The following is a 67,611-nucleotide window of genomic DNA, read 5'->3' on the forward strand; positions in this document are numbered from 1 at the left end:
GATACTGGTAGGGGTGTAAAAAAAAACTAATGAACCGGTAAACCGGATCAGACCAGACCGAACTAGTGGGTCTGGTCCAGTACCGGTTTTATTTTTCTTAAAACTGGTCAAAATCAATCCGGTTCTGATTTTTTTTTTCTAAAACCGGACCGGTTCATATATATATTTTAATTTTTTATATTGTATATAATTTTTATATATAATATATAATTATATATAAGCTAGTTTTTTATTATATGATAAATTATTAATTAATATAATTTTAAATTTTAAATCTTATATCATTATAGTTTATTATATTAATAGTTATAATAATATTATATAGTGCATATTAATAGTTATACTAATACGATATCACTATATATTACAATATATTATAATATATTACTATATTATATATTATAACATATCACTATAGTCTATAATATAATTATAATATATTACAATATATTATCACTATAGTATTATATACCGTAATATAGTATATTATATATATTATATAGTATATTTTAATCGAAAAACTAGACTTGAACCAGTAAAATCGGAAGAACCAATTTAATAGGATAACCGTACAAAATTGGTTCTTAAAAATGCAAAACTGGTTCATATAGGTTCAATTCTAAATTTTATCCAAAACCGGACCAAACCGGACCAGTTACACTCCTAAAATTGGAAACATTGAATTAAAAAATCTCCATCTTTTTTATGATGACAAATACTTTGTAAAACTTTTATATCAATAATAATGCTTAAGCTCATCTGAGAATGTACACTAGTATTTCAAGCAATAGATATAAAATAAATTTAACTCCAAGTATATACATCAAGTTTAATTATTCAAGTATTAACAAATGTCCAAATATCAAAAACATAAATAATGTTAATGGTCTATTCTAAACTTCTGCCCTTTTGGCATCATTAAAAATGATCGTAATAAGCAATGCACAGAGGAAGGGAGCCTTTGTAGAATCTTTAGAGAGCTAAATAATTAGAGTTACTCTAGTCCAAGTAAGTGCCATAGAGCTATGAGGCTAGCTCTATCGATTAAATGCAACATGAGTTTCAAATACACTTGATATTTTTTATAAATGATATTTTGAAAAGATTTTTTAAAGTTCTAGATTTTTTATTAAAACGATCATCCTTACCCATCACTCTTACGAGAAAACAGACTTCTCACATTGTTCCTTGACCTTGTTATTGTTTATCCAAAACAATTTTAATGATGAAACAATTTTCTTTCAATGATGTTCCAAATTTGAATTAGGAACCATTCATGCCTTAACCAACTGTTTTTTCCATTGAGGCTATTAGCTTCATAATAGGAGTAGAAAGACATTTGATTTTCAAGACTAATTTTGAGGTCATTGTAAAATCAATGACTCTGAATGCTCAATATGTTGCCTTAGTTACAACCGTGTCTTAGAGATTACTAGTGAGAGTGAGTAAGATTGATAAGCTTAACATTCAAATTTCTAAATTGTGTTGAATGCTTGCTAATAAAGACATAAATTCGTTGTCTCATGCACCAAGGAATTCCTCCACGTCTAGTCCAACAGCTGCAACGCAAGTACAAGCTCCACCTCCCTCAACCAGTTGCACCACTGACAAAACCAACGATGGAAAGCTCAAGCTGAGACAATGCTATACAGAACATGCACGAACTACCTTATCAGTTGTAAACCACGCCACCTCTGCCATATAAACTATCAGCTACCACCAATGTCATGTACAACGTCAAAGCACACCTTGGAATACCAACCAACAAAGCCATTATAACACCCTTCCCATGAATCGTCGTACCTGTACCACACGAGCAATCAAACAACCTCTATTTTACCAATCCAAAAACAAAGCAACCACTTCGACAATGTAAGGCTCTTCACACCACCTTAAAGGACTAACAATTGCCATGGGATCTACCACAACCGAAGCTAGCACAACTCCAGGCCACCAAACGCCAGCCACCGTGTATACGGTGTCAATAACATGAAAAATTGAAGACCCTCCACCAACCATTACACGTATACCACACAATGCAGTGTTTCACCAGCCTCCTCATGTTTCCATCGTGAACCTCTTCTTTGCATCTCCCATTAGTCATGTCCCCAAGTTCCTCTGTGAACTCTACACCATTTTGTAAACCATGACTACCATCACCATTGCTTTTGGTTAGCGTTGTCTTTGAATAAAATGGAATAAAGTAGATTGGAAGAAGGAAGGAGGAAGGGAATGGCAAGAAATATTTTTCTCGATGATGGTTTTGAAGGGTTATGGAATTGAAGAAAATGGAGGAAATGTGCTTCCCCCTCTATCATAACACACTTTACTATGGGCTTTGTCAATCATATTGTTCAATCAATGAATAAAGGGTGTAATGACTTGAAATTTATTGGGATGAGATGATATATGTTTGGATACATAAACACAATGGTTCTTACAAAACACACTCTTCTCACTTATGCTTAATCTGAGTGCCCAAATAGGGCCTTAATCTTGCTATCCTAATAAAATAAATTTTGATGAAATAAGTTCAATATATCTTTTAATGTTGACCGAGTAAGATATGAAGAGATATGATATTTTTTCTTAATGTTTGTCTTTAAAAAGCAGTCTTAGCTTATCCAATTTGCATTTAATCTTCTTCTTTGCATATTTATAATCATTTTGCATTCTTACTCTACATGTTTTCTATTTTAGCAATGACTCAACAAACTTCTTCCAACAACCATTTTGATCAATATGAGATTTTCTACACCTCAATTGACAATTTTCTTGACATCTACCTATAGGTATCATGGTGCAGCAGGATAGAGGTCTAAATAATAAGTGAGATGACAAAACTATTTATGAATTTGTGAGTCTTGGTACTCGATTTTCATTATCCATTGTCATAGTTTCTCATCAATTACAATCTAGAACAGGTGAAGTTGAAAAACATAACAAAAATATTTCTCTACTCGAATGGATTGTCAATCTAATATAAAGATAGGGGCCTTAAAATAAGAAAATAAGGAGTTGAAGTCCTTGCTGGATTTTTCCTTTTGAATGCATAATCCTTTAGATAAGGATAGCATGATGATATTTGAAGAACAAAAGCGCTTAAAAATTGAGACTATGAACCTCAAGTTTTTGTAAGGAATTTTGAGATAATAAAAAGTATTTAACAAATATTCATAGCCTACATCATTCGTAATTCTCTTCTAATTATGAATAATTTATCTTCTAGCAGAGGCATTGTAAAAAAATATCATCTAATTGGTTATGTGAGTTTGTAAAATCTAGTACAATATCACCATTTTGCACATGATCTAAAAAAAATGATATCTAATTTGTAACGCAAATCCATAAAACTCCCCAAAAATCTCTATAAATAAATATTAAAGAAAATAATGCATCATAAAGAGTTCATAACCAAAGCATCCGATCCAACAAAGATCAAACTAAAACAGATTCAAGCAGACAATTATGCAAAAAAAAAAAAAAATTGAAATTCAACCAAGACGTGAGGATGAGTATTTATGAAATAATTGAGATTTTCGGTCAATCGAATCGATGGGACTTTGTAAGGACTTCTCGTCAGACAAATGGGAGATTAAGAATTAAAATTTGTGTGAAGAGCCCTATTATTTCGTAGCCTCATGATATAGGAGATTACAATGCAATTTGTGTCGAAAAGACTTATGGACCCCTAAAGAAATCCTTACAAGCCTTGAAGGAAAGAGGAGAGGGTGGCTACGTGGCACGTTGATTTTTTAATTACATATGCATGGATCAAGTGGGTTTGGGACTCTCTTCATTAAATCTTTCATGAAAATTTAAATTAGAATTGTCAACATGGTTGAATCCAAAAAAATAAATGGGTCTAGGTGGAGGCAATTGGATATATATCATAGTGCTACAATATCATATTCATATAATTGATCTTGCTTGCCTAATTTTTTTAAGCCAATATAACGTATGTCCTACGCATAAAATTATGTATAAATAAGGAACAATTGGCAGGCAATCAACAAATCTAGATACGAAGATATATATATATATATATATGAAAATATATGATTATTAATCATAATTTAGATATATATACATATAAAAGATCCTAATATAGCTTTGGTCATGGGTGAGCAACATGCTCCTCGCCTACTTTATTAATCCAAACGACATTAGATGGTTAATGATGAGTGGTGGCCATTGATGATAGAGATTTTTACATACAAATTATGGTTGATTCTATTTCAAGCTACAAATCCAACAGTTTTTCAATCAAAATCTATTGTAGGTCCTTCAAAGACAAAGGAAGAAACTGATATATATATATATATATATATATATATTATTTTCACAACATGACAATACAACCTCATTGAGTATATATACATGTTACATATGAACTAGCATTTAAGGTATGCCCATGATTAAATGGATTACAATGAAAAGTATTCAAATATTCAATCCTCAAGATAATCAATAATGTAATTGTAATGGGTTACATTATAAGATTGATATACTTTGGATTGGCTTGACTTTTCTATGTGCAAGCATTCCAGTTGTGAGGTTGCTCTCCAGCTATGTATGATCTTCATGACTAGATGCAATGGCATCAATCACGCCTACATTCATGCTAGAATCTGATGCTGATATACCTCTAGCATCCCCCTACAAGCTAATGGGTGAGGTGGTCATCCTGAACTTGTCACGTAGCAACAAGAATCGAGTGAAGTAAGTCCTTTAGTAAAGATGTTTGGTCAATGGTAGAGATGTATTGAGTGTTGATGTCTCAGTTGATGACTTTTTCTCTTATGAAATGATAGTTAACCTTTATGTGCATAGTTTGAGTATGAAAAACAAGGTTTGTGGCCAAGGATAGAGCTCTTAAATTTTCACACCACATTGTAGTAGTCATGGTGATGGGAGTTCAAAGTTCTTGGAGGAGCATTATGATCTAGTACAACTTAGTGGTGGTGAGGGCAAGGGAGCAATATTCAACTTCTGTACTGGATTTGGAAACTACTAATTATTTCTTTGCACTCCACCTGATTAAGCAAGGCTCGATATAGATGGCATAGCCAGTGGTGGATCTTCTATTATCAAGATTTCCAGCCCATCTAAGTCACTGCAGGCATTGAGAGCAAGTGAACCTTGAGTAAACAAAAGACCATGATTGAGTAAGCCTTTGAGATAGTGCAATACTCTTTTTGTTGCTGTCCAGTGGACAGTTGTGGGGTTGTGCATAAATTAACACAATTGGTTTACAAAGAAACTAATCTCTGGTCTTGTCAATGTGAGATATTGCAAGGCACCAACAAGTTGTTTATACTCAGTAGCATTTTTTAGGGGGACTTCATTGTGTTGGGAGAGTTAAGCTCATGCTAGAATGGGTGTCTTTGCTGGCTTGGCTTCTTTGATCTTGAACCGGTCAAGAAGATCTAAGGTATACTTAGATTGAGATAGCAATATGCCATTGGACAGAGGTTGAGCATGAATGCCAAGGAAAATCAGGTGGCTACTCCTTGAGGCAAGTCTGAGGGGCCTGTTTAAGGTTATAGATTGATTGTGGTAGCAAGCTTATTGAACCAAGCCCAAGGGGCCTATTTAAGGCCATAGATGGATTTTTAAAGCTTGCAAATATGGTTGGGATACTGTGTGTCAACAAAACTAGGCGGCTGCTCCTTCTAGACCTCTTCTTCAAGAAAATGCCATTTGAAATGTACAATGATGGTCAATATGGCTATGATGGTGGAAGCTTTGAGTACTGGACTGAATGTTACGGTGTAGTCTATTCTATCTTTTTGTTTATACCCATTCACTACAATTCTTGCTTTAAACTTGTCAAGGGACCCGTTAGCTTTTTACATGGTTTTGAACACCCACTTGTTGTGGATTACGTTCTTATGAGAGGGTCTCGAGCACAAAGTCCAGGTGTGGTTAGTCTGGAGAGCCTCAAACTCCTCTTTCATGGCTTGAGTCCATTAGGGAGATTTGATAGCCTATGAAAAAAAGAAGGGTGTAGCTGGAAGAGTAGTGTCAGAGGCCATGGATTGCAGGGCCCTTGGAGGATGTTTAGTGTAGGGGTGCTACCCGCACCATACGGTGCGGGGTAGAACCCCCCCCCCCCCCCCCCCCCCCCCGCGGCCCCCGCCACCGCATGGGGTGGATGGGGTAAAACTCCCCCATCCCCCGCCCCCGGTGTGTGGGGGCGGGGTACCCCGTCCCGCATGACGGGGTACGGGGTTGGGGGGCAATCCGTCCGGCCCCCGCACCCCCCTTCTGCGCCTTGGGCCCAGGAGCATTTTCTGGGCCTTGGGCCCATGTGCATTTTCTGGGCCGAAAATGGCCCAGAAGCAATTTCTGGGCCATTTTGGGCCCAGAAACCTCAGCAATGGGCCAAAATGGCCCACAATGAGTATTTTTGCCCAAAAAAAGCTTGTAGGCCATTTTCATTTTTCAGCCCATAAAATTATAAGTAAAAAGGAAAAAACATATTTAAAAACCAAATTAAAAAAAAAAAAAGTGTTATGAATGGTAATTGATTTTATGGCTAATAAAAGTTACTAGTCTAAGAGTCTAATACGTAATAAACTAATAATAATAACTAAGCTATTACAAAATTGTAAGGCTAAACAATTACAAAATTACAAACATAAAAGTGTCCAAAGGACATTGTATCAACATTACAAATTATTGAATACAAAATTCGAACAAATAATTAAAAATTAAATATTCTAAAGAGGCTTGTCAGCTGTGGCTTGTCTTTGAGTCAAGGGGTGTGACAGTTGGGGCGGCCCGGGCTTGAGCACATTTTTATGTTCCAGAGGTGCTAGACGTCTCATGTGTTACTACAAAAATTAATATTAAAATTAATAACGATGAAATGAAAATGAATATAAAAAAATTAAAATAATAAAATAAAAAATATTTACTAGGTGGTCCAAATCCAGACTGATCACCACCCTTATCGATCTCCTTAAAATCTAAAATATCCGGAACATGAATATCCTTTCCTATCGTCCAACTCTGTGTGCATATCAATGCCTCTACAGTTGTAGGAGACAATGAACTAGGGAAAGGATCCAATATACAACCTCCGGTACTAAAGGCTGACTCTGAGGCAACGGTGCTAATAAGGATGGCCAAAATATAGCGGGCAATCTCAAAAATGATGGGATATTTCTTTGAGGCATTCTTCCACCATCCTAATATATCAAAATGATCATTATCATCTTGGACCATATCCGCTGACAAATAGTTGTCTAACTCAGAAACGACCTCCGTAGATTGATGGACTAGTGTGGGATTCTGTGCGAGGGTCTTAGTCCACGGCATTCTGCGCTTCTTTGTAAGAGGCCCGGTAACAGTGTCTGTAGAAGGCGTTGGGGTTGGTGCATGTGCCTTCGATGTAGTACCACCCTTAATTGCCATAAACTTGTCATACAATTTTTTCAGGGTATCTCGTGCCAATTCACCAATAATTTCAGTCCATACCTGATCGTGAACAAGTCCCAACCCATATAACAGGCCTGAAACTTTCAAACTGGGAACAAAAATAACAGCCACATATAAGAAAATATTCATTCTAGTCAAATCTCCCCAATACTTGTCATATTTTAGTATCATGCTCACTGCCATCCCCCTCATCCTTTCATTGGAACCCCTACGCATATCTTCTAATTCTTTTTTTACCCTACATATTTGTTGACAAAACCCATGGGATGTATGGTACAAAGAACCAGATATATTCAATGTGACATCATAAAATAATCCAAAAAAATCAACGAAAGTAGAAACTACCACCCAATCATCATCATTAGGCGTTCATGATCCACCGTGCTCATCAAAGTATTTGACATATTGGATGTCTTCATCACCCAATAATTGAAAGGCTGCCTTATATTCTTGGGCTGCCTCCAACATCAAGAAGGTTGAGTTCCATCTGGTAGGCACATCAGTACAAAGACCCTTCTTCGATGTTATGCCCGCAGCCTTTGCAGCAACTTTGAATTTCTCCAATTTAGAAGGAGAAGACCTCACCCATTTCACAGCCATTCTAACTCGTGCAACCAAGTCATCAACATCTTTCAACCCCTCAGTCACAATTAAATTCAAAATATGTGCAGCACATCTAACATGCAAGTATGCACCACCCAAGAATATATTATTTGCATCTTTAAGATAATTCTTTAGATACCCCAATGCGACATCATTAGACGACGCATTATCAACTGACACAGACAAAACTTTTTCCAACCCCCACTCCTTTATTGCGGCCTCCAATGACTTCCCAATCGTCTCACCCTTATGATCAGTTATTTGACAAAATTTAATAATTTTTTTGTGCAGAACCCAATCAGCATCAATAAAATGCATAGTCAACGACATGTAATTCATATTTTGGATTGAAGTCCAAGTATCGGTAGTAAGGCAAACTACCAAAACCCACCAATTGGCCCCTCAAAACATCTTTGTCACGGAGGTACATCTTCTTAATATCCTTTGCCACAGTGTGACGAGAAGGAAGTACAAATCTCAGTTCCAACTCTTGGACAAACTCTTGGAACCCTTTACCCTTCACAAACTGGAAAGGCAGCTCGTCCATGACAATCATACGAGCTAACTTTCTTCTACACTCATCGGGGTTATACTTCGTATACCCCTTCAATGTTGGCACCTCGGCCCCACTACTCCCATCCGACATTTTAAAATCTAGTCTAGATTGACCCTTCTCTATTAAGGATTTTAAAATTGGACTCTTCTTGCATTGTTCCTCTAGATGGACCTGCAGCTAGGATGTACCATGTTTCCTATAGTGACATCCATACATTTTTCCACAGTGATTACATTTAGCTTATGGGTTGTTCGGGTCACCACCCTCTAGTTTGGTGAAGTGTTGCCAAACTATGGATACAGGTTTCTTGCCCTGTGTGGGCTTCAGAGCATGGCAAGGTGAACTCGTTATAGGGCTAAGAGTAGGGTTAGTTTCTGGGGTAGGGGTGTTAGCTGGGGAAGGCGAGCTATCACTGAACTCCGAAGACATTCCTGATTCTCCAACAAAAAAAAAAATTCAAAGTGCAATCCAACACAATTAGGGCAAACTGCATACAAAACCAAATACATCAAAAAAATAATTGGGTTTCAGATTGTAACCCCAATTTGGGGTTCCAATCCGAAACCCGACAATCAAATGGGGCCCCTCATTTATGTTACCAAAAGATGCAAACCGGAATAATTAGAGGTAGAGAAATGATGGTATAACCTCTAAATAGATAAGTCTCGTATAGGTTTTTATAAAAATAAAAAGTAGACCTTATTATAAAAAATATATATATAATTCAAATTATTTTATAATATTAATAAGATAAATGTGCTTCTGGTTAGAAGTTATGGATTATTATATCACAAATAGAGTCCATATCATCATCTTAGTTGGCATTATTCAGTTACATTAACCATTTTCTTGCCTCTACTATTGTATATAAAAATGGAGCGCTCTTGTAAATTAATTTATTTAGTACAATCAGTTCCCTTTTCTTCCAGTTTATCTGTTTAACTGTCTTTTTTGTTCATTGTCATTGATAATAGGACTATGTGCCAACATTTTATATCATCCCTTCTTATTACTAACATTGATCTGTTTACTGTTTTTCATCCAATTCGTTGCATTTCATAATTGCTGTGGTTTTCTTGCATCAAATTTTAATGTAGATGGTCATCTTTGTTAGTAGGATGCTTAACTTCAAGAGGCTGGGAAAACTTCTTCATTTTTTGTTGCTTATTGATGTAGTGGTGGCAAGTGACGTTGCTAAGGCACGTTTTTCTTTTTGGTGGTGGCTATGATATTAAATTTTGCATTTATTTGTTCAGCAAGTTCAATTGATCCCTCTTATGAACATTGGAAAACCCTGATTTGGTATCAAATTGAAGGTCTTTTGAAGTTTAGGAACTCTGAGCTCTAGCAAATACTTGGGTCTTCTGGAGGGTACAAAAATAAAGGAGAAAGATGTCACATGGTTGGTCTGCCTTCAGTGACAGAGTGCTCATATATTAAGTATGGATATGGATGTTGGTGTGGTTGAGAGAATTGAACTTGGAGTTATGACTTATGAAATTGAGTAGTGGGAAAAAAATGCAGAGGGAGGTGAGAGGTTATTTCTGCTAAGGAGAAAAGTGTACAGAAGATATGGAGCACAAAATTCCAGCAAACAAGGTTGGGGCATTGGGTATAGAATATAGATTGTAGAGATTTTGAGTCAAAGACACTTGTATTATGTGGACAAATTTATAAGCATTGATGCTTCATTTCATATTGCTGGACAATATTAAGGGTAACTTCATTTCATATTTCTAAACACTTATGTATATATATCTTAGAAGTGATAGCCTGATTAGTATGTTATGGTACCAAGACAGATACTGAACTCTAAGAACTAAAACATGCCAATGCAGCAAGAACATGGTGGTGCATGATGATGCTGCGTTTTTATATGCACAAACCTACTCATATGAGCTGTCAACTTATGTTCCATAATTGTGAAAAATTAAAACTCACACATATGTGAACTGATAATAAAATATTTTATAAATGAATATAGTTGTAATTAGCACTACTCATATTCTAATGCTCATGAGTTGAACATGAAGTATCACCCTAGAAACCAATGATATATAAAATAAAATCAAGTTAGTATTTACATAAACTAAAATCACATATTAACAAATAAAAATTAAAAATTTAGGCGTTTCAAATTTCAATAGTTGATTTAGGGGTTTCAATCAATGAAACCCCTAAATCAAATTAGGGTTCCGGATTAATTTAGGGTCCCAATCCGAAACCCTAACCCCTAAATTGATTTAGGGGTTTCAAATCATGAAACCCCTAAATCAATTTAGGGGTTAGGGTTTCAATGAAATTTACAAAAAAAAAAAAAAAACAATCCAAGTGATATCCGAAAAAACCCAATCCGAAACAATCACACAATCACAAGAATTCAATCCACAGCACACAATTCACAAAGCCCATCCTCCATCTTCGATTCAACCTCATCCTTCCTCCAATCTTTGATCAAAACTCAAAAAATTTAAAAATCAACGGAGAAAAAATAAAGAGGAGGAGAAAATTTACCGTGCATCCGGCGTCGTGTGTCGTGTGAGAGAGAGGGAGGAGGGAATACGGCGTGCGGTGGCCGGACTGGTTGCGAGAGGGAGGAGGGAACATGGGGGCGTCGACGGGAGTGGGTTTCGTGCGAGTGCGAAGGCCGAAGGGGGACTCGGGAGGGGAGGGGAGGGGACCGAGGTGGGGGGGGGGGGGGATGGGATTGGGGGTGTTAGGGTTAAGTTTAACCCATTAATGAAACGACGCCGTTTTGTGGTGGACAAAACGGTACCGTTTCATTTAGTGGGTTAAACGGTGCCGTTTCATTAATGGGTTAAGTTATTATATATATAATATATAATATATTATATATTATATATTATATATATATAACCGGTGCGGGGCGGGGGAAAAACGGACCGGGGGGAGTCCGTTTCCTTCCCCCGCCTTCGCTGGGTAGGGCCTTACGGGCCGGGGGGCCCCGACCCGACCCTCACCGGTGCGGACGCCCCTCCCCGCCCTATGCGGGGGCGGGGCGAACGGGGTGGGGCAGCGGGTTCCGGGGCCCTGCTGTCCACCCCTAGTTTAGTGGTTAAGTAAAGCTTGTAATTTGAAAATGTTTTAGGTCTACGAGAGCCATCCATGAACCTGTTGGTCATTGGATGTCTAGTGGCTACTGCAAGGTCAGGAGAAGATGCAGTAGAGGCTGCTAGTTCCTTTGCTATGGTGGCTGTTAAAGGTGGTTTTGGATTGGAAGTAAAAGAGAAATTGTCTTGGGGTGGAGGAGAGTTGGGTGCAGTAGGTGAAAGGCTATTAGCAAGTGAAGCTTCAAAGCCTTGTGCTATTGAAGTGTGGTGTAAAAGTGAGTTGATAGTAAGAGCTTGTGCAGTACTAACTTGTAGAGAAGACAGATCTCTTGAAGAGGACACTAGTAGAGATGAATTTCAATCCTAAGCATGGAATAAATGCTCATCAAATGCTACATTTCGACTGATGATAATTTTCTAGACATTAGATCAAGGCATCTATAACCTCAGCAGTTGGAACAAAAGCCTAAGAAGATGCATTTCTTGGACCTATACATGAGTTTATGAGCTTTGTAGGTTTAAGAAGAGGGTAGCAGGTACAACCAAAGACTTTTAGTGAGGAGTAGTAAGGAGCCTTGTGGAGTAGTTTGAAATAGGGACATTCATTACTCAATACTGGACTAGGAAGACGATTTATGAGATATATAGAGGTGTTAAAGGCATCAACCCAGTACGTGTTTGGAAGTTTAGATTGTGCTAGGAAAGCAAGTCCCATTTCAATTATATGTCTATGTTTTCTCTCAACAAACCCATTTTGTTAAACAGTATGTGGGCAAGAAATGCGATGAGTTATACCATTAGAAGCAAGGAAGCTTTTGAATTGAGTAGAGACGAATTCACCTCCACCATCTAATTGAAAATCTTTGATATTCTTGGACAACATGTTCTCAACTAGGCACTTGAATTTGATAAAAACACTCAAATGTTTCATATTTAGTTCCAAGAGGATAAATCCAAGTGAATCTTGAGAAATTATCAACGAATACTGCATAGTATTTGAAACCAGTAGTAGAAATAACAGGAAAAGTCCATAAATCAGAATGTATTATTTCAAAGGGCTCCATGGTTACATTATTAGAAATTGAAAATGTGAGAGTTTTGGCCTTAGCCAATTGACGAGCCTCACACATTGCTACATGCTTCGAAGACTCACTAATAGAAAGGTGTGCATATTTTTTCAGTTTCTCTCTCTTGGAGGTGCTAGATGCCCTAACATACGATGCCAAACATTTGCATTGGCTAAGACTCCAAGAAAAGCAATAAATTTTCTAGTTTTATTGGCTAGCTTGGAAAGAAAAATAGAGTAGAGTCCATCTCTACTTTGTCCTTGGATAAGGATCTATCCTGTGAGGTTGTCCGTCACAAAAAAACGAGTGTCAATTAGTTTCAACAACTTTTATCAACATAAGAATTTGGAAAGCAAAAAATATGATTAAGTTTGAAAGGTTTGGAAGAGTGAAAGAAGGTTGAGGAACAAGTGTTTAGAATTGATAAATTTGAACCATTTCCCATAGCTACTTCGTCATCACCCTTGAATGGCTCTTGGAATGTGAGATTCTACAAGGCAGCAGTGACATGGTTATTGGCTCCATTGTCAGCAAACTAGGGTTGTTCATTAGAGTCAACAACAACTAAGTTGGTTCTTACAACCATTCCTGCCAATTAAGAAGGAGTATGCCTTCCTTGATAGGAGAAGTTCATCCTCTAATGGCAATTTAAGGCTTGGTGACCTATTTTCCCATAGATTTGGCAAGGTGCTTTATGAAGGTTAGACTAATTTGATTCACTTTTGGAAGAGGTCCTATGTCCTTTTGGTTTCTTGGATTGATAGTTGTTTCTTTCCTGTCCAGGGTTTTTCCTTCTGTAATTGGAGGAATTAGGCTTTTGAGAATAAAGTGCAAAGTTGCATGACTTAGAGGATTGTTGTTGGTGTTGGTTTCCAAGGAGAATCTCATGGCTCAACAACTCAACCTGGAAGTTTTCAAAGGATATCATAGAGTCTCGGGTAGTGAAATGAAAAAAGGTGATGAAAGCTGTGTAAGTTGGGTTGAGACTTCCCAAGATGTACGAGATGAGGTCATCATCATCCACTACCTCTCCTACTGCTGTGAGTTGGTCAGCTGAGATCTTGACTTGCCCAAGATATTGAGTACAAGTTTGAGATCCTTAACTCAAGGATTGAAGTTGTTGCTTTAAATAGGCCACTCTGGATCTTTATTGTGAGACAAATCGAGTTGCCAAAGAAGTCCACACTTACTTGGAGGTATGCAAATTATAGATATATGACAAAACATTGTTGGACAAGGTGGTGTTGAACCAGCTAAGAAGGTATTGATCCTTCTTCTGCCACAGTAAGAGATTGGGATTTATTTTTGTAGACAAATTCTCTGAATGATCAGGGAGGAATTTTGGTGGGCATGGCTTAGTGCCATCAACTATGCCTATAAGATCATGGTTGTGCAATATAGGCAAAAACTGTGATACCCAGTTGAGATAGTTATTACTATCTAGCTTGATGGAAATAAAATGAGTAATGCTAGGTAGGGACAAATAGAAGGAAGAGGAAGACGAGTGAGTAGAGGAAGACATAGCAGTAGTTTGGATCAAAGGATTAAATAGGTGTTAACTCATGAGGGGATTTGATACCATGCAAAAACAAATGAAGAAACTGATATATATTAATCTTCACAACATTACAATACAGCCTCATTGAGTATATATACATGATATATATGAACTAGCATTTAAGTTATGGTCATGATTAAAGGGATTACAATGGAAAGTATTCGAATATTCAATCCTCAAGATAATCAATTATGTAATTGCAGTAGATGACGGTATAAGATTGATATCCTTTGGATTGGTCTGACTTTCTTTATACGCAAGCATTCCAGTTGTGAGGCTGCTTTCCAGTTGTGTATGATATTCATGACCAGATGCAGTAACATCAATCAAGCCTACATTCATACTAGAATTTGATGCTGATATACCTCTACCAAGTCCCAACTTAGAAAGGTATATTGAAGAATATATGGTAATTTGGGATAAAAAAAATAAATAAATAACAAAATTAAGGGTGCGTCGGTTGAAAGTTTGTACTTTAGAAATCTCGAGTCTGGTCATGAAAAAGCTTGGGTTCAATAAACCTTGAAAATAACTAATAAGTTTTCCAGGTCTTTAGTTAGGTTTCAAGATTTCAAGGTCTATAGTTAGGTTTCAAGATTTCAAAGTCTTTCAATAATATTCAAGCAAGTCTTGACTCGAGCCAATGTGAAGGGGAATATTAAATTTTATCTTTTCAAGATTAAAAAAAAGTATGATCCCTTGGGTGGACTTCACCCGAAGACCAAAAGAGACTATTGTTTCTTTGGTAGCACTAGCAAACTCAATAAAAAATGGCCTACATGTTGAATAAGTAACGATACGTCGATACATCTACAATCGTTTTACAATTTATTTAATAATTAACCAATATAATTATATTACTTGATTAAAAAAATAATTTCAAATTTACATAATTACATTCCATCTAGAACTTGGTTTTTGTCGGTCTCATGAACTCAATGATCAAAGTAGAAATAAATGGAGGGAGAATGGTCCATTTTATCGATGATCAGATATTGATAAAAGATTACCACAAACATATGGAGCTGAGATCAAATCATGGAAAATCAAGAGGGCTGGATTACAAACTTACAAAGTGAAGTGGCCAACCAAACGGTTTGGTTGGTTGTTGAAGTGTACTGAGATTAATTCAGTTCAGTTTAATTTTAACCTGAGTCTAACATCTAAATATATAATTTTTAAATTACTAAATTTATCTCAATTCAAAACTTTTTTACACGTAGGATCTATAATTATTTTCAACTTAACATATCTTTACACACAAAATCAACAATTTTTTTTTTAATTTTCTATAAATAAATATAAACTCATTTTAATATCTAAATACATTTAAATTCATTTTAGATAGATTTCACAAAACTTATTTTATTATCTTAATTTATTATTATTTATAAAAAAATTTCACTTAATTTAATTTAATTCAGCTCTTTTCAACTCAGCTCAAGTTAACTTTTACACGCAGGCTTGATAGCTTTGTTAACTTTGAACTGAAACACTTGACGACATTGACTTGAAGAGAGCAGCAAATAAGGACTTGGAGCCTGGAGGCGATAGGTTGCAAAATTTGTGCGTAAATATTGGAAAAATCCAAGGATGGTTTGGTCAAGTAAAAGTTTCTTCCTACATATCCCAGAGTAAACCTGCAAAATTCAACTCGGAGACCCAAGGCTTTCCTTAATCGCTTCGCGCACTGCCACCGCTCGCTTCTTTCAAACGCTCAATGGCCGCTAACAATCCTTCGCAGCTGCTTCCGTCAGGTCTCTCTCTCTCTCTCTCTCCCTCTCTCTTTCTCTCTAGAAAACCGAACAGAAGATTAATCTTTTCCTTTTTTGGGTTCTGTCATGGAAAACATGCAGAACTAATTGATAGGTGCATTGGGTCAAAGATATGGGTGATAATGAAGGGGGACAAGGAGCTCGTTGGTACTCTCAGGGGCTTCGACGTCTACGTCAATATGGTCCTCGAAGACGTCACAGAGTAGTATGTTCCTCACTCATTGCATGTGTATTGTATTAGGGTTTTAGTTCTATTTACTGATTTATGATAATGGGATAGTGAATATTGGTCTTATATGCTTATGTGTGTCAATTGGGTTTTCTTCATAATATTGCGGGGAAGGAAAGCAAAGGGATTCTGGAGTTGAAAGTTAGGACTTTTATTATTGGTATGGCTTTAGGCTCTCATTGTTGGTTTTGGCTTTATGCTGTCGGAAACTTCTGTTTAAGCAAGCCGGTAGTTGTATAATGCTCCAGCTTCTGATGGTATATTCATTTGTCGGCTATCGTCATTATGTTGCTTGAGAGTTGTGGAAAAAAAAAATGGTTGAGGTGTATGTTTTTTTTTTTTTTTTATTGGCACCAGGTATCCAGGAACAATGTCCCGACTAATCCTAGGGGTGCACAGGCTCTTGGCAAGAAGTTTTCCGCAAGTGCACATCTGGTAATTCAAGAAGAATATCCTCTTGTTAGATGGCCCCTAGAGATTGTTTGCACCCAAGGGAATTTGAACCTTAGATTGGAGCATACCTTCAATCCCAAGGCCTTTACCACTTGAGCCAATCCCTAAGGGTTAGATCGAGCTGTATGTTGGTTTGGGCTTTGTAAATATGAATGGACTGCGTGACATGGACAAATTTTTGGTATGCTAGTGTTATTGCTGAAGGTGCCAGTGAAGTGTTCCCTTTTACATAAACCATCGAGAAGTAGGGTTTCATCCCCAGTCATGGTAAGTCTGTAGGAGTCAACTAGGCTGGAGAAAGCATACAGCTGCTTGGTTTTAAATTCATCTCAATCATCTTAACCTTTTTAGACGTTCTTTTGCAAAATATCCCATTTCACATTCTTGCATGGGCTATCCGTTGTCATTAGAATTTTTTATTTATTTATTTTTTTTAAGTAAACGGTAGTATTAATAAGGATAGGCATAGCCCAAGTATACAAGAGATAAGACCTATCTACGTCGCTATAGATGACACAAGAAAATCGCTGTTGTTAGAATATAATGGAGGCATTCAACCCCTGGCTCTGTGGTTCGTAGCCGCATGTTCTAATCTTCTGAGCTACAGGTCTCAACTCCCATCCCATCTCCACTGCATTTTTACTCTGAAAAGAGAACCTTTCCTCTCATTAGTTGTCTTCATTTTGGGAGATCTTGCTCTGGAATGCAAGATGTTTTTTTTTTTGCTAAACCCAAATGCTTAACGGGCTGTGCCATGGTGTAATCTTGAAGATGTTTTTATTTCGCTATGGTTTACCATGGAATTTTTTTTTTTTTTTCCTAATAAGAGAATCCCTTCATGGAAGCCAGTGATGAAGCTCAAGGCATTTGATTTTCCATTCTTTTGTTAGATGTCTATCACCCTGTCGATAATTATAGTTGGAGATACAACTTGGTTGGAGTTGAATTTGTTTTGGTTATGTTCTCTTAGACTGAATGGTCCGCTGAGTTATTCCACTGAACTATGGGAATTTAGTAGTTCCACCCTCATTTGTTCATTCTTTAGTTGTCTTCTTGAAATTTGGAAACTTTGAATTTGCCAGTTTACATAGGACACGAGCCTTCTAATTTTCTAAAGGTAAGAGAGGTGATTAGTAGCTATCCGGGTCTCTATCCATCTCTCATCAGAATAACAGACAAAAGTTAGGTCTTTTTTTTTTTTTTGGATTAGCACCAGGTGTTCAAGAACAGCATCCCGACTAATCCCAGGAATGCACAGGCCCTTGGCAAGAAGTCTTCCGCAAGTGCACCTCCGGTAATTCAAGGGAAAAATCTCCCAGTATGATATTCCCTAGAGATAGGGGATTTGAATCTTAGACCTTGGGGGAGTATACCACCAAGCCCAAGGCCTTTACCACTTGAGCCAACCCTTAGGAGTTAGACAAAATTCAGGTCTTTATTCTATCCTCTCTATAAATCGTCCGACATACAATCTATTATTTGTATGGGCAAATGCTCATATCCATTATAGAGGATTTCAAATCTTGTGGGAAAAAGGATGGAAAGGACACTTGATTTACAATAAGAACACAAAACTTAATGTTGGATCTCACATATTTATTTCAGATTTGTGTTAAGCTGATTCGTTGTCTAGTGATTTTATTTTTTGGCAAATCTTTGTTTGGAAGACATTTCCCAATTGTTTGAGCATTTTTACTTTTTACTTTTTCTTCTTCTTGTGGTTCTCTTTCCCATTTTTAAGCTCACACATGTTGTTGCTTGTACAAAAGATAAAGACTTAAGCACTCACTATTCATTATTTTATCAATACTTTTCACTACTTATTACTACTATTCACTATTATTCAATATTTTATTATTACTTTTTTACTACTATTCACATAATATCTTAGATAACCTCACTACCAAAATGCAACCTTAAAAGGTTCTTCCAAAGTATCCTAACTTATTTGTGATACCTACATGCATAAATGCATGCATACATGTGAAAGGCTGGCAAATCAAATGCTACTTAATTGTTATAGCTACATGCATACATGATGCATTATGTGGTGTTGTCTAATAAGTGGTAACATATATATCCCTAATGGAAAATTTGAGCCTGGCCCCTAGTGCCGATGCCCTCCTTTCTGAGTTTTTGAAGGATCGTGTCCTAGATGGCTTTGTAATCGCAGAAAATTTTCTTTTTTTTCGGTGTGAACAATGTGCTTAGCTTTGTTGGTATTTTATTTTCCCAGTTTGAGATTCAAATTGTGGCGGAGGTTTTATTTACACCAATAGATTAAATAGTAATTCTCACAGTAAGCACCCCCCCCCCTCCCTCCTCTTCCCTCTTACCCACCCCTTATGTGTGCGCACTATTTGCCTGCTTGTTGTTCACAATAATTATCCAGCTACTTTTTTTGTATCATTAGAAATCTTAACAATTAAAGGATTCCTGCATTATTCCTGATTTTATTTGCTTTTCTGCTTCTATGTTTGTAACAGTGAGATCACTTCTGAAGGGAGACGGATAACAAAGCTTGATCAGATTTTACTAAATGGAAACAACATTGCCATTGTAAGTGCATTGATGTCTCTTTGTTTTTCCCCATTTTTTGCCCATAAACAATTCAAAAGTCATGGGCCATTTGTTCGAGTCTTTTAATTTTGTTTTTCAAGTCTCAATAATATATTCCTTCCACCTTTGATTTAAAATACCTGTACTTAACCTCAGCTATCAGTTTTAGAAGTCCCAAAGCATTTAAATATTATATACTAAACCCTCTCATTTGAACTACTTTCTGCAAGACTGATGTTAACTGTTTTTGCTTCTTGTAACCTATGCTAATGGAGCCTTATCACAAAAAGAAATGTTTTAGATGTCTATCTAAATCACCCGTTCTTACACGTTTGTGCCAAATGCAGCTCGTGCCTGGTGGTTCGCCTGATCCAGAATGAGAGTGCCGTTAATCTTTACTTGGTTCTTGATTTTTCTCCCTTTTACTCTGATTGGTGGGTTAGATTACTCCTCTGTTTTAACGAGACTTCTAACCACCAAGATGCTCCTTTCTCCACCACTTTGTTCTCTAGTAGTGATGGTTGTAGGATAGCGTGTGGTGGTCTTTTCCAATGATATATCATGGAGTATGATGGATTGTTTTTAGCGGTTATCCAGACTTATGCATCTTTTTCAGGTGCCATGAGCCCTACTGTTCCTTCCATTATCTTAATCTTTGTTTTGAAATGAAGCGTGGAGTTTTATCTATGTGGACTTTTAAAGTAGAAGCTCAAATCGGCAGTTTCAAGGAGATTTCTCCTCAATACTTGGCCAAGGGAGATTTTCTTCGCATATTCAATGTGTTCTAAAATACATCTTTTAAAGCAATTGGAACACTTTCAAGACACCTGTACTGTAAATAGCAGATAATTAATTAATCGATAATAATTGTTAACAATTTTGTCTCAATCAATCTCGTGCGTTCATTTAAATAGCACATCCAATGGTTTAATTGGATGTAAAGCAAATTTGATCTGTAGACTGCAATGAGAATTTTGAGTTTTAACATGAAATATTATAATATTATATTATAATATTATTATTATTTTAGAATTTGAAAATTTTAAATTATTTATTATATTTTATATGGTAATTTGAAAAAGTTGTAAAGATGAAATGAAAATTTTGAAATTGAGATGAGAATTTCTTGGTGCCAAATTAGAATGTAATAGCTAGGAAAATTTTTCTTTTTGGGGGATGGGGGGAATCTTTGGTTTTAAAAATTCTCATATCAAATTCAAAAATTCTCATTTCTATATTACAATTTTTTTAAATCTATATATAAAATATAATAAATAATTTAACTTTTTCTTAATTTTTTTAAATTTTAAAATAATAATAATATTAAAATATAATCTTTTAATATTTCTCTTAGAACACAAAATTCTCTAATACCAAATTGAACCTAATGGCCAGAGGCGAGTTTTCAAAAATAAAAGAAAGTACAACTCCTTACTTCATGCCTGGCCCTTTCAACAATGCTCCCGCCCATTAGCACTTAACTACCAAGTAACATAAGTGGCCGATCACATAATATCTAAGGAACTCATATACTTAACTAGTTAAGCAATGAACATATACTCACATAATTGAAGTCTTCTCTCAGCTTGGTTCTATGTCTTCTCGAAAATACTTCTCAAACCCTAACTCCTTAATTGATGATAGACCCTTCCTCTTTAAAATACCTTGCCTGCAATGTGAGAAAAAGATTCCTTTAGCTATGAATAAGTCTCTCAAGTGACATCGTTTACTCCCTGCTCTCCACCTTTTTCGAGTTGAGAGAAGACCCTAGCCTTGTTCTCCACCTTTTTCATACGGCACCCCAACACTTCCTTTGGCTTAGGACAGAGGGGGGTTCACTAGTCATCCACAAGCGGCAAGATGGGGATTGCGGTGTGGTTAGCCCCCAAATTTTTCGAGTTGAGACACATGAAAGGTGGGGTGTATCCAAGATCTCTAAGGTACATCTAGCCAACATGCCATCATCTCTACTTATTGTACTATCTAGAAAGGGCAAAATAATGGGGAGCCAATTTGAGGCTGTTGGTGGGTCACTAAAGCCTATTGGTAGGGTTGAGGCCACATGTACACTCACTCCCCTATTTCAAATTCCTACCTTTTCTTTTAAAATCATCATACTTTTTCCTTCAATCTTGAGCTTTATGCAAGTTATGGCATAGCAGTTAGAAATTCTTATCTTTGGATCTCAAGTTAGCCTCTACTGCCTCCACTCTTGTTGTGTTTGGAATATAGTCAATAAGTCGTGGGGAAAGGTACCCGTACAAGGTCTCGAAAGGGGTTTTGGTTGACATATAAGGGTAGAATTATTCCATCACTCAGTTCGAGGAACCCATAGGGACCAGTCATTTGGCCTGCCTCCTTTAAAGCACCTCAGATAATTCTCTAGAGTTTTGTTAACTTTCTTAGTCTGTCTATTGGTTTTAAGGTGATAGGATGTGCTTAGTGACATTTGGACTCCTTGTAGGGCAAATAATTCCTGCAAAAAATGTCTTGTGAAGGTTATGTCTCGGTCATATACAATGGATAAGGGGATGTTGCCCAGATGACTAACACAAGAGGGGGGGTGAATTGATTTGTATTAAAAAAATAACAATTATAAATCAAATATATAATATAAAATATAAACAAAATATGAAATAACAATAAATATAAAGAGTAAGGGTAAGAGAGAAGCAAACTCAGTATGTTAACGAGGTTCGGCCCTACTGCCTACGTCCTCGCCTCAAGCTACCCGTTGAGAATTTCCAAATTCACTATTCAACCTCCTTCAGGTGGAGATAGAAACCTATTACACCTTTGAACAACACCGCTACAAACGATCCGTGTAGAACACCCTCTACACTTGCAATCACCTTACACGTGGTAATTCAACTATTCCCCATGTAGAATACTTTCTACACACACAAGGGTTATACACACCCTTTTTTTGATACAAAAGCTGATAGTGGGTAAGTTATCAGAAAACACTCCTCAATGAGTGAAATAAGAACAATATAGAGCAAACTATATCTCTCAAAATGAACAAGGATTAATGCTCAATGCTTAGAGAAAAGAGAATGAAAGCTTTGAATGAATGTTGTATGCTCTTGGTGTTGTAAATGTGAAACTCTCAAATGATCTTAAATGTGAAATTTTTTTAAAAAAATCAAACCTAATCTTTTACTTTTGGCATATGACAAAATGAGCACACTTTCCTTTTCAAAAAATTCAAACCTAATTTTTTACTTTTTGCATATGACAAAAGGAGCACACTTTACTTTTCAAAATTTTCAAACAAAATCATCTACCTTTTGTATAAGTCCAAACAAGCACCAATCACTTTTGAAAATATTCAAATAAAACATGCACATGTGAAAGATAACAATCAATCATCTTTAATATTCTCAAAGTTTAACCCTTTAATCAAGGCATGCACATGCAAAAGATGACAATCAATCATCTTTCAAAATTTTCAAATTTAATTTTCAAAAATATTCATGCACATGTGGAAAATGTATTTTAATGCTTTATGATAAAATATTAATTTTGAGCATTAATCCTAATTTTAAATTTTGAAGAGATTTACAACATTACTCTATAATTTTAATGTGAACTTGTTCCCTTCTTGCTCATGCTTATTTTCTTGATGTGCTTGACTCCATTGTGTAGACAACTTGAGCTTGAGACTTCTTTATTCTTTAAATTCATTTGTTATCATCAAAATATATGTGTAAATATATAATTACACAAAACTTGAAATCTTGGGTTCAACAATCTCCCCCTTTTTGATGATGACAAATACTTGATAGAACCTGAAACCTGTATTAATACTTAAGCTCCCCCTGAGAATGTGCGTTAGTTTTTCAAGCAAAAGTATAAATATAATTCCAAGTATATATAATAAGTTTAACAATTCAAACAATGTTAATGTTCTAGTCTAACACTTCTCCCCTTTTTGGCATCATTAAAAAGGATCCACAACAAGTAAATGGATCTGAAGAAAACGGTACGTTAGTAGACATTGTAGATAGTTAAAAAATAAAAAATAAATTTCATCCGTCCGTGATCCGACAATTGCGGCTGGAGATTTGAAAAAATCGCCTGATGTTGTTAACAAATGAGATTGAAGGCTCTGAGTTTCTAAAAAAAGTCATTTTCACCGATTGGAAAAAAATACATTGCTCTTTGACTTGGATGATAGCTTGTCTTGTTCTTTATGCTATCTCTATAAAATCAGTCCTGAAGTTCATCCAATCCGCATCAAAATTTCTTTTCATCTCTATAACTCATCTGCATTCCTTTAACATTCTTGTTTTAAGCCTTCTATTCTTTTCTCAATGGTTCATTCTTCTAACATTTCCCTAGATCCATCCATGAGGCATTCTGCATCTCAACCTCCTGTCCTTTCTGCAGCAGTCATTGGTGCCATGTTGCAGCAGGAAAATAATAATCTGACTAATAAGTCAGATTCTGATGCTATTTATGACTTGGTGAGTCTTGGAACTCGCTACTCTTCCTCTATTGTTGCTTTTTCTCAGCGGCTACAAGCTAAAAATCATAAAGTTGAAAAGCTCAAAGAACAAATTGTTGTATTTCAACGAATTGTTCAAGAGTCTCACACAAGGGAAGGAATCATTCGACAGAAGAATAAACAGTTGAAATCTTTATTAGATTCTTCATTCCGCTTACCGGTTCCCATGGATAAGAATGACATGATATTGTATGAAGAGAATGAGCGTCTTAAACATGAGGCTAAGAATCTCAAGTTTATGTAAAAGTATTTAAAAAATCTATCTCTATTTTTATTGACTCTAGTCTATCTTTTAAGAGATATTCATAGCATGCATCATACCTATTTCTCTTCTGATTATACATAATCTATCTTTTGGTAAAGATTTTGTGAAAATATCTGCTAACTGATCGTTTGTGTTTGTGAATTCTAGTACTATATCGCATTTCTGCACATGATCTCGTAGAAAATGATATCTTATTTCAATATGCTTAGTTCTAAAATGTTGTATTGAGTTCTTTGAAAGATTTATAGCACTTGTATTATCACATTTGATTGGAATGTGATTATACATGAGTTTAAAATCTTCAAGTTGTTGCTTCATGTAGAGAACTTGAGCACAACAACTACCCGCAGCAACATATTCTGCCTCAGCAGTAGATAGTGCAACAGAATTTTGTTTTTTACTAAACCAGGAAACTAGTGCATGACCTAAGAAATGACATGCTCCACTAGTACTTTTTCGATCTATTTTACAGCCAGCATAATCTGCATCTGTGTAACTGATTAGATCGAAAGATGTGTGCTTAGGGTACAATAACCCTAGGTTAATTGTACCACTAAGATATCTAAAAATGCGCTTAACTGCAATTAAATGTGATTCTTTTGGAGATGATTGAAAGCATGCACATAAGCACACACTAAACATAATATCTGGTCTACTGGCTGTTAAATATAATAAGCTACCAATCATACCTCGATATATCTTCGAGTCAACTGGCTTACCGGATTCATCTTTATCAAGTTTAGTTGATGGGCTCATTGGTGTTCCAATTTCCTTAGCATTTTCCATCCCAAACTTCTTCAGTAATTCCTTAATATATTTTGATTGATTGATGAATGTCCCACTTTTTGCTTGCTTAATTTGTAATCCGAGAAAGAATGCAAGTTCTCCTATCATGCTCATCTCAAATTTATGCTGCATAGTCTTAGCAAAAACTTGACACATATTTTCATTAGTAGCACCGAATATTATATCATCAACATAAATCTGAATCAAAAGAATATCATCTTTTTCATATTTAATGAAAAGAGTTGTGTCGATTTTTCCTCTTGAAAAACCTTTTTCAATCAAGAAACCACTGAGTCTCTCGTACCAAGTTCTAGGAGCTTGTTTAAGTCCATATAGTGTTTTTGTAAGTTTGAAAACATAATTTGGGGAAATATGATTTTCAAAACCTGGAGGTTGCTCAACATATACCTCTTCATTTATAAAACCATTTAAGAAAGCACTTTTAACATCCATTTGAAAAAGTTTGAAATCTTTATAACAAGCATATGCAAGTAGCATTCGAATAATTTCTAATCTTGCGACAGGTGCATATGTCTCATCATAATCGATTCCTTCTTCTTGATTAAAACCTTGGGCTACAAGTCGAGCCTTATTTCTAGTAATGACTCCGGACTCATTTTTCTTGTTTCTAAAAACCCATTTTGTTCCAATAATAGTATGATTTTTGAGTCTAGGAACAAGTGTCCAAACATCATTTTTTTCAAATTGATTCAACTCTTCTTGCATAGCTAGAATCCAAGATTCATCAAGAAGTGCGTCATCAATATTTTTGGGTTCAATTTGAGATAGAAAAGCAGTATGATTGCAAATATTTCTAAGAGATGATCGAGTACTTACACCTTGTGAAGGTTCTTCCAAAATTTGTTCCACTGGATGATCTTTCACAAATTTTCACTGTTTGGTTGCATCTTGTATTAAATTTTGATGATCTTTCCTGATGGCTCCATGTTGAACTTCCTCTATTGTTTTCTCTTTGTTGAGATTGAGACTTTCTGTGTTATTTATACCTCCTGTTTCTTCATCAATAGATTTCTTGGAGAGTGGAGAATTAGATTCATCAAATACTACATGCATAGATTCTTGTACAGTCAAAATCTTTTTATTGAATACTCTATAAGCTTTACTATTAGTAGAATACCCGAGAAAGATACCTTCATCAGATTTTGCATCAAACTTGCCTAAATTATCCCTGTCATTCAAAATAAAACATTTGCATCTAAATACATGAAAGTAACCAATGTTGGGCGTTTTTTCATTCCAAAGCTCATAGGGGGTTTTATCTAACTTAGACCTTAGCATAACTCTATTTATAACATAACATGCAGTACTTAACGCTTCGGCCCAAAATTAACTAGGCAAGTTGTTCTTATTGAGCATTGTTCTTGCCATCTCTTGAAGAGATCTATTTTTCCTCTCTACTACCCCATTTTGTTGAGGAGTTCGAGAAGCAGAAAATTATGCACAAAACCGTTTTCATCACAAAATGTTTTAATATTTTTATTAACAAACTCTTTTCCCCTATCACTTCAGATACTTGAAATAGTATAGCCCTTTTCATTTTGAATTCTCTTGCATAACTTGGTAAAGGCATTATGTGCCTCATCTTTATGAGCAAGAAAGATGACCCAAGCATATCTAGAGAAATCATCAACAATAACAAATGCATAATATTTTCCTCCTAGACTTGCAACTCTATTTGGTCCAAAAAGATCCATGTGTATCAGTTGCAATGGTCTAGTAGTGGAAATATATTTCTTAGTTTTAAAAAAAGTTTTTGTTTGTTTACCAAATTGACATGCATTACAAATTTTGTCTTTAAGAAAATTTGTTTTTGGTAAACCTCTCACAAGATCATTTTTTGAAAGTTTGGAAATAAGTTCCATATTGGCATGACCTAATCTTCTATGCCATAGCCAAATAGTTTCATTTTGAACTGAAAAGCAAACAGCATCTTGTGAGGTAATTTCTTCAAAATCGATTGTATAAACATTATTGTTTCTAAAAGCAATAAAACAAATATTACAATCATGATCATTCAAAATAATGCATTTATCCATTTTGAAAGTAACTGTAAATCCTTTATCACATAATTGACTTATGCTCAAAAGATTATGTTTTAAACATTCAACAAGTAGAACATTTTCAATTATGAGAGAAGATTCATTACCAATTTTACCTATTCCCACGATCTTCCCTTTCGAGTTGTTTCCAAATATCACGTGTCCTTCTTCTTTAGATCTAAGATCAAAGAACTTAGTCTTGTCTCCCGTCATGTGTCTTGAACATCCACTATCTAAAAACTACTTATTTTTACTTGTGGATGACTTCATGCATACCTATAAAAACAATTAAAAGGATTTTTCTTGGTACCCAAGTTCTTTGGGTCCTTTATTTATTAGTATTAGAAGAAACAAGATTTTTAGGTACCCATATGGCCTTAATAGTCATTGTATGATTTCTTCTAATAGGACAAGTATGATAATTATGACCATTTCTATTACAAAAATTACAAATAGCATGTGACATATATGAAAAACTTGAATGATTATAATAATATCCTTTTTTGACAAAATTATTTTTATGAAAATAATTTTGAATATTAGTCTTTGATGTAGAATGATTATCAAAGAAATGTTTATAAAGTTTGTATTTTTGTTTTGGCATATATCCCAAACCTGCCTTGTCAAAAACACATCTTTGACTACCAAGAAGTTTTTCAAAATTTCTTTTTTCATTCGTAAAGTTTTCTACAATATTTTCTAAATCGATTTTCTTCTTATTTAATTCAAGATTTTCATCTTTCAAAATAATACTTTCTTTTCTTAAAATTTCAATTTCGTTTGTTAAAGAAGAATTTTTCTTTTTCAAAGCAGTATACTTGATACCCAATTTTTCAAATTCCTCATAAATCTCTTCTAAAACATTTTGCAATTCTTCATATGAAGGATTTTCAATATTATCAAGATTTGTTATCTCAATGTCATCTTTAGCCATAAGATAAAGATTTGCTGATTCTTCATTGCTTGCTTCATTATCTGAGCTACTTGAATCATCATCCAATGTAGCTTTCATTGCTTTCTTGCCCTTGTTTCGATCTTTCTTTAGCAGAGGACAATTTGGCTTGATATGACCAGGTTTATTGCATTTATAACAAATTAAAGTGTCATTTTTACCTGAATCTTTCTTGGAAAACTTTTTGAAAGATTTCCTCGGAGGAGTTCTATTTTTCTTCAAGAATCTCTGAATTCTTCTTGTTATCATTGTAACTTCTTCATCTTTATCGTCATTTTCCTCATCCTCATCACTTTCACTTTCATGAGGAACAGCTTTAAGTGCTAAGCTCTTCTTTGGCTTTCCTTCTTCTTCTCCTCTTTTCAATGTGTACTCATGGGTGATAAGTGACCTGATGAGTTTATTGATTTCGAGCTTCTTGAGGTCTCTAGCTTCAAGAATCGCTGTAATTTTTGATTCCCAACGTTTTGGTAAAGAGTTGAAAATTTTCTTACTATCTCCACCTTGGAATAAACTTTGCCAAGATCTGTCAAACTGTTTATAATGTTAGTAAAACGAGTGTGCATACTAGAAATAGATTCATCATCATTCATCTTAAACATTTCATATTCATGAGTAGGAATATAAATTTTTGATTCCTTAACTTGCGAAGTTCCTTCATAAGTTACTTCCAAGTTATCCCAAATTTCCTTTGCCGTAGCGCAATTCATTATTCTATTAAACTCATTTCCATTAAGAGCATTATATAATAAATTCATAGCAGTTAAATTTAAAGAATAAAGTCTATCGTCTTCACGATCAAACTCTTCTTCTTCCTTTTTGACCTTTACTCCATCAACCACTTTTATTGGAATATAAGGTCCATTTACAATACATTTCCATATTTCTCTACCTTGAGTTTGAAGAAATATTCTCATTCTAACTTTCCAGAATGAGTAATTATCTCCACAAAAGAGTGGAGGCCGACTGCTAAATTGACCTTCACCAAATGAAGCTGCAATGTTAGCCATAAGATCTTAACTCAAAAGATAGTTAATCTTATAATAGAGCTCTTAGCTCTGATACCAATTGTTGCCCAGATGACTAATACAAGAAGGGGGGTGAATTGAGTTGTATTAAAAAAATAACAATTATAAATCAAATATATAATATAAAATATAAACAAAATATGAAATAACAATAAATATAAAGAGTAAAGGTAAGAGAGAAGCAAACTCAGTATGTTAACGAGGTTCGGCCCCACTGCCTACGTCCTCGCCTCAAGCTACCTCTTGAGAATTTTCAAATTCACTACTCAACCTCCTTCAGGTGGAGATAGAAACATATTACACATTTGAACAACACCGCTACAAAGGATCCGTGTAGAACACCCTCTACACTTGCAATTACCTTACACGTGGTGATTCAACTATTCCCCGTGTAGAATACTTTCCACACACACAAGGGTTATACACACCCTTTTTCTGATACAAAAGCTGATAGTGGGTAGGTTATCAGAAAACACTCCTCAATGAATGAAATAAGAACAATATAGCGCAAACTATATCTCCCAAAATGAACAAGGATTAATGCTCAATGCTTAGAGAAGAGAGAATGAAATCTTTGAATGAATGTTGTATGCTCTTGGTGTTGTAAATGTGAAGCTCTCAAATGATCTATTTATAGGCATATGAGACTTCATATTCAAATTTAAAAAGATTCACATGTTAAAGACAACATCATTCACTTTTTCAAAAAATTCAAATAAAAGGTTCTTCTTTTTCAATTGTCAAAGACAACATCATTCACTTTTTTAAAAAAATCAAACCTAATCTTTTACTTTTGGCATATGACAAAATGAGCACACTTTCATTTTCAAAAAATTCAAACCTAATCTTTTACTTTTTGCATATGACAAAAGGAGCACACTTTACTTTTCAAATTTTTCAAACAAAATCATCTACCTTTTGTATAAGTCCAAAAAAGCATCAATCACTTTTGAAAATATTCAAATAAAACATGCACATATGAAAGATAACAATCAATCATCTTTAATATTCTCAAAGTTTAACCCTTTAATCAAGGCATGCACATGCAAAAGATGACAATCAATCATCTTTCAAAATTTTCAAATTTAATTTTCAAAAATATTCATGCATATGTGGAAAATGTATTTTAATACTTTATGATAAAATATTAATTTTGAGGATTAATCCTAATTTCAAATTTTGAAGAGATTTATAATATTACTCTATAATTTTAATGTGAACTTGTTCCCTTCTTGCTCATGCTTGTTTCCTTGATGTGCTTGACTCCATTGTGTAGACAACTTGAGTTTGAGACTTCTTTATTCTTTGAATTCATTTGTTATCATTAAAATACATGTGTAAATATATAATTACACAAAACTTGAAATCTTGGGTTCAACAGGGGAGTCCATGTAATTTGAAGGTGTTAATGAGGAATAACTTAGTAAAATCGTGGTTGTATAGAGGTGTTTCAGAGGTGAAGTGATTTTATTTGGTGAGTCTATCAACAACTACCCATAAATTGTTAAACCATAGGAACTAGGTAGTCTTTCAACAAAATCTATTGATATGTGGGTCCAGGGTTGGGAGGGAATAGGCAAGGGTTGTTGTAAATCACTTGGGTGGGTATTATCCACATTTTTCCTCTGACACACATCACACTCACATGTGAAATGTTTCAAAATCATTTTTTATCCCATGTGTAATGCCCCCAAACCGCCACTTGGGATGTAATAGAGATTTGGAGTGTTGGGACATGGGACACAAGATTACATATCCTCATTCATGACATGTAATACGAAATGCATTATAGTTTGCAACAAGCAGTGTATAATAATCGCAGTGGAAATAAGAGTGATAAAAATAATTGATACCAAAATAAACTAAACATCCCAAATATATTAATTAACCATAAATAAGTACTTCCACACTTAAGAGGATCTCATAGGTTCAACATAACATGAGAGATAGATAGAATCCTATAATACATTATCTGACTAGCTCGCATCCACTCTATTTTATATAGAGTCAGAGCTATGAACATCAGAATGAAGTCCATCCTCTTCTCCAAATCTGGCTCATCCTCAATCATTTGTAGCCAGTGGTTCATCTTATTTGTCCTCTATCGGTCATGACACAATTTCTACCATTTCAGGGGGAATTGTAGTGGAACTACCACGATGAGATTTCTTGAAATCTCATTAAGTTAAACAACCAATTTGCACAAAGATAAGTTATGCATGATAAATTATAAACATGAGATGCATGTTATGCAGAAAAATAAATATTTGTCTCCCATCCAGATTCCTCAACATTTTCAAAAAATTTTGATACACATTTTCTTACAGAGAACATTTCTCACATTATCTTATCAAAATATAACATGTCAACATTATTAGAGCCATCATCAACAAGAACATAATTTATGGTATCGTCACAGCTCCTCATTCACTGTGAGTACTTATCAATGACCGTAATACAACTCATGTTAAAACAACATTGTTGCAGACTTATTCTCAATGCATTAGTAACATTATATTTCATCATAAAATTTTATCATAACATTGCATCATAATATTTCATCATAACATGTTGTAAGAGATCAAAAGAGGGATGGAAAATTAATCACACAAATGAATGGAAATAGCATATGTATTTGATTGAAAATAGCAAAGGCTCTTTTCGAGGGGAGCTCCTCCAGTAAACAAACAGCAAATAAAATGATTTAAGTTCTCGATAGTTCTTCTGGCGGTTACTTACCTAGATATACTAAAGATGAATAATGACCAAATTGTCCCTCAACACAAGATTATTACAAGGAAAACCATAAAGCAATAAAAGATAGTTCTTGGGCCAAGCCCATGGTCTTCTCACAGCCCACGCACGCTTCTAATCAAGTCCAGTCCAACTGTAAGCCCAAAACTGCTTAATGCCTTCTGACATTAACCCTAGCATTCCAATCTCAACACTTCAAGTCTTCTCCTCAGTTCTTCTCTTATGTGCTTCTTTATTTCGGTGTGTAACACATATGCACCTACCAGCATTAGGTGCCATAAATGATTTCGTTTCAACATTCTTTAAAAAGAACTAATTTGAAACCCATTAACGATTATTTGTTAACTTAGGGATTTCCACTCCATTCTTATTTACTTCAGAGTGGACAAAAGAGTTTCACTAGGATAAGTCTTCATCTTAACCTTTGGGGTTGTGACAAAATTTCTTTCATACTATGCTTGAAAATATTTTTATGACATGTGCTTGTGAAGTATGTTTTATGTAAAAATAACAATTTCATATAATATGCTAAAATGGTGAGAATTACACTGTAATGTAATCAAATATCTAATGGATCATATAACGTGATGTTTCATGCTCAAAATGACATTTATATCATGAATGATGCATTTATACATAAATCATAAATAAATTATCTAAGAGTAACTTAGAGGCTAATTTACAAACTTTCTAAATGTTAGGAAATTGGTGTGGCTATTAGTAGAGGTATTCTAAGTTTGAAATTGCATAACTAGGTAGATGTTCATAATCAAATGGTTCAAAAATTTAATATTTACAAAATTGCCCCTATACTTTCCCACAATTGCTAGTAAGGCCCTAAATTTTTACTATTTAAAATTTGACCTCAAATTTCAAAATCATCATATTTTCTATGTTCTAAATCCATATATGACCTTATAAATTTATAATTGCAAGAACCAATTCAAACTATGCCAAAATCAACCAACACGTGGCATACATCTATATGTGCCTATATGTGATTTTAAATCTATAACTTTTATAGATGCATGTGCGTTCAAAATTCATTAAGTGGCAACCATGAATATAATAGACCTTATAAACTTATAATTGCAAGAATCAATTCAAAACTATGTCAAAATCAACCAACACGTGGCATGCAGCTATTTGGGCCTATATGTGATTTTAAATCTATAACCCTTATAGATGCATTTGTGCTCAAAACTCATTGAGTGGCAACCATGAATATAATATTAGGGACATATTTATAACTTAGATTATGGTCATATGAATTCATCCCAACACTTATGCATTGATCAAAAGCCAAATCATCACTAAACCATAAACTAAGTATATGCAGTATATGAATGATGTTTCTAGATTTTCCTTGTCAAAGAGAGATTTAAAACCGATATAAATCATGAATTTTTATTCTTATCCTAATCACAAGGCTTCTCTAAATTCTCATTACTCAAGTTGAGGAAATTCAATCAAAACTTCATAAAATAAACTTTAGTCAAGTGACACCGAAACATGCTTGATGATCAACACAAGTTATGGATTTATAAACCTATCATGGCATGCTTTTTACCTTTAATTTAATCCTTCAAAGATTCTTTCAATACATTAGTAAATCATATCAAGACATGCCATGGCTAAAATCTCATCCCAAAACAAATTATTCAATCAATACTTCAAATATGACCTAGTTTGCATCATTCAAGTTAAACCTCATCTAAACTCAATCAAATTCTCATTCTTATGCCATAACTCAAAGCCAAAAATGTCATTTTAAAAATTAACACAAGATAGAGTAAGATTACTTACAGAAATCGTGGCCCTTGACTATGGCGGAACTTGCAATTCTGTTGATGGGGGCTAACTTTTCTATTATATGACACATTTATGTAAAAAGTAATGCTAAATACAGGGTATGCAAGCTCTACGCACTTATTTTAAAAAAAAGTGGAGTCCACTATTAAAAAATAATTTTTTTCATGTGGATCTTAGATTTATCTACTTTTTTCAAAGGGAGGGGGTGGGACTTGCACATGATCCTAGGACTGCAAACATCAATTCTTTTATATAAATTAAAAAGAGATTGAAAAATTATAAAAACATAACTACAAACTATTTTTCATATAGATCATCATTCTTAAATAATTTTTCTTGTATATTCCCTTTAGATTCCATTTTAAGAAACCCAATATTGTATAACAAAAAACTTTGGGATTCATATTAGTAGGTTTATTATTTCTCCTAAATTTCATTTTAATTTTAATTTTAGAAAAACCACATCCTTGAAAATAGATAATATATAGAAATTAAACAGAATTTTGGGACTATAAAATAAAAAAAAAAAAAAAAAAAAAAGAGAGAGAGAGAGAGAGACATTTATAGGTATATTGATTTTTAAAAAAAAAAATTAGAGAGCATATGGAGATTATAATTTTTTTGTGGGGGCATTTTCTATATTTATAAAATTATACATAAAATCTAGGAGTTATTATATGATTTCAAACAGTTTTGGGGGGACCATGGCCCTCTTTGGTACAATGTGGCTCTACCACTGGCCCTTGAGCTCCCAAACTCAACTCACTTCAAGAACAACTCTCAACTCACTCTTTTTCTCACTTTTCTCACACTAAGATTGAATAGCTCTCAAGAACACTAGAGGAATGATTTGAGGAGTGGTGTGAGGAAGTGAGGGGTGAAGGGGGGTATTTATAGGACTCTATGGAGAGTGAGAAGCATTGGTTTGGTTGAAGGGTGAAGCTTCTGAGTGGTGGAGATAGGTGATTGAGTGATGAGTGCAAAATTCTAGATTTTTTCATGCTTGGTCAATTGAATAATGCCTTATAACTTCATGGCCAGGTGCTACAATGAGTCTATGAGTGCAGGGGCTACCTTAGTTCACAATTTAAAACAAAAATCAAAACAAATTTTCAACATGAAATCATGCTAATGTCGGCTTGATTCTTTCAAGCTAGCTAGTTTTTTTTTTTTTTTTCATTTTTGTAACTTTGTTTTGCATGTATGATGACTTCATTTAGTAGCTTTTTAGGTGAGGAAGGGAGGTTTGATTGGCTGCCAAGTGATCATATATGAGCAAAAAGTAGAGGGCAATAAGGATGGTGGTGGTTCAACCGAGTGACATATGCAACCCTGTCCTATTGTCAATCGGTTTCGTTGCCTTTGGTGGATAAATGGACAAACATGTATTTGAGTGCTTTGAAGCACTTCTTTGGGATTGGAGGGCAGATGTGGTGGCATGTGGAGGTGGCTCTTTTAAGAGCAAAACTTCCTTGAAGAGCAAAGGGTATTCAGTTTGAATTCAACAACACTTTCTGTGAGAATAGTTGGATTTTTAGCTTTTGTTTCTTGGAAGTATTTCACGTCTTGCTAGGTCTAATTCTTAGGTGATATGATGAGGTATGAATGTGCAGAAAACCCTTTGAAAAATTTTGGAAGAGGCATGGATTTGGGGCATGTTTGATAAAGTGGTGCATGGTGATGCACCAAGGGTGTTGATTGGTGTTTGTGTTGGCATTGACATGGCTTGGTTTTAACTGACATGGGTTGAGTTGAGCCTAACCTTCTAGGGTTGTCTAATAATGATGCAAAACAATTATAAATCAAAAAATTTCAGATCATAGTTATGAAGAAAATAATTTAAAGAAAACTATAGAAAAATCATGATGCTTATATTATTATTCATGTGTGAGATGAATAGTGCTTCTTAACTCAAGTTAGAAGCTTAGCCATGGTTGGGAGAGAACCCTAGGGTCGTGTGGTTCAGCTTGGGTTTAAGGGAAACCAATAGTATGGTATATGTGGGCTTTGGAGTGGGCTATTTTATGGGTCTTATGTCCAAATTTATAAGGCCTATCTATGGCCTCAAATGCTCACTAGGTTGGGTCCTAATCAAGGGTCTTTCTTAGACTGGGCTAATGGTCTTTACTCTTACTAAGTTAGGCCCAATAGACTTATATCCATTACATTGAGCCTAATATCTAGTGTCCTTTAGGAACTTATATCCCTAAGTTAGGCCTAAGATTTTTAAATCTATCCTTAGCCCATCTCATCCTTAGTGAATTAGGATCCTAAATAAAATACTCTTTGGCTTCTCTAAATCCATCTAACACTTAGCCCATCAATATGCCATGTGTCATACCACTATTGCATTTATCCATAAAATTATTAAAACACTAAAATATTGTAATAATTCTAACTAAATCAATGGTATAAATTCTTATGCCAATTAAGCTCTAAAATTTCCTTTAAAAAAAAATCGCAACTTAGACTAGTTAGGATCTTAAGTGTTAAGTCCAAGTCCTAGGGTATTTTTACGTGGGGTCTAACACCATGCTAGTAAAAATCCATTCTCACCCTATGTATGGTCTTGTCGTAGCCAAAGTGCCCACCCCAAAAGCTACTGTGGGTTAACTCCAATAGTCTCTTCTTATTAAATTTCTCATGTTGAGAGATGTACAATATGTTCTTATATAAGAGCATTACCTTCTTCTCAACATAATCTGAGCTTAAATTACCCTTTCTGAAAAGGAAAATTAGGTCTTGCAACTACTCATCTAAGGCATAGGTTGCTTTTAAATCATTCATCTAATCCACAGAGGGGAAGGATATTAGCATTAGAGTTTTCTCTTTTCCTATCTCCTTCCTGGATAGGGTGTCAGCAACCCTATTTTCAACACCCCTCTTATGATTCACTATGAAATCATAACCTAATAGCTTAGAGATGCACCTTTGTTGCATAGGGTACCCACCTTTTGATCAATTAAGTTTTTAAGACTTTGTTGGTCAGTTTTAACCACAAAAGTATGTCCTAAAAGGTAAAGTCTCCAATTGAGGAGTGCTGAAATAAGAGCAAACATCTCATTTTCATACGTAGACAACATCAATTACCTTCCTTTTAAAGTTTGCCTAAGAAAAGCTAAAGGTCTCCCTTGTTGCATTAACACTGCTCTTATGGCAATTCCTGAAGCATCACATCCAATGGTGAAACATTTAGAAAAGTATGGCAGCCCCAACACAGGAGGTTATGTAACAGGTTCCTTAAGCTTGTAAAAGGCAACCTTGGCTTCTTCATTCCAATGGAAGCCATCCTTCTTCAACATCCTAGTTAAAGGTACTGCAATCCCACCACAACCTTTGATAAATCTGAGGTAATAACCAATCAAACTCAAAAAACCCCACAATGCTTTTAAGGAATTTGGTAGAGGTCGATCCCTCATTGCTTGTAGATTATCTAGGTTAGCTCTCACCCCTTAAGCAGAGATCAAATAGTCAAGATAAGCAACTTCATTGCATCCAGAGTGACATATAGAAAGTTTAGTATATAGTTGATGATGCCTTAGAGTCTCCAAAGCCACTTGTAGGTGTTTCACATGCTTTTCTTCTATCTTGTTGTACCCCAAAATATCGTCAAAAAATAGAGTAGAAACTTCTTTAAGTCGGGTTTGAATATCTAATTCATTAGACTTTAGAAGATTGAAAGAGAATTTGTCAATTCAAAGGGCATCATTAGGAATTGTAGTGCCTTGCATGGGTTTTAAAGGCATTTTTATGTATACCTGTAGGCTTAACCTGAATATGATGATACCCTGACCTTAACTCCATATTAAAGAAAATAATGGCTCTAGCCCCTGGAGTTCTACTATTTCTCCACCATAACTAAACTTCATAGTGAGTTTCTTGAAATTCCATAAAATTAACCCCAACTCCCTAAGCCATTGAATGCCAGTAGCCATGTCACAACTTGCCAACACCAATACCTAAGCTTTCACATGAAATGTGGTTCTTTGAATTTTTACCCTGATTCCACTACACTTTACCTCACTAGGGATCAACTCTCCATTAGCTACCCTAATATTGACTCTCCATTACCCTATTTACAACTGTTGGGTCTAAAAAATTATGTGCATAACTTGTGTCCACCAAAATGGTTAGCCACTTAACACTAATCTTCCCTTTAATTCTCATGGTCTTAGGATTAAGAGACCCTGTCAATGCATGTAAAGAAATCTCAAAGGTTCCCATGAGTAACCTTTAAATTCACCCCTTCAGTTTCTTCATCACTCACAACCAATACTTCTTCTTGATCACAACTCCCTTCCTTCTCACACAATATCTCTTCTAGCAAGAATAATTTTGAATTTTGGCACTTATGCCATGGGTTCCACTTTGCGTTACATTAATAGTAAAGACCATTTTCTCTCAATTCCTTTATTTGAGTCTGATTAATCTTTTGGATAGGCATGGAGGGTTTAGGCATATTTTTACTATACTTCACCACAGTAGGTTGGATCTCTTGAGTATCTCTGGGCCAATGGAGTACAGGGTACTAAACTTAGGAGTTTTCTTGGACAGGTTTAGATTTTGTATTTTCGCCAAGCTATATCCAGATGTTAGGTTGGGTGGATTAAACATCCTTATATGCAGCCTTATGTGATCTCTCAACCCATTGAGAAAACCACTCATTTTATAAGTGTCAGACAGTCCTCTCAACCTATTTGATGGGGTTTCAAATTTGGCTTTGTTGTCTTCTACAGATCCCTGTTGTCTCAACCTAGTGAAGGCTTCCACAAGGTCATCACAGACATTGGGTCCAAACCTTATCAACAAAGCTTTGATAAAAAGTCTCAATCCGTGAGTTGACCAAACTCCTCCAAGTCCTAGAACCAAATCGAGGCTATTCCCTCCATATGGAATAAGGCTAACCTAATGCAAGGATGTGGCATAGTATTATGAAAGAAAAAGAACTAGTTTATCTTGTAAATCCATCCAGCTAGGTCTTCACCTTAGAAGGTGGGGAACTCCAAGTGCACTGTCATAGTTTGCACTTCCCCCATTTTTGCCAATTGACAACTCCATCCCTCATTGGTGTGTCTGCAAAGGACTCCCATTGAGAGTTGTTTTGATTCTTTTTTATAACTCTGCTATTAAACTGCTAGTTGTTCTATGGAGTCATTTTGCCTCTTAAGGGCCAACATTTCAATTTCTAGATTTTGATATTGCAAATATGTGTATTTCTTTAGGGCATTCAACCCATCTTGCAATTGATTTAAACGAGTGCCTTCTGCCATAATACGTATTTCCTTAGCATAGAGATTGATGTTTCTCTAATACCAATTTTGTAACATATCTAGATTAACAGAGAATCATAGTGTGAAAAGCCCTCTTCGAGGGGAGGACCTCCAAGTAGAAGAAGGACATGAAAGGAAATTAAGAATTCTATTACTTTTTGCATGTCATTACAATGTCCCCTTGGCAATATACTGTTAGACTCTCATAACTGGATTCCCTTTCTATGGACCCTGAGCCTGGGCTGAAATAAAATAATCAGCACTAAATTGACACTAAATGATCATGGGATAGTTTACAAAAATAAAGGAAATGATAACTGACTCTCTACTTCATGTCTGGGCCCTTCAGCAACGCTCCTTCCTAGCAGCACTTAACTAGTAACATAAGTGGCCCATCATATAATATCTACGGAACTCGATACACTCAAACTAACTAGTTAAGCAATGAACATAGACCCACGTAATTGAAGTCTTCTCTAAACTTGGTTCTTTGTCTTTTCAAAGCTACTTCTTTATCTCAAACCCTAGCTCACACACATGAGAATAGAAAAATATCTCGAGTGATTTCAACGAAAATGCCTATGATGGTTAAGTTAGTGAAAGAAGCTAGAGTCTCATAATCAGTCTAATAATCTTGCAGTATGTACCTAGGGTGTATTTATGGGATTCAAGGTGCCCTACATAGTGAAGTCCTCCTCACGAATACAATACTAGAGATGATGGTGTCCTGCCAGCAATAGTATCTCTCTAAAACCTTAATAGGCGGCATAAACCTCTCCCGAGATAAATCTTGTCCGGTATGGTTCTATACCAACTATGACAACTCCTTGTATTATCCTATAATCTCTAAATTATATGTTTTACTTAGTTCAATCCTTCCTAACTTTTATATATTGTCATATTTTTAATAAGAACGGTGCTACTCTGGCCATTTGACCGATAACATATTTTGTTTTTTTTAATTTTTTGGTTCCTTTTTTTTTCATTTTTTTAATATATTTAAATATTTTTAAAAAATAAAAAAATATATTAATACATTAAAAATCACTTCTTTAATTGTTAAATAAAAAAATTGACGAGCTCTTTTGAAAGATAAAAGTAGTGTTTTCTTTGTAACAATCATCTTCATATTATTTAAATGATTATAAAATTACTTTTCATTCAATTATTTAATAGCACTTTTAAAAAAATGGTTATTGATAAAGAACAATTTTCTTTCACCAATTTATTTTTCTGGAGGTTTTGACGGAAGGAAGAAACAGAGAGAGAGAGAGGTGCGCAGAGAACGATGAGTTACCTAATGACGACGCTGACGAAAAAGCGAGAGGTGGACACAATCATCAGAGACACCATCGACAAGGTCCTCGTCCTCCGTTTCGGCCGCGCTTCCGACCCTGTCTGTCTCCATCTCGACGACCTCGTGCGCACCCCCTTTCCGTCTCTCTATATTTGATCTTTTGCCCGATATATATTATTCAAGTAAGCCAATGATTTCCTTTTTTTTTTGTTTCTTCTTGACTATGCAGCTTCGTAAATCCTCTCGGGAGGTTTCTAAGTTTGCGACGGTGGCACTCGTAGATATCGATTCCGAGGAAATTCAAGTTTATGTCAATTATTTTGACATTTCTTTTATACCGTCTACTATTTTCTTCTTCAATGCTCACCACATGAAGATGGATTCAGGGTAACTTTCTGCTTTCTTCAAATAAATTTATTCCAAGAATGATAATTTGTTCTAGGGAATTCTTTTTGCTGCATCTCTGGTATATTGAAAAAACATTACCTTCTATTATATATATATATATATATATATATATATATATATATATATATATTTATATATATTTATATTTATATATAAAAATATTTTTTCTTTTGGTTTGCAGTACTGCAGATCATACTAAATGGGTAGGTGCATTTCATAAGAAGCAAGATTTCATTGATGTTGTGGAGGTAAGGGACTCGTTCCTCTCAAACTAATGAACTCGAGGCCATCTGTTACATTGTCGGGCTTGCGATTGGGAAATTATTTAATTTCATTATTACTCTTGTCTGATACCTGTCTGCTTTTTCACTCTGAGCAATTGTAAGCTGACTCCAGTCTCTATTAGCTCATGCAAAAATTTAATACATCAGAGGATTTATACTGGTTCAGTTATCTGGCAGTTACTTTGGTATCCAGAAGACATTTATTTTCAATAGTCCTTTGTAGAGTTAGTAATAGGCCAAAGTCATCAGTTCTGAATTAAGATTTTGCAGCAGAGATGAAGTGCATTTTCTTTCATTTACAGTCTGCCAGTAGCAACAATATATTTTGAGCAATGGAGGTTGAGTACTTGATACCATGATCATGGCTTCGGTATCTTAGATGCTCAATCAATGTGTGGAAGAGTTTGTCGCTAAATTTGAAAGAGTCAAGGGAAAAACAATTTTTTTTTTTTTTTTTTAAAAAACCAGGTTTTCTTTTTATTAGAGGTGGTATATGGGAGAAAATCGTTTTGCATGACTTGATGATGCAATTGCATCATCAGCAGTTAATCTCTCTTGTGGCATTTGTATGTGGCCTAGAACATAATTGAGTCTCATGATATGTGCCGTTATGTTCACTTTAACCTCTTTGCAAAGAACTTGATTGTGTAAGCTAAGAAATCTCCTTGATTCTATGCTGTATGATATATAAATTAAATTCTTTTGTAACATTACTTATCAAACACAATTCTGGGGACATTGCCTGTAAGTGACTCTACAACGGCCAGATGCAAATCATTTATAAAAACAAACTCGAGTTTTTTCCCTGGATGAAGTTGAAGAACAAAAGGGATCTTTTTAATGGTATAAAAGGACTATATGAAATAAAGAATAGAGGTTGCGTACTCGTGAGGGATTATTGAAGAAGAAAAATAGTGCAGTTTAGCTAAAGAAGATTATTTTGATGAAAATTAAGGGTTGGAGGCAGAATTCAAGAGCTTTCTGGTTAAGGGAGGGGAACAAAATACAACTCCAATAAAGAGCACAATAGGATGAATAGTCTTGTTACAAAATATGTTCATCAGCATTTTAATCATCATCATTTCATTACGACTAGGCCTACATGACTATCATCCCTTGGCTAGGTAGGGTGGCGGCCGGGGCATAATTGTAATTGTACTGAACTTGGCAGTTTTCCTTTAAGGGGTATAATTGTTGTTGAATTTGACCCAATGAGGTGATTCGACAGGTAAATTGGAAAGGGAGATCATAAAATAGGTCAAATTCAAGAAAGGGGATTGTTCTATTATAATTTCCTTAAAAAGAAATGAAAATTTCTTCCTTGTCCAAAGGATAATACATTTATAGCTTTCGTCTTGTATATATGATAGGGTTCCTAGATATGTGTATTGTACAAGCATCATAATAACATTTTGGCATTCTTGCAGGCAATATATAGAGGGGCGATGAAAGGCAAGCTGATAGTGAGTTGCCCTCTGCCTTCAGAGCGAATACCAAAGTATCAACTGTTGTACAAGGATGTGTAGAAGGTGGATTACCCTGGTAAAGTCTCAGCGAAGCATTTTTATTATCCTACATGATACACCTTGCTCTAAAAGAACACCGAGCTCTTTTGTAAGGGCACTTCCACATTAATTTGTTGGAATATGAATATTTCTACTTAGTGAGGAGGTTGTTCTTTTGTGGGGAGCCTTGAGTGACATTCTGCTAGCCTCTGAGATCCATAATGATTCACCCATGTAAATTAGAAATGTATTCCGAGTGGACTTCAAAAATATTGACAAGGAGATAAAGATCATTTCAGAATCTTATTTCCATAATTTATTTTATTTATTAGTGTCTCTAGAAAAGACATTATGTATATCTTGCGAAAGAAATATAGTGAAAATAGAAAGTAACATGCAGTGTACATTGAAACAAGGCGTGGCCTGATATGTAATACAAGGATACACAAAGTGCATCTATTGGGGCATCTTTCGACTATAGATTGTCAATTTTAGCTGCTCTAGCATTGCATAGCTCATCCACGCAATCACCTCTTTCAAAAACAGCAGCAGCCCCCATGCCTGAGCCTGCAGTGAGAACACACGAGCGTGAGAGTAGAATTACTTGATATTCAAACGATAAGAGATACATTCAAAATATTATTTTGCCCCGCCAGTTATTATATATACGTGCAGTTTATAACACAAAATCTGTCTTGTTTAATCACTGCAAATGAAAACAATATTACATCAAGTGCTCAAACAAACCTTGGTCCAGCCATATGGCTATAGGTTCTATGGTACTTACTATACTAACAAAGTTTTCGCAACCAGAGGAAAGCAGCGCTAGCCTAAGAAAAGGACTAGGGCTCACCTTGCGATCAGGCTTTCGCTGGTTTTCAATCGGAGGTAATTGGCTTAGCTCTTGTACACTAAAAAATCTGTTCTTTGAACTCAACTACATAAGTTGTGGCATTTGTTAATTAGTCCGAGTTAATGGCGTTTGGACAAGTTTTTCCATCACTCTGAACACAATGTTTCAGTCCCTACACTAAAGCCCTACACGGTGGGCGTAAACTAGGGAATTGCAATTTGCAATATTAGCCTTGAGAGTTTGGGCAAAATCTCAACAGCTTGTGTGCCTGGGGAGAGAGAGAGAGAGAGAGAGAGAGAGAGACCTATGCACATGGAGATCACACCAAAGCGACAGTCCCTGCCACGACGCTTCATCTCATGTAATAGAGTACCAACACAGCGGGCACCTGACACAGCAGATGGGGTAGTTTTAGTGATATGTTAAACCGTAATGCAGCTTCCAAAAATTGAGAACGCATCACAACATTTCTCAGCAGATGCTTCCTCGGGTGTGAATGCATGCACACTTATCAGTTATTAAAAAAAGAATAAAAAAATATATACACATAATTGCATGTGTGTTAGCTTGAGTTCTAGTTGCACGTGGCAAGAACTCTGGGCATATATAGTGATTCTCAAATTAGAAATTTTCAATATTTAGGATTTACGATACTGCCAGTACCTGTAGCACCCAAAGGATGCCCTAGAGCAATCGCACCTCCATTGACATTGACCTTCTCAGGATCAAGCCCCAATTTCTTTGAGCAATATACATACTGGGATGCAAATGCCTAAACAAGACACAAATTGCATAAGCTTAGAAGGATAAAACTCCACGAATGCCATAAACTTGCAAACATAAAAAAAAAAACCCCAGTACCTCATTTATTTCAAACAAATCCACATCATCAAGCTCAAGACCAGCGGACTTCACTGCAACTGGAATTGCAGCAGCTGGACCTACGCCCATCACAGCAGGGTCCACACCAACAGCAGCAAAACTCCTGGAAGAAAAACAGAACATTGCATTCTTTAGTCTGTAAAGGAAACGTCAATTGATTCTTTCTCGATCAGAGCATTGAATTGATTTTAATTATCAACTGAGCTCTTTGGCTTCCAGTTTTCAAAATCATATCATTATCAATTTCAATTAAAAAATTAAATTATGCTGCAAGTCTTGTTGGGTCTGGTGATAGATCATTGTCAATCAGGGAAAGAAAGCACTTTGTAGAGCAAGGAATGAGTCAATAAAGCTCAAACAAGTCAAAGTCCTCTGGAAAAATTAAGTGGAAATTAGGTCGTACAAGGAACGCTTTAATTTTTTGAGTTGGGACAAAATGTTGCCACAATATAACTTCAAAACCTAGACTGTCCGACTTCTGAAAGTTCGGTTCAAGAAGAGCCATTCTTTTTCTCAGAATCGCCAGTTTTGTGACTAAGTTTCTTAATGCTATGCCATAGGTTCTTCAAACCAAAAACAGGAATTATTTGGGGTTTACCCATTGTAACTCTGATTACTGTTTTCCAGTTCATATACCTTTAAGCTCTTCAAGGTAAAAGATTCAACATATGCAAAGCTTTTATGAGCATTCAGAAGACATAACATTAATTCAAGAATTAAACTACAAAGTAACAGCTTCAGAAATTCTAACTTCCAGGCTTCAACTCTAGGAACAGCATATTATCAAATGTAGAATAGGTTCATTCTCCCAAAGTCAGTGATTCTGGGCTAAGATTAATGCTAAGCACTTTCTAGTTCCTAACTAGGTATATTGTATACTTCCTGTGTACTTAATGCCAATTTCAATATCAATAAAATATCTTCTTAATTATAGAAAAAAGAAAAAAAAGATTAATGCAAGCACTTGAGCAAGTAGGAATGGGGTTCAACATAAGGGAGCAAAAGAATTTGGGAAGGGCTATGCTAACCCTCGTTTTATAGCCTACTATTATCATCTTACCAAGAGAGACATAAAAAATTAGAAACTATTGCTAATTTGCTAATTTGCTAATGGATAAAATAACTTGATCTAGCCAGATTCTTTAGCATGTCATCATGAGTCCCAAGTCAACCAGAAGTGTTTCCTCACACCTCTCCCACTTTTCCCATTTTTTTATTTTTTATTGGCACCAGGTGACTAGGGACAACATCCCATTTTCTTTTAATTGTTATAAGAACAAAGAGAGAGAAATAAAAAGCACACTACACATACAATGAAGAGAAAATTGACTTCTAGTTCGAGAATGAAAACTAATTCATGCGATTACCTAAAACTAGCCTAATCTCCAATTCATGGTTTATTATCAATTCCAAAGTACATAGGTGTGTATCAAAGCTCTATCATTTATTCACTTTAGATTATCACATTCCAAGGAAATTTTGTACCTGAAAACGCCAAGAATAGGAAGTCCCTTCTGCATTGCCGTGCTTCTTCTCATAAGGAGGACTGCTCCAGCACCATCACTCACCTGGCTAGCATTTCCTAAAAACAGATTTGAATAAAAATATAAATTCTCAATGCATGAAATTAAATAAGGATTCTGACTAGAAAAAGTATACAAGAAGAGAATTAAAAGGTACCTGCAGTTGTGGTCCCATCCTTTTTGAATGCTGGCTTCAGCTTTGCCAAGTCTGTTGTGTTTGTGTTTGGTCGGATTCCATCATCCACAGAAATTGTAACAGGCTTCTCCCCTCCAGTTTTTGGATCAACAACCTTTGCAGAAGGATAATGGGTTATATAAATTTGAAAACAGAATTACCCATGAGGATGTATGTTTTGCCTTTACCTTGGTATAAACAGGGATAATTTCATCTTTGAATTTACCAGATGCAGATGCAGCCGCAGCACGCCTATGAGATTCAACCTATTGACACAAATAAACGAAATTACTACTACTCAGCGCATAGTCTTGTTCTTGCCCTGTCTATCAACCTTGATAGAATTTAGGAACTCACAGCTGCATAGTCTTGCTCTTGCCGAGTCACTCCATATCGCTGTGCAACATTTTCTGAAGTTATACCCATAGGAAGAAGACAATCTCGGGCTTGTGCAAAGACGTCCACCTATGAAGAAAACACACATGAATTAAAAATTTAAAGAAACCATTTCTTGGGTCAAATATATTTTCGAAAATAAAGCCAGAATATACTTTTGGGTTAACTTTGTGAATCCTGTCGATCTGATCCATTGTCATGGACTCCAATCCGGCCCCAATCCCTGTTTTGAGAACCAAAAAAAGTTAGGGCCAATGATGAAGGTCGCACTATGATAGAAAAACTTGAGTAGTCACTCTTACCTATGTCATAAAATCCTGCTTTAATAGAAGCAGCTACATCAGCAACTGCCTGGAGGCCAGATGAGCATTGCCTGTTGACAGTTCTGATGGGCACCGTTTCTGGATAAAACAGGTTAAGGTCATAAATCCATATTTGCAAAATAAGCAAAATGTGACCTAAATCAGGACCTTTGGACTTCAAATATAAAAGAAATCATCCCCTTATGTAGTTCCATATATGAGAACTACTTGTATCGATAATTCAGAAACCGGTCTCACACTATATAATTTTCAGTAAGACATTTTAAATTTGGTGATGTCTCCATAACAAATGGCCAAGTTGTGTGCTCCGATTTCATGACACTGGAGTGTGAACAAGTACATATCCATATGGTGTCACAATATTTATATAAAAGTAATAAGAGGGAAACTAAAGAAAAAAATTACCTGGAAAACCAGCATAGAATGCTGCCATCCTGCACTCAGTTGCTCTTTGTGAGCCAGGTGCCAAAACGGTGCCGACAACTATATCTCCCACTTCACTTGGGTTCAACTTTGTGTTCTCTATCAATGCCTAGATAACATGTTAAGGTTTAAATATGCGTTCCTTCTAAATAACAAAAAACTCTCAGTGTGACATTAACCCAAATTTAAACGACGCATTATGCCCAAGCAAAATGTTCTTCAGTCCTTGTCAAAACCTTAAACAAACTAATTTCCAGGGAATTTTAGTCAAAGGCATCTAACCTTTAAAACAGGGGCAAGTAGATCATCAGGAAGGGTATCCTTGAAACCTCCACGCCTTGCTTTGCAAATGGCAGTGCGGTATGCCCTATTTAACGACATTATGCAACAAGAAAAGACAGAGGGACAAAGGTAAACAATAAATTATAAATTATAAAATGACATCCAAATTTACCCATCAAAGTAACTTACGCCACAATCACGACATCATCTCCAAAAGCAGCTGTTCGATGATATGCAGCACTGTCCCCAGCCGCACAAATTGAAGCCTTAAAGAAAAGAAAAATCAAAGGAAGAGGGGATAAAGAGTGCTAAATCATGATTGGCATTTGGCCATATATCCATAGCAAAAAATAAAAAAAGAAGCTAAAAGGAGTTGGTATGTGGCAACCCAGTGAGTACAAAAAAGTACAAGAAATTGTAAATTGTTTCAACGCTCAATGACAATATTGCATGTCACTAATTACATCATCGGATATACAGAAATTCTTAAATGGAAAGAATATGATGCATGTATGCAGCATGCATCTATCTATTTACGTTCATTGTCAGATCATTAATCAAAAGTTGATAATAGCGTACAATTAAATAAGCAGTAGAAACAAATTGACCAAAACACATATAGAAACATTAGAAACAAAGCCAAGCACAAAAAATTCCAAGGAATCGGTTTAAAAATAGATAAATAAAAAATCTACCACAAGGTGAATCTGGGAACTCACAGCGGGATAGATCTCACTACATTTTTCTTCTCTTTAAGATATCTAGTTCAGATCAATATGAGAATTTGTACTATTTTCATGGTCATTGGTTATTGGTCAGTAATGCTTCCTTCTTCTAACTCTCATTGGGGTGTCCTAGAAATATGAAAAAATATTGATAATTGTTTTCCTTTTTTTTCTCAGTATGAGGAAAATTGGTAGTTCATCTTAGAATTCCTTTTTTCTTTATTTATAAGTATTCTATGGCAGCTAAGGATCGATTTTAAACACCAAAAGTGATGATTGGAAGATTTTAGGTAGCATAATTAGTCTGAAATTGTTGGAAGTGCCATGGATAAGATAGAATATAATAATCAATAACGTATTAGTTTTTTACAAGATATTATACCAGAGAACATACAGATGCTTTATATATATATATATATATACATATATAAAGTCTTCGAGTCATGTTTTCAAGTAGTATTAGTGCACGTATAAATAGTATCAGTGATACCTGCTTGTTCTTGCTTCAGAAATTTAGACAAACAAAAAAATTAAAAATTATGTCGAGTCTTAGAGTCAATAGAAACAACAGTAGACAACATATATTACAATACTAGGCTATTAAGTTTCAAGATCTTAAAAGGGAAACAAAAGAAGAACCAGAAAAATTAGTTCAAGACATTGATAATATTGATCTAAATTGTATAGATAATAGATGGAATAAATAGTCCCTGCAACCAGGGGCGGAACCAAAAATTGAATATAGAGGGGCAAAACGATAAAAACATTTTTTTAGGGGAAAGTAATTTATAAAGTATAACTCGTAAATATATATATATATATATATATATTTATATATATTTCATTTTTTCAGTTTTGGAGGGCGAAAGTCCCCCCAAGCTTATGCTTGATTCTGCCCCTAGAGGACACTTACTAAACAACCCTTGGTATCTGACTACATCACTCTCTAGTCTCTCCTACCAGTACAAATTCAATAGCATTCAATAGCAATTGACATCAGCAAACCAAGAAAATAGAAGTGTTTCGAAGAAATAAACTTACAGAGAGAGCAGCAGATTCATGGGTTTGAAGAGAAGTGGGTTGTAGATGTTGAAGAAGAACTCTCTGTCTGTTGAGCGCTTTCTCCATTTTTCTCTCACCCTCTAAAACGTCTGGTTCTCTTGAGTCCTAGTATGTCGAGGAAAGAAGCAGAGGGAAGTGTATATTACTTCCAATGGAGAGAGAAGTTTGGTTGTTGACTGAAGTTATCACACTAAACAAAGACCAATAGATCGATCCGATCCGACGACATAAGAAAGGCGTCTTCTTGGTACTGTGAAACAGAGCGAAGGATATAGAGACGAAGTGACCCAATTACACGTGTGAAACGCATCAATGTTTTCTCGGAAAGTTCGACAAAGAAAGTCACACGCACGTTTTCCACGAGGAATCAACGAAGAATTTTCCGGACAGCTGCTCGATTAATGCTAACTGGTCGGAGAGATATAAACCGAAGTTACCGAACACTGATAAAATTAATACGCATATGATTAATATCGTAAATTTATTCGGTAATATTTATAATTTCATGATTCAATATATTACAACAAGCTTTTAATTTTTTTAATCAAATATTTATCTGGAATTTTCCTCTTTTACTCGCTTTAACACAAAATTCTTAAAAAATACAAATCTTTACAAGAAAACTTTGACCTTTTGTTAGTATATTTATAAATTAAGTATTTGTACATAAGTATCAATAATATTTAAATTTTAATATATACAAATAAATTTACGTGGGTATCAATATTATTATTTTCATATTTAAAATTTAAATTGACATTATTTTCATTAAAATCTTATTTTCTAACCAATCACTTTGGATCGATACGCATATTAATACACAGAATTACTTATAACAAGATTTTTTCATAATATTTATAAAGATTAAAGTGTCATATATATTATTAAAAACTTGATTTCCTCTCATCTTTTAAAATTTAAAATACTCTTATTATAAATATAAAGATAATATTTACGAAATCATAAATACGAAAGAGATGTCCGACCTTACTGAGTGATAATAAATTTTATAGTAGTTGAATATTGCTCAATAATAATTTTATATTTATGAAAGACTCTTTTGATAAACAAAATGAGCCAAACACGACTTTGACCAAACTCATCACTGTCGAGTAGTCTTGCTTGGTTACACACCTATTAATATGTACTAATAAAAATGTTTACAAGTTGTTGATTCCATTTATTAATTATAGAGAAATAATATTTGCAATCGTGGTTGTGTAAGCAGCGTACAGTTGATTTGAAAAAAATGAATTAATATGGGACCCATATAAAAAAAATTAACTTTTTAATCGTGGACTCTACTCTTTTTTAAAGCGATTGTGCGGTATTTGTAATTCCACGATTGTATGTAACATTGCTCTATATTTAAACATATTGGCCTATGTAGATCGAATTTATATTATTATTTATAAATTATATTATTATTATCATTTTTAGATCAACTGACATATTTTTAATATTTAAACATCTTTAATAATTCAATTTCTCATGGACCCAAGATGATTTGACGTTTTCAAAACATTTAAATATATCAAAGGATAAGCTTCGACGTGGGAACCCATACAGAATATTTTAAATATGCACAAATGGTTGTTGAGGGTGTGAAAAGTGCTTTCCGCGTCTTTTTGACTCTGACTAGCTACTTAACAAGAAGACGGTGCCTGTAGCGCCGTTGGTGGGAGGTACCATTAGGTAAAAATAATTTTTTTTTTAATTTTTTTTAAATTATTTTTTTATATTTTTAAATATTTTAAAAAAATATAAAAAAATTTTAATAATATTAAAAGAAATTAATCATTAAAAAGAATTAAAAATAAAATAAAATAAAACTAACAATAACCCTAATGAGAATTATTAGCGGTGACCCTATTATTTTTTCTTGACAAGAACATGGTCAGTAGCGTTGATATTCAAATTGTGGACCCAATATTCACTGAATGCTGCCCTCTACTCTCTCTATTCAATTTTTTTTTTTTTTTTTTTTTTTCTTTCCCTTCAATTCAACGTTCACTTTTAGGAATACGATGGTCGGGTGTGTCTGGTTAGTGTGATACTATCTTTTTATTTTTTTATTATTTATTTTTACATCACCTCAACATCTAAAAGTAATTATAATTTCGATTAAATATATATATATAGAAAAATATTAGGAGAGCTCCTTATTCTTACGTTCATGTATTTTAATTTTTTTTATTTATTTTTATACTTAATAATTAAGAAAATAATTATTAATAAAATTATATATATTTTTTATTTTTTTTTCTTAATGACTAAAGATGTTAAAAAAATCTTTACAAGAACATGATAAAAAATAAAATAAAATCCCCATATTAATGCTAGTGATACACCTAAGTGACCCGCTAGCACCATCCAAATATAAAAGCAATTAAAGATCATGCATGCCTTATTCAAATTGACGAGGACGATACTTCAACAACCAATCAACCTTAATAAATGTTAAAATGGTACTAATATGAGTAAGTCTCGCGTATTCTATTTCAAACATTATTAAAAATAAATCATATAAATTTTAGATTTGTTTTTTATTTTCAAAGGAAGTATGAACAAATAATTTTTCTTTTCTGTTTTTGTTGTCGTCGAAGACAATAAATGATATGGCCGTAGCAGTACTTCCAAAATTCCGGAGGACTAATAATATAGGATTTTGACTACAATATTTGTTAACCTATTATAGGCTTACCAGCCATTGCTTATTTCTTATTTAATTTAGAACTTTGTTATTTGGAATAAGAAGGAACATTCTTATTAGGGTTAATTATACTTTATCCTTCAAACTTTTACTTAATTTATAATGTGCATCCAAAATTAATGATTGCAGTAAAGTAGACATGTTTACTTTCAAAACTTCTCAATCCTTCCCTTCCATCTATCATCAATGTTAAATCGGATGAAAATTGAGCAAGTGCTACTCAAATGCAGCTTCTTCATCTACAAAGATAAAAATACACTCAAGAAAAAATTTCATTTTATTCCCTCAAACTTTCACTCTATTCTCAATTCGTCCCAAATGTCACATTAAATTAGATTTTTATAATAAATTAAATTTCTAGGATATAATTTTCTAATTTTTTTAAAAAAAAAATTTAAAAATGTATTTAAATAACTCTATATAAAACATACTAAATATATAAATATATATATATAACTAAATATGGAATGTTAATAAAAATAAAGGTTTATTTCTCTACCTCATGAATAGTTATAATTCTCATTTTATTCTTGAATTCTTCAATGTTTGTTTTATATATTCGTCATTAATTTTAGAATAGCTCCTGAAATTTTGGAATAGTGTCTAAAATAATTTTATTTCTTTAATTTTGTGGGATTTTATGAAGAGGAATAATAACTCACGTTCCATCCATCCCTGTTAATAAACATAAAGCCTATAGAATAGGATAATCGAGGCTACAGCTTTCTAGGGATCTTGCTATCTTTTTTAACTACTTAACATGCTCTCTCTCTCTCTCTCTCTCCCCCCCCCCCCCCCCCTTCCCCCTCCCAAAAAACCCCCCTCTCCCAAAAAAAAAAAAAAAAAAGCCCCACATCTCCCTTCTCCCTCCACCAATCCCCTATTCATTCTGCTTCAATTTGAACTTCTAAATTGCTAAATATGTCCTACTTTTTGCATCTCAATTTTCATTAAAATTAACTTTATGTTGGTGCACCTTTGCAATGATAACCTTCCAGTGCAACCTCATTCCTTCTCCATCATCATCATTTCCAGTTGGATACTGTAAAGACATGCATCAGTATAGATGCATGTTGAATGTTCCACATCTTTGTAAACGAGTTTTTAATTCCATTTTTAATTCTAACAGTTTATTGAGCATTGCATTGTCCATTTATTTGTTACTAGTTACACCAACTGAAGGTGATTCCCAAATCAAAAGAAATGGATTTGTCTATCCCCTTTTGATTTTGCTAAAGACTCCATGCTACTAGTTCAAAGAGATTAAAAAGAATTGTTTCATTGCTCTTTGAAACACCATCAAGGCGAAGTTTCATTTCACAATCAGCACTTACCATTTGGGTGATAACATAAACTTACCAACAATTGCACCAAAATGCAAATTTTGGTAAGGTTCCTCCCCAGTCAGGATCTCCCACAATGAGATGCCAAATGAGAAAACATCAACCTGTCAAAAGCAATACCATATGGTTAACTGCTTTACTGGGTGGTTTCTTTTCTTAGATAAGGTTGACCACAAAATGATTTCTTTCTTCCTTCACTCCATTACTACATATAATATGGTCCCACAACCTTCTCAGAGACCCAGCCACTACTACCATTCAATAATTCTTGTGCCATCCATGGAAGGGTTCCTCGCACACCACCAGACATGAGAGTATTGCGTTTAATTCTTGATAGTCAAAAATCTGTAATGTACAAAAAAAAACTCGAAAGTATGATCAAATAGAAAAAATAAAAGCACTAAATCTGACAACACAACTTAAATTAGACAAAATATGCCCAAAAATTCCCAGTTCCAAGTATCATTAAACTATGGCTTCTAGCAGGAGGTTTCTAGCACAATTCAATTCATCCCAATTATCTCACCATAAAACCTCTTCTAAGGAAATATCCCTAGAAACCTAGAAGCCTAATGTGATATGAAGAGTGTTTACCCTATTTTACCTTGCAAATGGGTCATTGTGGATCCTTCAAGTTGACAAGCAAATTATCACATTTCAAGTCAAAATGGACAATACTTTTTGAATGCAAATACTCCATTCCAAAAGCTGCATCCATGGAAATTATAAGCTTCTTATGCCAATCAAGTGATATGCACAAAGAAACCAAATTTACGAGCAAATGGACAAACAACCATTGGAAGCAAATATACATAAAAGCACTTGAGGATAATTACCTATCCTTCTTAAGTAGGACATGCCTAAGTGACCCATTCACCATACACTCAGTTATAGTTGCCAAGGTTCCTCCAGTTCCATCAGGTACAACACCATAAAATGCAACTACATTTGGATGGTGAAGTTTTGAGAGAATCTGAGCTTCTCTCCAAAAGTCTCTATCTAATACAATGGTTAGTGCACAATTTAAAATTCTAGCCAAATAGGCATAAGAATATGACATTCCAATGTAAAATTTCAAAAATAAAATTTTCTTCTTCATTGGTTTTTTTAAGCGATGCACGGATGAATTTGCATATATAATGAATGCATACCAAAGACTCAAGTGACCGTGTTCACATGTAGAAAACTACACATATTTCAAAATCAGAGTCATTAATAATAAGATTTTCTTTTTTCCCAGAAAATTCCACATCTAAGAAAAAATGATCCTTTTAACTTTTCTATACATTATCATTATTTGGGGGACAACCTTAAGAAGAAATGTATGTAGGTACCTAACAACCGTTCTTGTTCCGATGATCTCCTTGAAAAACAACTCTTTTTTATTCTCTTTATGGCAACATCCATTCCTCTCCTTTTTCTATGGTATACCGTCTCGTATATACCAGATCCTAATTCCCACGGATCTTCAAGATCAACATTCTTTATAATCAGAATATTGAGAAAAAAATATCAATTGAAAGTAGAAATTATACTAGTGAAACATAAAGGATACAAGAATGCAAAAAGCTCCCCATACATGCACAGATGACACAGCATTTCAAAACTACATGTATCACCACCAACAAATAGAAGACTGTCAGCTCAGGAGGAAAAGAAGAAGGAGAAGAAGACATTTTCATAACTAAGATACCCCATTTTTTGGGTATAGCCTGGTCAGAGAGGCGATTAAAAAGGGGTCATCAGTAGAAGCAAAAGTTCTTATAGAGGTTTCCTCCTTCCAGAAAAGCCAAATATCCTGCATACAGCTCATGCCTTACAAAACTATCCCCTACTAAACTACCAAAAAACTCTATTGCTAAAAGAGAGAAGATATTTTCGATAAATTGCAAACATTTTAATGAATTGAATTCTCTATCTTAATGTAGAAGACCTAAAGGTCTCTCAAAACAAGTAAAATATCCCCCATTGCCTTGATAAAATAAAAGTGACACAGCCTTTATAACCAGTAAATAAGATGATAAATTATGGTTTTCCAATAAAAATATGTTACCAAAAAAATTCATATTATACTAGGTATGAATTAAGATAGGAGCATAAAACCTGCAAGCCATATATGCTGGCTTCCATTTCAACTATGAGTGCATCATTAGTTGAATCAGTCTTGTATTTATCATCAACCACGGCATCCTATAAAGAAAAGGCAGGAAGAAACTCAAACTTCCAAGTATATATGCAATTTGCGGAACCACAAACTCAATCAAGTTCTAGCAATCTTACCTCATACTCAAACTCTAGAATGATGCTACCCTCCTCTGTTTCTATAGGATATACAATATCAATAACATCGCTACTGGTTTCATCCAATATGCATGGGGCAGCTCTGATGAAGACTGCACGCAAGCATGAGTAGTCTCATGCACATCTTCCACAGAGGTTTTGTTTCCACCAATGAGCAATATTTAACGTCTGACTTCTCAATAATAGGTCTTGCAAAGTTCTCAACCTTTTGATCAAGGTTATTAACAAAGTTATCATCTATAAGAGAGAACTCTCTCTAGATCAAATCTTCTTCAGTTGGGTTCTGAATAATTTTATAGTCATTGTTATTCAAGTTTGATCTCAAACCACAAGTATCATGAACTACATATGGGCACAAATCTACAAAGCTCCTTAGCATGGGCCCTTGGAGACCCAAATCTTTTCCACTTGCAAGGGGTTGTAGAAGTGGAGATTTAAGGGAATTAAGGCTACCGGATGACCCAGACATAAGATCAATCCAAGAATTTTCATTAGGAGACTATTGTTTGACGCCTGGATATAATCTTACAGCTTCAGAAATCCCAATCTCTAAAGTTCTTAATCCCTTTTCACCGCTCACTCTTGTAGACAAGGCACAATGCTCATCATGGGCAGTTCTTTGGCTCAAGAAGGAGATCAGGAGGGGTTTTTTCCTGTAGGTAATTTTGGGGGTGCTCCATCCGACTATCTACAAAAGGCTTGAAATTAATGGCTGAGGATGCTGGAAGCACATGGCCTGAGGCATGTAACTCTTGTTTAGTAGTACCAACACCAAAAGTATGTTGGTTGGAGTCTACATTAGGTGATATTTTCTTATGTCCCAATCTGGTAGCAGGAGATCTGTCCTCAGGAAGCTTTCTGCCTTGAAATGGAAAATTACTTTTTTCATCAAACCTTTCCACAATTACCAAAATAGAAAAATTTTCTTCCAAGTGCTTTTGTATCCTAAAACTAGAATTAGTTAAGCCCTTTTCAGCTGTTTGGCATTTCTGATTGTTGCCATTAATACCCTTATGAATAGGTTCATTCCTAACCAATCTTTTTAAACATGTGGAAGAATTAAGCAAATCCAATCTACTCTAAGATCCAGTTGAGTCAACATCCACTAACTTATATTGTGTGAATTAACTATGAGGTTTGACTCATGCAAAATGCGTTTTGACTACACGATAAAGTAGCATCTTAGAGCGATGTCATCCATGATCTGTTAACTCAAAGTGGCCAGAAATAATCTAACTGATGAGCAACAAGTCTAGGCAGTGTAGGGGTGAAAACCAATGGTATAACTGAAACCGCACCGACGGCTACTACACATGGATAGAACTAGCCGAAATCGACCAGTAAAAGGGGAGAAAACTAGCGACGTCGGTTTCGGCGTGATTTTGATCGGTTGTCGGTGTCCCTTTGGCTTCGTGAATGGTTGGAAACTTAGAAATGGAGGTGCAAGTCGATGGAGTCACAACCGTGCTCTGTGTGTGTGTGTGTGTGTGTGAGAGAGAGAGAGAGAGAGAGAGAGAGAGAGAGAGAGAGAGAGAGAATCAAGGAGAAGAAGAAGAAGAAGATAAGAGGGGGGATTAAACCTAAACTAAAATGATGTGGTTTGATGTATTAAACCAAACAGCATCGTTTCATTTTAAATTTTCTAAACGGTTTGTGTAAAATGATGCCATTTCACTTAAGTGAGGCGGTATCATTTTACTTAAAATATATATTATATCAGCCGGTTTGGTAGTTTGAACCTGGTTCAAACCAGGATCGAATTGACCAATGTCAGTTTCTTCAAATTCCCACCACCTGTTGACTTGTTCCTGACTCCGGTGGCTGGTTTTCATCTATGCTAGCTGGTTTTATGAATTCTTATACACCTTAGGCAGTGATATGCTTGCTACCTAATTCTTGTGAAACAATGAGCCATAATTTGATGTATAATGAGAACATCAAAAATTTTGATGATGTGTCACGTTAATTAGAACTTGAGGCCAAGCGCCTATAGGATACTAAGCCCAAATATTCATCCTATGTGGTTGAATCTGGCTCGCATAAAGCATTTAGGCCTAAGAGCAAGAACAATAAGATTGTGGTAGCTACTAGATGCGTGTAAAAAGAGTCATAAACTTTCAAGCGCAACAAGAGAGGCAAGCATTGGAAGAATAAGTCTAAACTGGACTGCTTCAACTGTGGAAAGAAAGAAAACTTCACTCATGACTATATTAAACCGAAGAAGGTACAATCTAACTATTTTCTTTCTATTTATTTAACAATTTATGTGATGATTGCTCACTTCACAAAATCCAACTCTGTCTCTTGCTACCCTTTTATGCTTGTGTTTTAAATTATTTTAATAAGCCATGGTGCCATGCCAAGGGGGCATAATGAGTTGTATAAATTAGGAGGTATAATGTGTGGTATAAGTTAGGTGGCATAATAGCATTTTCCACGCTAGATAAAGTTCTAAGGTATGCAAGTTTCGTGTATTCTTTTTAAAAAAAAAGTGAGGTCCAATCTTTTTTTCATGTAGGTTTTAGGTTTACTCAAATTTTTTTAAAGAGAATGTGCGAAACTTATGGACTTTAAAATTACAAATATTCATTTTTGCTTTTGAAATGGTCGTCCAAAATGTCAAATAAAAAAACCATTTGGCTAGTCCCAAAATGTTCAGAAGGTGCATTTTTGCCCCAAGTTTTGCTTGTTCAACCCAACCCAAAAAATCTGATATTTTTGAATTTCAACCTAAACGCATACTATTTTTGTTTTCAAGAGAAAATACTGAATAACTAAAATAGTGCCCTTTTTGTAGTTCTGGAAAAAAAATGAACATAAAGGGGATGCTTGTTCTGAACTTTATGATTTGACACATTCATTGTAGTTCCAACCCTTTCTCTAAATTGCATCGACACCTTTATGATTTGGTTATGGCGCCATCACTTACATATCATAGTACTACAATTCCTACTAGTCGGACCAAAAACGCTTTTATAATACTGAATAATGTTATTTGAAAGTCTTTATACCACAAACTATCTACTTAGCATAATTTGATTTAAAAAATTAAATTTTGAATTTTGAATGTTACACATCACACACCATCCATATGTAAAGCTCTTATAACAATACGTGCGGAGTATTATATTGCAATAGAAAATATACATAGATATGGATATATAACATAAACCCAATCCGTTGGATGAAAGATGTATATTTTTTGTGTTCTATTATAAGGGACACATCCTATATTTAACGGGTCCAATTCAAATAACAATCTATATATATATATGTAAATATAAAAGGTTTGGCAATTGTTGACTTGCACTCAATTTGGCTATTGAATTTGCCTAGCTTGTAGGAAAACGGGCAAAAAATCCACCTACTAACAAATCACTTTATATCACAAGCGTTTTATTAATCTTTTCCTTCCATATATTCTTCTCATTCTATCCGTCTCTTCTTTTTTATTTTATTTTATTATTATTGATTTAATAAATCACTAGAGCCTAAATTAAAATTCGTTATTTATATTGCACCTAGAAGGAGTGAATAAGTGTATAGCACAATCTATATGATATTTAAAACTATGGAGATCGAATATAATCGTTTGGTTTGGATATTTATATGAACCATTTCATATTATAAATCTAAAATAGCAACCACACATAGCATTACTAAATTTAAAAATAAACAAATTATAACGATTAAGAGACAAGCAATTTAGTCTCCTCTTGTGAGGGTGGGGTGTTTTCTCTCTAGCTCCTTGGGAACGTGGAGTATAGTCTCTTAGGCTGAAGGTCTAAAGAGAGTGTGAGAATAGAGAGTGAGATTTCCAAACTGTGTGAGGGACTGAAACTCGCTAACAAAGAAAAACAAGAGGTAGATTTGTTAGAGGAAGATAATAAGATGTCATATGAGAAAAGTATGAGATGTTTGGTGGCTTTCATTGTTTCTGGTAAGGAGGTGAATAGAGGTGCCTACAATGACAAAAATTTGGCAACCAGAGGGCTGTTGCGTTGCTTTTCAAAGAAGTTGGATGGAATTGTTTTCTGATTGAATTTCGAGGGGAAGATAGAAAAACAGGATCTTGCTGGGGCTTCCATGGTCTTTTGATAAATTCTTGGTGAGTCTTATTGAATTTGATGGAGTTACTACTCCCAAAGATATCCAGGTTTCATTTGAGCCTCGCTGGCATCAGTTTCATGATATGCCTTTTTCTGGTATGAACAAACATACGAGTGAGAATCTGGGTGCAATTATAGGCAAAGTCTTAATGGTTGACACAGATGAAGGTGGATCAGGATAAGGCAAGTTCTTAAGAGTGAAAGATCTGGTGGATATCACAAAACCTTTGGCAAGAGCAAGGTTTTCAAACATTGGTTATAAAAGGTTCTGGATTACTTTCAAATATGAAAGGTTCAAACTTTTTGTTTCCATTGTGGTACTATTAAGCATGCAAACCAGAAGTGTTCTAAGATGGGTGGCCAAAGGAAATATGCTGATAATTTGCTAAATCAATATGGCCTTTGGTTACAGGCGAGTCCATTGTCCAAGTCAACTGGAGTCCATATTAAGCAGGAAGGTAAAAAATCGATGAATTGGTTTGGTGAAACAGGGTAAGGAAGCTCCGACGAGATGTTGCTTGGCATTGACAAAAATGGAAAGGATCCTATGGTCACTGAAGACACGTGTGTAGTTTCACATAATCCCTTAATATTAGGAAGTGTTGATTTGGCAGATTTTGCATTTGGAAAGAAGATAAATGAAGGAAGGAGTAAGAGTGTTGACTTATCACAACGTGAATTTGATGCAAATAAGGAAAACTCTCTAAATATACAGGATAGTGTTGGAGGTTTATGCTCCGTGAAGTTAGGTAACAAAAAGGCAGTTGACATTCCTAAGCAGAAAGACCAGTTATTTGAATTTATGGTTAGTGATAGGCAGGATAAGGTTGGAGACTTATGCTCCAAGAAATCAGGTGATAAACTTAAAATGTGAAATTCCTATGGAGAGAGGCCTCTCTATTGAACTTACTGCGAGGGATAGGCAAGTATACTCTCAATTTATTTCTCTCACACCAAAGGCTGCTAAGACTGGTAGGTAGAAAACTTTATCCAATTGGAAGAGAAAAACTAGGAGTGGTAGTTTAGACAATTCCAATGACATTCTTGACTCAACAATGTCTCTGGAAGACCATGGGGGTCTAAAAAAAATGAGTTCGGAGGAAAAAAAAGATAAGGTTTATTACAATAAAAAATCAAAATACCAGGTGCTTATTGATGTGAGTAACCAAAATGGATTAGCAATGGTTGTATAGCAACCCTGTCAATATCAATGAATCTATTAAACTAGAACTCCCAAGGGCTTAGGAACCCTCAGACGGTTTGTGAGCTTCACTTGTTGGTGAATGAGAAGTTTCCTAGAGTGGTTTTCCTCATTGAGATTAAATGTAGAAGAAATAAGGTAGAGTTCATTCGTAATAAGTTGAACTTTGAGCATAGTTTTGTGGTGGATTGTATTGATAAAAGGGGTCGTATTACTATGCTATGGAAAAATGAACTACAGGCTGAGCTTTAATCATACTCTCATAGTCATACCTTAGTGACTATTACTGAAGTTGACTTGAACAAGAAGTGGATGTTGACTAGGTTTTATAGGAGTCCTATAGTGGCAAAACTGATGGAAAGTTGGAATTTGTTGAGACAACTCAAACCTTCCTTGCCTTTACCTTGAATATTTATGTGAGACTTTAATGAAATATTGTTACAAGAGGAAAAATCCGGAGTTGCTTCTAGACCTTATAAACATATGGAATTGTTTCGAGAAGTCTCGAATGATTGTGCCTTAAGTGACTTGGATTATTAGGGATCAAGGTTTACATGGGGTAACAATAGAGAAGGGAGGGAGTTGACTAAAGAAAGACTTAATAGAGCTGTAGGGAATAGAGAGTTGAATATGTTCTTTGGCACCTCTAAAGTCCATGTACTCCCTGTAATGAATTCTTATCACTGTCATTTATTCATCTCATGTCACTGTCCTTTATTCATCTCATTTTACAATGCTGACAAGGCTTCTAGTAGAGAGAAAAGAATTTTCATATATGAAGCAAACTAGTCAAGACAGGAGGACTGCTCAGAGATTGTAAAGCTTGCTTGGAGATCCACAATTAATTATGCCAGCAGAAAGGACTTCATTTAAAAAAGGCTTAAACACTTGCAAGGAACATCTAGTAAGGTGGAGTAAAGCTTTTCATGGTGATAGAAGGAAAACAATAATACAGAAGAGAGACATGATTAAAGAGATATAGAGACTGAATCAAGGTGATTTTAATGAGACAATTAAAGGCTTGCATAAAGAAGTAAATGATTATCTTGAAGATGAGTATCTAAAATGGCGCCAAAGAGCTAAACTGAGTGGTTGAGAGAAGATGATAGAAATACAAGATATTTCATTTATGTGCTAACCAGAGGAAACAGTCAAATACTATTCACTCTATCTCTAATGGAGAAGGTTCTTGGGCTAGAAGTCAAGAAGAAATTAGTAGATTTTTCCAACAATTTTATCAGGAACTCTTTTCCACTTCTTAGCCTACTGGGATTACAGATTTCCTTGCTCATCTTAGTAAGTTAGTGAATGATGATATGAATAGGCAACTACTTAGAGAATTTTCAACTGAGGAGATTACTGCTGCTATTTTTTAGATGAATTTCCTGAGTTCTCCAAGGCCCAATGGATTTCTAGCTATTTTTTATTAGGACCATTGAAATATTATTGGCCGTGGTGTGATTTAGGCTGTCAAGGCCATTCTGAACTCAAACAGTGGATTTGAATAACTAAATGAGACATTTATAACCTTGATCCCAAAAAAGCAAAGGCCTAAGTTGGTCTCAGACTATCAACCAATAAACCTTTGTAATGTTTTCTACAAAATCATTGCATAGGTTTTTGAAGTATATTCTTCCAGATTTGATTGCTCCAATACAAAATGCTTTCATCACAGGCAGGCTCATTTAAGATAATATAATTGTTGCCTATGAAGCCTTGCATACTATGCAAACTCGAATGACAAGAAGGAAGGTTATATGGCCCTTAAACTTGACATGAGCAAAGCATACAATAGAGTAGAATGGTTATTTTTTAAACCAGTTATGGAAAAGATGGGCTTTGATAAAAGGTGGATTGAACTTATTATGCAGTGTGTTAGCATATTTAGCTATTCCATTATAATAAATGGGGTTCCACAGGGCAACTTCAAACCTTTGAGAGGAATTAGACAAGAGGATCATCTTTCCCCTTATCTTTTTATTTTTTTGTTCTGAAGTGCTTAGTTCAATAGTGAATAATGCAGAGGAAAAAAGATTGATCTTAGGGATAGCAATTGCAAGGGGCTCTTTATATATTAATCACCTTTTTTTTTTTAAATGATAGTCACTTTTCTATAAGGCTAATTCTCTAGAGTGGAGCAAGCTCTTGCATTTTCTTCAATCATATGAACATGCTTCAAGTCAAAGACTGAATATGTAGAAAACCTCAATCTTTTATAGTAGAAATATTAGATCAAAAGTGAAAGATCTTATATTGGCTACAATAGGAGTTAGAGCATCACACTTGGGCTTATGCTCATATGTGGGTAGGAATAGATCCAAAGCTCTCAACCCAATCTTGGACAAAACCAGAGGCAAAACGAGCAACTAGAAGGTTAAATTCTTATCTCAAGCTGGAAAAGAAATCTCTACTCAAAGATGTTATTCAGGCCATTCCTTCCTACAACATGGGGCTTTTCAAAATTCCTAAAGTCCTATTGAGGGAAATCAATGGAGTTTTGCAAAAGTTATAGTGGGGGAAAGGGGTAGAGAGATCTAAAATCCATTGGCTAAGTAGGTTGCAATTAGGGAAAGCTAAAAATATTGGTGGATTGGGCTTTCGAGATTTTGAAAATTTCAACTTAGCCTTACTAGCAAAGCAGGGTTGGAGAATCATTCAGCAACCTAATTCATTGGCTTCTATAGTTCTTAAGGCAAAGTATTTTTCTCGGACTAATTTTATCAATTCTAAACTTGGCAACAATGTATCCTTCATATGGAAGAGCATAATGGGAACAAAAAATCTGTCATCTAAAGGACTGCTATGGAAAATAGGGAATGGAGAATGTGTGAAGATTCGACATGATAAATGGGTTCCTACACCAACTTCTTTCAAGATTCAATCACTAGTGAGATTATTAGATGAGGATGCAAGGGTTAAAGACTTAATTGACCCTAACACAAAGCATTGAAACTTGGCCTTATTGAAGGAAATATTTTTAGAACCCAAGTAAAAGACTATCACAATGATTCCCATCAATGTTTGCAACAATCCAGATAGGTTGGGATGGAGGTGTATTGTAGATGATAAGTTCTAAGTGAAAAGTGCTTACCACCTTCAAGGTGAATTTTTGGCAAGAAGGAGGGGACAGTTATCAAATAACATGTTGAATGCAAGGATGTGTTTTAAGCTATGGAAACTTAAAGTGACAAATGCTGTTAAAAATTTTATGTGGAGAGCCAATCTAGAGTCCATCCCAATAAAGCTCAATCTATTTAAGTGAAAGGTAGTGGAATCCTCAAACTGTCCTATTTGTTTGATTGAACCTGAATCTATTATTTATGCTTTATGGAGTTGTAGATCTGCTTAGAATATTTGGGGCTCATGCTCTAGGAGGCAAAAGTGCAGTGTGGAAGTGACCTCATTCTAGAATCTGTTATCCTGTTTTTTCTCTTCAATGCCAAGTGAGGTTTTAGATGAAGTAGCAGTGACTGCATATCGGATGTGGAGGAGAATGAATTCTTTTGTATTTAAAGGAAATTTTATATCATGTGGTAAGCTAATCCTTCAGTCTCTGTGCAATGGAGGATTATAGAAGTCCAATGAAAGGGATTCAGACCCGAGTAGAGAATAGTACGACACCAGTTCAGATATGGGAAGCTCCGCCTCTTAACACCTTCAAGATCAACTGGGATGCAACCATTAATAAACTTTAGTTCAAAGTAGGAGTAGAAGTGATTGTTAGAGACTGTGAAGGTCGAGTAGTAGCTACACTAAAATCATCAAGATATTTTCAGATGCTCAATTAGGGGAGTCAACAACAGTGCTTAAGGCTACCTTTTTGTGTATTGAACTGGGGATGTAGTAAGTGATATTATAAGGTGATGCCCTTTCTGTAGTTAAAGCAATTAATAGTGTAGAAGATAAATGAAGTTCAGATGGATTGATTATCATGGATGTTAAAATTCTCTTACAAAAATTCATAAGTGGTCTTTTAAGAATGTTCCTAGGGGCATTAATAATGTTGCCCATGCTTTAGCCAGATATGCATTACTACTCTCTGAGGAGTGTATTGAGCTGGAGGATATTCCTCCTTGTATTCATTCGCTAGTTTGATGATTCTTAATAAGATCAGTCTTTTCTTAAAAAAAATAAATAAATGGAGACAAGCAATTTGTGTTGTATTTATTTATAATGGATTAGCATTATCATTTAATCATTGGACCCATAATGGGATGAGCCATTTTATAGACACATAGAGGCTCATACTCTCACCCCAATTAAATAGAACTAGCCCATTGAGTTATGTGTGTATTCTGCTGGCCCTTTCTCTTCTCTTTGAAAAATAAGGAGCCTTAGACAAGAAGAGAAACATACAGACATAAGGGGCAGGGAGGAGTATTGCTCCATAGAAACAAACTTCTCTTCTCTTTTGCAGGAACTCTAAAGCTCCATGAAAAATCCATCACAAGTGATTGGAGGTATGTTTTCTTGATAATTTTCTTCACAAATTTGACAAAAGATCTTGGTGATCTCGGATTTATTCAAAATCCAACAAGTGGTATCAGAGCCAAATTGTCAGATTTGTGAGGAAATAAGTTTCTATTTTGTGAAATACATTTTTTTCGTATTTGTGTTTTTTTCACCACTCAAGTTCATATTTTTTTTCTTTTTTGGAGTTATTGGGTGACTAGAAAAAATTCATTTTTGAGTTTTTGTTGCCAATGCCGGTGTGTAGCTCACTACAAATTTCAAAAACCGCCACTTTTGGTGGCCAAAAATATTTATTTTATTTTTGTATTCTTGCTTTTTTGACTAAAATGGACTACCGGAGACATGGGAGAACGCCCAAAATATCCTCACCGGCGTCCCCTCATCTAGATCGGCCGGAAAAATGGTTTAGTTGGCCTAACCGGTGGTCGGAATAGTGCCCATAATAGTTGCAGTGCCGGAGTTCTTTTTTGCTATAGTAACTTGGGTTAAAAGAATTACATATCCGGGTAGGGTTTCTAATTCAAGTCTTGGGCTTGGTTTAAGTATGGGTCCTTTTCTATTATGGATATAAGGTGTGGATTAGGTTTTAATTAAGGAATGTTTCTTTATAATGGTCTGACCCAAATTTTTTTTAGACCCTTGTCATAAGAGAGTACCATTGAGAAAGCAAGTGGGCTGATTGGGCAACCCCCATACGTATGGGATGAAATATCCCATTTGATTTGATACACCCATGACCCATTGACCATCCGATTTGACCCAGTTTGACCGATTATAATATTATTTTTATTTTTTTTTTAAACAGTGGATATTTTTGTTCAAATGTAGTATAATGGTACTAGTTATTGTGCTATTTTATAATTTTTTTTTAATTTTATTGTGGCAATAAAGAATCTTATATAGAGATACTCTTTTGAAGGGTTATGTCATTTTGTTGTAATACCAATGGTTTGGAATGGCTATGCACCCTCCTCTCGTGAGACCAGTAATAAAAAATTATCGGAGTTGTTATTATTGATCTTGCTTCCGCTTAATGATATTATACTAAGATCCATACAGAGTGTGAATTTGCCCTGTCGGCAAATCATTATCTGATAAGATGCTTAGGACGATAAAAATAATAGTTAAGTGCTTGGCACTTGGTGGCCTAGTCCTATCCTCTCGGTAGCGGGTCATTTTAAGTCCTTGTATTTAATTATTCTGCTTTATCATGCGTAAGAGCCTTTTAATGTATCTTAGACTCTAGCATAGTGCGTAAGAGTCTATTTTGAATAAGACTCTGGCATGGATATAAGATTGCCCAATTGAGACATTTATGGGTGCATGTTTCTTGTTCCACATGCATAATAATTTTTATTATATTTTCCTCAGCTTATGACAATGCGGCTCCGTCTCTCTCTTTATTTGACATTAAGAGTCTGACGGGAACCAATTATAAGGATTAATATGAGTCTCTCACTATTAATTTGTCTATTATGAATTTGGATTTGGCTTTGAGGATCGATGCGCCTGTTGAGCCCACTAGTGAAAGTTCTGCAGCTGAAAATACTCATTATGATCAATGGGTGTATTCTAATAGGACTTGTTTCATTATTATGAAGTATACTATTAACAAGTCTATCAGGCAGAGCACAGCTGATACTAATAGTGCTAAAGAATATCTCGATGCCGTTAGGAAGAAATTTACGAAGTTTGACAATGCAGAAAAGTGAACTCTAATGAAGCTTCTTACTACCACAACCTATGATGGGGTTAGTGGAGTCCGAGTTGAGTTAGCAGATAGCTTTCTTGTATGGCAAGTGCTTGAATCTTTGCCACCTCAGTTTGATGCACTCAAGACCACTTATAATGCTCAGAAAGATGAATGGAGTTTGAGTGAAATGACTACTATTGTAACTCAAGGAGAGGAGATGATGAAAAAGGCCAAGTCTCTTGCTACTTTCATGGTAACTGTTGATAAAGGGAAGAAGAAGAAGTTATTCAAGAATAATAGTAGCAACTTCCATAAGATGAAGAAATCTGGGAAGCCTCCTCAACAAGCTAGTATGAGTGTTCCAAATGAGGCTAAGAATGAAGTTTTTAAGGGAAAGTGCAAGTTTTGTCATTTTTTTTAGGCACATAAGGGTTGATTGTAGGAAATTTAAAGTTTGGTTAGACAAGAAAGGTACACATTTGCTACTAATGTGTTTTGAGTCTAATCTAGACGATGTACCTTCTGATACTTGGTGGCTAGATACTGATGCAACCATTCACACTGTAAATTCTTTGCAGGAACTAAGGAACCGCAGAAGACTAGTTGATACAGAGTTAGTAGTAAATATGGGCAATGGGGTGAAGGTTAAAGTTGAACACATTGGTACAGTCAGACTTATTTTGGTTTCTAAACATGTTTTGAACTTGTCTAATACTGCTTTTATACCTTCCATCAGAAGAAATTTAATCTCTGTTTCTGTTTTGGACAAATGTGGATATGTTTTTTATTTTGGAAATAGAAAGGTTACAATCTTTTATGACTATGTTGTTGCTGGTACTGCTACCTTCTATGATGGTTTATATAAAATTGACTTGCTTCCTACTTT

General features: G+C 34.9%; 3 protein-coding genes and 1 pseudogene across 3 annotated transcripts; 2 read left to right on the top strand and 2 right to left on the bottom strand.

Annotated features, from left to right (window-relative positions):
• Nucleotides 1-15,809: 15,809 nt before the first annotated feature.
• LOC122303718 (sm-like protein LSM5) lies at nucleotides 15,810-20,002 on the top strand. Its single transcript, XM_043115625.1, has 4 exons — nucleotides 15,810-16,058; nucleotides 16,158-16,281; nucleotides 19,245-19,317; nucleotides 19,665-20,002. Exons 1-4 carry the CDS (start codon nucleotides 16,022-16,024, stop codon nucleotides 19,695-19,697), a joined length of 267 nt encoding a protein of 88 aa, XP_042971559.1. The 5' UTR covers nucleotides 15,810-16,021; the 3' UTR covers nucleotides 19,698-20,002.
• A 20,012-nt stretch (nucleotides 20,003-40,014) lies between these two features.
• LOC122303720 (thioredoxin-like protein 4B) lies at nucleotides 40,015-42,715 on the top strand. Its single transcript, XM_043115627.1, has 4 exons — nucleotides 40,015-40,174; nucleotides 40,281-40,438; nucleotides 40,641-40,707; nucleotides 42,171-42,715. The coding sequence occupies exons 1-4, from the start codon at nucleotides 40,043-40,045 to the stop codon at nucleotides 42,267-42,269; spliced, it is 456 nt and encodes a 151-aa protein (XP_042971561.1). The 5' UTR covers nucleotides 40,015-40,042; the 3' UTR covers nucleotides 42,270-42,715.
• Nucleotides 42,542-49,279, bottom strand: LOC122303719 (3-ketoacyl CoA thiolase 1, peroxisomal-like). Its single transcript, XM_043115626.1, has 14 exons — nucleotides 48,872-49,279; nucleotides 47,295-47,371; nucleotides 47,106-47,190; nucleotides 46,806-46,932; nucleotides 46,380-46,478; nucleotides 46,233-46,300; nucleotides 46,039-46,146; nucleotides 45,870-45,947; nucleotides 45,664-45,796; nucleotides 45,469-45,565; nucleotides 43,963-44,086; nucleotides 43,765-43,873; nucleotides 43,406-43,489; nucleotides 42,542-42,815 (listed from the first exon to the last, which is right to left on the bottom strand). Exons 1-14 carry the CDS (start codon nucleotides 48,956-48,958, stop codon nucleotides 42,724-42,726), a joined length of 1,368 nt encoding a protein of 455 aa, XP_042971560.1. The 5' UTR covers nucleotides 48,959-49,279; the 3' UTR covers nucleotides 42,542-42,723.
• Nucleotides 49,280-51,754: 2,475 nt separating this feature from the next.
• On the bottom strand, nucleotides 51,755-59,611 carry LOC122304595 (annotated as a pseudogene).
• Between the last annotated feature and the right edge of the window lie 8,000 nt (nucleotides 59,612-67,611).

This window comes from Carya illinoinensis, chromosome 3 (genome assembly GCF_018687715.1).
Source record: "Carya illinoinensis cultivar Pawnee chromosome 3, C.illinoinensisPawnee_v1, whole genome shotgun sequence".
Classification (NCBI taxonomy): domain Eukaryota; kingdom Viridiplantae; phylum Streptophyta; class Magnoliopsida; order Fagales; family Juglandaceae; genus Carya; species Carya illinoinensis.

Bases quoted from the DNA above. Each gene is read 5' to 3' on its own strand.
- LOC122303718 (XM_043115625.1), top strand. From the start codon at position 16,022: ATGGCCGCTAACAATCCTTCGCAGCTGCTTCCGTCAG. The intron at 16,059-16,157 runs GTCTCTCTCTCT...GAAAACATGCAG, and splicing joins TTCGCAGCTGCTTCCGTCAG to AACTAATTGATAGGTGCATT. The intron at 19,318-19,664 runs GTAAGTGCATTG...TGCCAAATGCAG, and splicing joins ATGGAAACAACATTGCCATT to CTCGTGCCTGGTGGTTCGCC.
- LOC122303720 (XM_043115627.1), top strand. From the start codon at position 40,043: ATGAGTTACCTAATGACGACGCTGACGAAAAAGCGAGAGGTGGACACA. The intron at 40,175-40,280 runs GTGCGCACCCCC...TTGACTATGCAG, and splicing joins GTCTCCATCTCGACGACCTC to CTTCGTAAATCCTCTCGGGA. The intron at 40,439-40,640 runs GTAACTTTCTGC...TTTGGTTTGCAG, and splicing joins CACATGAAGATGGATTCAGG to TACTGCAGATCATACTAAAT.
- LOC122303719 (XM_043115626.1), bottom strand. From the start codon at position 48,958: ATGGAGAAAGCGCTCAACAGACAGAGAGTTCTTCTTCAACATCTACAA. The intron at 47,372-48,871 runs GTAAGTTTATTT...CTTTTCTTTAAG, and splicing joins ATGAATCTGCTGCTCTCTCT to GCTTCAATTTGTGCGGCTGG. The intron at 46,147-46,232 runs GTATATTCTGGC...TTTTCTTCATAG, and splicing joins TTCACAAAGTTAACCCAAAA to GTGGACGTCTTTGCACAAGC.